Here is a 68,774-nt window from a genome sequence, read left to right as displayed (position 1 = left end):
GTCCCCTGGGGGCATGTCGATGTGGGATGCAGGCCTGGCTTGTTTTGTACGTTTGAGGGTGACTCTGCCCTGCTTCGTGCCTCAGTTTCCCCATGGGGCTAGAGACCCTGCCCCACCCTGGTGTGCTGGGGGCAGGCCAGTTTGAAAAGGGCTCACATAGGGGCTGCGGGGCTGGGCCCATGGCCTGATGTGGGCCCAGCTCCTCACCAGGGGGGTGTCTCTGTTCCACAGATGCCCTTGTGGGCCACGGGAAGCAGCAGGATGTCCCGGTAAGTGCCCCCCCTCACAAGCCCCTCCCCTCGCCCCCCTCATGCCAATGCACCCTGCACCACCACCCCCTCCCCACATTTGGGCCTGCGAAGGTCCCACTAGGGTCATGATGACATCGTCCCCACAGCCCCTCCTGGGCTCCTAGATCCCCACGGACAGACACCGACACTAGGGATCCGCCCCCCCCCAGTATCAGGGGAAGAGAGGAGGGGGCTGGAGGCAGAGAACACAGAGAGTCAGAGCCTGGCCCTGCCCCCCACACTCACCCTGAGCCCCCGAATCCTCCCAAACCTTTGTGTGTGTCTGAGCTGTGCAAGGGCCAGTGGGACTGCATGGGGGCAGGTGCCAAGGGGGGGAGGGGCATTTCCTGATCTCTGCCATGGGGCTCTGGGTGTCAGGGCCCGGTGGCTGCGTGTGTGTGTGTGTGTGCGTGCGCTGCTGTTGGCACACACAGTGATTCTCTCCCCTCCAAACTCCAGGAGCCTGACCCCGGCGCCGAGGGACTCACCTACGCCGAGCTGGACCACCAGGCGCTGCAGACCAAGCGGGAGGCCCCGGCCCCTGCTCCCGAGCCCGTCCTGTACGCCACCGTCAGCAGGAGTCAGGGGGCCCCACTGCTACCCTCAAAGACTGAACCTGGGCGAGTCACTGAGATGACCGGGCAGGGAGCGCGGCCCCCAGAGAGTGATGCAGTGACCCACCCAGGAGAACAGGCACAGCTTACGGTCTTCCCATACCGCCCCTCCCCCTGAGGCTGGTGCTGCCACACACAGCCGCACAGACCCACACCCGCCCCCTTGGTCACTTGCTTCAGCCTCCATTGCATGGGCACACGCACTGGTCTCAGATCCCCGCCCATGGGCACACGCCCTGGTCTCAGATCCCTCCCATGGGCACACGCCCTGGCTGTCTGCAACACCAACCGATGAAGAGGATGGTGAGTGGAGATCCCAAAATGGGGCAGTGAGGGGCGCCACCAGCAGCCCGGGTCCCAGCCCCACCCAGCCCCAGATAAGGAGCTGAGCTGGTGTTTTCAGCTACAGGAAGCCGACCCTATTTCATCTCTTCCTGCCTCCATCCCGCCTTGTCGCTAATCTGCAGGCAAAATATCGTGTCGTCAAAGTCATCAGAGGTCTCTGCAAAACCGAGGAAAGCCTGAAACTGTCAGCCTGGCCCAGGGCCTTGTAACTCCAGCTTGGCCTTGTCTCGGTGGAGGGGGGGGGGGGGGGGTCTCCTTCGTCCTGGGGAGGGCGCACCAGGCTGGGGGCTAAGAGACCACTGCTCAGATATTCAGGCTTTGACTGCTCATTAGTTCCATGAGGATGTTCTTCTTTTTTTCCTTCTTTTCTTCCTTGATTCAGGCGGCTGGTGACTTATGTAAATAAAATTAATCCGTGATCATGTAATTAAGGAAGGTGTCATAAGGCATGTGAATGAGGGGGCAGAGTTAAGAGTGACTGGGAGACAGTAAGTGGCATTTCCTGGTTTTGGAGGCTTTGATTCTTCTCCATGAAGATTCCCCTCCCCCTTTCTTTCTTTCTTTCTTTCTTTCTTTCTTTCTTTCTTTCTTTCTTTCTTTCTTTCTTTCTTTCTTTCTTTCTTTCTTTCTTTCTTTCTTTCTTTCTTTCTTTCTTTCTAAATTCAAGCAGCTGGTGACTCATGTGAATACAATGTATCTGTGATCATGCAGTTAAGCGAAGGTGTTGTGAGGCATGTTAGTGGGGGGCAGAGTTAAGGGTGTTTGGGAAACAGGAAGTGGCATTTCCTGGTTCTGGAGGGTTTCAGCTGCCCGTGTGTGGCACGAGCCCTGGCCCCATGAAATAAGGAACTCCTGGGTTTGTGGCCCCTTGTGCCGCAGCTGAGCGAGGATTGTGGCTTTACTCTAAACTGCCTGGCTTTAAGGTTCTTCTCTCAGCCTGGGAATTAAATTAGGCAGGTCCAAAAGAAAACAGGAGCAGGAGAAATTCCATCCTGTGCCCCCATTGGGTCATTAGCTGGGAGGGTATGTCTACACTAGAAAGTTAGTTCGAACTAACGGACGTTAGTTCGAACTAACTTTCCTATGCGCTACACTAGCGCTCCGCTAGTTCGAATTTGAATCGAACTAGCGGAGCGCTTAGTTCGAACTAGGTAAACCTCATTTTACGAGGACTAACGCCTAGTTCGAACTAGCTAGTTCGAACTAAGGGCTGTGTAGCCCTTTAGTTCGAACTAGTGGGAGGCTAGCCCTCCCCAGGTTTCCCTGGTGGCCACTCTGGCCAACACCAGGGAAACTCTATGCCCCCCTCCCGGCCCCGGACCCCTTAAAGGGGCACGGGCTGGCTACGGTGCCCGTGCCAGGTGCAAGCCTGCCAGCACCCAGCCAGCAGACCCTGCACCTGGCACGGCACAGAGCCACCCACCCGATGCCCCCCAGTCCACCCCCTCTTGCCGGGACCAGGCTGGCGGCTCCCGGGAGCTTGCCCTGGACCGCAAGAGGCGGGCACCTTCCTGGGCTAGTGCGGACATCGTGGACCTCGTCCACGATCTCCGCACTAGGCACAGGAAAGTGGCCGTCTAGGGCAGGAGAGCTGCCAGCCTGGCCACCCAGGACCAGGTGTGCATGAAAATCAAGGGGGTCCACTGAGACCCCCGACACTGAGCCCTGAGCTTACAATGGCCGTACTGGGTCAGACCAAAGGTCCATCTAGCCCAGTAGCCTGTCTGCCGACAGCGGCCAACCCTAGGGACCCTGGAGGGGATGGACCGAAGACAATGACCAAGCCATTTGTCTCGTGCCATCCCTCTCCAGCCTTCCACAAACTTTGGGCAGGGACACCACTCCTACCCTCTGGCTAATAGGACTCCATGGACCCAACCTCCATCACTTTATCTCACTTCTCTTTAAACTCTGTTCTAGTTCTAGCCTTCACAGCCTCCTGCAGCAAGGAGTTCCACAGGTTAACTATTTGCTTTGTCAAGAACAACTTTCTCTTACTAGTTTCAAGCCTGCTACCCATTCCTTTCCTTTGGTGTCCTCTAGTCCTTCTTTATGGGAACTCAGGAAGAACTTTTCTGAATGCACCCTCTCCACCCAACCCCTGCTTTTAGAGACCTCTATCCTGTCCCCCCTCCGTCTCCTCTTTTCTAAGCTGAACAGTCCCAGTCTCTGTAGCCTCTCTTCATCTGGGACCTGTTCCCAACCCCTGATCATGTTAGTTGCCCTCCCCTCTCCCAGCCTTTCTCTTCCCCTCTCCCACCTCCTTTTCCCAGTCTCCCCCAGTTTTTTTCAATAAAGACAGAGTCAATGTTGGAAGAAACGTTATCTTTATTTTGTACATCAATAAGAAGGGGGGCTAGGGAAGGGTAAGTGGAAGGAGGTGAGGGAGGAATGGGGTACGAGCCCCCGATGGGGAGGACTGGGCTGGCTCTGCGGGCTTCTGGGGGTGGAAGCTCTCCTGCAGCCCCCCAATTACTCCCTCTCCCCAGATGGCAGCCTGCGGCAAGTGCAGCCGGGCTGATGGCCGAGTGGTGTGATGTGCCCAGTGTGGGCACTCAGGGCACTCCAAGCCAGAACTTCTTTGCAAGCGGGGCACCCCTTAGAACTGTGTGTCCGGGGTGGGGGTCGGGACCCTTTAAGCGCAGCCCTCGGCTAGCCTGAGACAGTATCTCCATGCTCTAAGTCCTCCTTTTATGCCCTGCCGGCACTGCTTCCGGCCATCATTAAGCCCTGTTCAGAGTCCACTCAATGTGGACTTACTAGTTCGAACTAGCAAAACGCTAGTTCGAACTAGTTTTTAGTTCTAGATGCGTTAGTTCGAACTAGCTTAGTTCGAATTAACTAATTCGAACTAAGTTAGTTCGAACTAGCGCTGTAGTGTAGACGTACCCGGAGAGACCCAGCCATCTTCCCATGCCCCCGACAGAGGCCCTGCCCTGTCCCACCCCCAGAGCTGCCAATGGGTGTGTGGCAAGGCCTCAAGAGAGGGGAGTGACGCAGGCTGTGTTTGTGCAGCCACTGGCTAGTGGGCAGAAGGAATCTGGGGGCCAGGCAGGTTTGACTCTGTCATAACCCAGAGTGCTGGCCTGGTGGCTAAGGGGTTAACCCTTCTAGCCAGGTGAGTGGTCGGCCAATAAAGATAGAGGTACGAATTTCAAACTGGGACAAAGGAGTTTTTGATTTTCCCTCCTTTGGATACTGAGGGAGACAGAAGACGTGTCTCTCTCGGAGAACAGACTCTTCACCATCTGTAAGTAGGGCAAAGTCCAGGGAAATCCGTCAGGTTTTTTTGTTTTCTGGTTTTGGAAATTTGGATCTGATGTCTGTGCTGTTAGAAATGGGTTTTTTCCCCTCCATTCCGTAACTAAGTCCTGAGTCCATGGGAATCCCCCGTGTGTTTATTAATTTGTGACTCTGACCGTCCAGTCACGTTAGTTATGCTTGAAACAGTCGGATTGTTTTGGTAATAATAGTTCTTTCTTTTTTATTAACCTGGTTTGGGTTCATTTCTGTGTCCTGGAAAATCTGTCTGTGGGTATCTCCAGGCCTCTGACTAGGGGGCAGCTACCACAGACCGAAATTGACATTTTCTCTTTTCTTTCTCAAGCTATTTTTGGGAAAGAACTTGGGGTGCTCTGGGGTTGGTTTTAAGTGTCCACCCCTGTTTGTGGGTTCAAAAGCACTTGGTGGCAGTGGATTTTTATCCCCCAAAATCTAGGTTTTTAGGATTTGGGGAGAAGTTTTATACCAAAGCCTCAGAGATCAGGTTTGGGGGTACTTTTGCAGGCCCCCTCTTTTGCATTCATTGTGCCAGAGTGGGGATTAGCCTTGGCAGACTCTGATCCCGGTTCTGGCAGGGGAGTGGGGACTAATAGTTAGAGGAGGGGTTGGGAGCCAGGCCTCCCATGTAACAACCAAGCCCCTTCATTATGCAGATCCTGGTTGGGCTCAGCAGCCCTTAAGCCTCCTCCAGCAACACATGGGGCAGAGCTTCCCCCCAGCTGCTGCTGCAGAATGATATGGATGCCAGAAGCAACTCAGGTGCTCCCCTCCCTTGGGGACAAACCCAATTCCCCTCCTCACAGACCCACAGGTTGCACCCACACTTGGGCCATCAGCCCCTGGGGGAGCCTGCTTCAGGGTGACACTCCCTGCTCAGGGGGGCCCCCTCCAGTGTGACAACCCTTTCCTAAGGGGCCAATCTCAGGGCTTGGGCCCCTCTGCCTTCTGGGACCAGACCTCTCTGAGCCCTCAGCCTGTCGCTGCTATGGGCCCCTCAGGATGGGGCTCAAACCTTCAGTCTCTTGTACTGGGAGGGAGGAGACCTTAGCCACTGGAGGAGCCCCTGAGCCACCCTGAATTCAGGGCCTCCCTTAACCTTCCTATGGGTATGTCTACACTACCCTCCTAGTTCGAACTAGCGGGGTAATGTAGGCATACCGCACTTGCAAATGAAGCCCGGGATTTGAATTTCCCGGGCTTCATTTGCATAAGCGGGGAGCCGCCATTTTTAAAACCCCGCTGGTTCGAACCCCGTGCAGCGCGGCTACACGGGGCACGAACTAGGTAGTTCGAACTAGGCTTCCTAGTTCGAACTACCGTTACTCCTCATTTCACGAGGAGTAACGGTAGTTCGAACTAGGAAGCCTAGTTCGAACTACCTAGTTCATGCCCCGTGTAGCCGCGCTGCACGGGGTTCTAAAAATGGCGGCTCCCCGCTTATGCAAATGAAGCCCGGGAAATTCAAACCCCGGGCTTCATTTGCAAGTGCGGTATGCCTACGTTACCCCGCTAGTTCGAACTAGCGGGGTAGTGTAGACATACCCTATGTCCCGAGGGTGTCAGGTCCACATTGGCTGAGGGCAGGGCTCGAACCCCCTTTCTCTGGACCACCCAGGGCCCCAGTCCTAGAGGGGATCATGTAGCCCTGTTCTCCAGTCTACAGCGAGTCCCAGCCAGCATCATGCAGGCAGGTCTATTGAGCTTTCAATAGGGACGGCAGCGTATAGATGTTTAAATGATTACCTGGGCTTCTCGGTTAATCCAAATGACTACACGAAGCTGCCCCCTCCCGCCCTGCTGCCTCTGTATCAGAGGCAGCAAGAGGTGGGTGGGAGGGGGAAGTGGTGCCTGGCCAGCAGCCTCCTTCTTCAAGCCAAGCTTCCGATATCTGCCACAGCAGCTCCTCCCCTGGCGCTTGTTTTCTATCCAGGTCACCTGGGCTCCTCTTCCCCCCTCCCCTCTCCTCCAGCCTTTGTTCTTCACTGGCTGGAAGCTGCTGGGCAGGTCCCCGGGAGCCTCTCTCTGCAGCAGAGCTGTTGGAGTCTAATCCAGCGGCCCCCAACCTTTTTAACCACAAGGTCACTTGCTGAATGGAAGGGCAATGTCAGATCCACCTCAGCCCAAATACCCTTCCTCTAGGGTTGCCAGATGGTTTCAGAAGAAATACCATACCAAAGAAGAAAAAAAAGCCCCTTTTAGACCCTAATAGGCTGCCAGCAGCCCAGTGTAGACAGGCCAAATGTTGGAAAAGCCTCTTCTGAAAAAAGGAGTGGAACCGCAATTTGCATAGCTTTTTCCTGAATAACAGTGTAGTGTAGACAGAGCCTCAGCTCTGTGAGGGGAAGAGGACGTACCAAGGCAGTTGTTTGTGTTAATTTGCATCCTGTTCATCTCCAGATTTGTAATAAACACAGAACCACAAACCAGACCCCGTTATCAGGAGCATGTTTAAAACAAACCAAAGAACGTATTTCTTCACACTACATGCAATCAATCTGTGGAACTCCTTGCCAGAAGATGTTGTGAACGCCAGGTCTTAAACAGGGTTTAAAAAAACCTCACTTATTTTGGCCACATTAGATTTATCCTTCAGATTAGAGACTTCTCATGACCACAGGAAGAGATGAGACACTGTCACCTTCCTGTAGCTGCAGCTGGCATCTGAGCTCCATGTTTGGGGCTGGGTGAAGCTGGGCAGCGGGGCATTGGTTGCAACTCTTCAGGATCCTTCACTGCCCATCATGGCATTTGCCCTCACCATCCTCTTCCTCGGTGAGTATAAGACACAGTCTAGGCATGTGCCCCATGCGGGAGATCTCAGGCATCTATCCGGGGGGGATCAAAGATCCCCACCAAGGACACATGCCCCAGCCTCAAATCCCCCCCCCCCAGGGCACACGCCATGGTCTCTGATTCCCCCCCATGGGCACATGCCCTGGTCTCGGATTCCCCCCTCACCCGCCAATGGGCACACGCCCTGGTCTCATCCCCGACATGGGCGTATGCCCTGGTCTCAGATTCCACCCGCCCCCCCCCCCCGGAATGGGCACATGCCCTGTCTGTCTCCAATACTCATTGGGGAAGAGGATGGTGAGAGCAGGTGTCATGATGATCAGTGAGGGGCCCCTTAGTCCTGCCCCTCACGCCCCAAATAAGGAGCTCAGCGTGGTGTCTGCAGCTACAGGAACCTGACAATTTTTCACCTCTTCCTGCCTCCGACCCACCTTGTCGCTAGTCTGTGGGTGACATCTCGTGCGGTCACAGTAATCAGAGGTCTCTGCAAAACCGAGGAAACCCTGAAACCATCAGCCTGGCCCAGTGTCCTGCAGCTCCAGCTTGGCCAGTCTCTGTGTGGGAGAGGGGGAGAGGAGGGAGTTCTCCCGCCATGTGCCCTGCAGCCTTGGGGAGGGAGCACCAGGCTGGGAACCAGGTGACCGCAGGGTCAGATATTCAGTCTTTGACTGGCCATTATTTCCATGAAGGTTCCCCTCCCCTTTTCTGTCTTTCTAGGTTCAACCTGACTCACGTACATAAAATTCGTACGTGTTCATGCCCTTAAACGAAGGTGTTGTGAGGCATGTTAGTGAGGGGCAGAGTTAAGGGTGTTTGGGAAACAGGAAGTGGAATTTCCTGGTTCTGGAGGGTTTCAGCTACCCACATGCAGTACAAGCCCTGGCACTATACAATAAGGAACACCTGCGTTTGCAGCCTCTTGTGCCACAGCTGAGTGGAGATGGCGGCTCTACCCTGTAATGCCTGGTTCTAAGGGTCTTTTCTCAGCGTGTGAATTAAACAAACCTGGTTCAAAGGCAAATCAGAGCAAGAGAAATTCCGTCTTGTGCCCCCAAAGCATCCCCAGCATGACAGACTTTCTCTGGGGCCACTCTCTCTCAGGGCATGAGGCATGGAACCAGACCTGTCTCTGCTGTGGGTCCCCTCGGGACCTGTCCCCCTCCTCAGCTCAGCACATCTGAGTCTGCCCTGCAGCCCGGTGGGCTCTGCCTGTTCCCCCGCCCGGTGCAGAAGCCCCCTTCTTCCAGCAGAGCCTCCAGTATCCATCCCCAGCAGCCCCTCCCCTGGTGTTTGTCTTCGGTCCAGGTAAACAGGGTTGCCTGGCCCCTGCCGCAGCCCAGTACAAGTGAGTGAGTGGGGAGAGCGATAACAGGCGGGTGGAGTGAGCAGGGCAGGGGTTGAGGAAAGCTTGGGGCCTCAGGGAACATTATTATGGGCATGACAAAGTGGAGACACTGGTGCCCAGTCCTGTGCTGTGATAGAGACGCACAAGTGTGGCCTTAGGGTCCATTCCCCTCCCCTCCCTGCCTCAGTTCCCCCAGACTCCCAAGGACAGCGGTGCTTTCTCCATCCCTAACACGGAGTGGAGGGGAGGGAGGACACAGCGGGAGCAGCTCAGCCATGCATAGCGGCTGCCAGGGGCAGATCATTAGACTTGCAGGGCAGGACTGGGTGTGGCCGTGACATCACAAGGGCCCTTTGCAGCACTTCAAAGGGTGGGGAGGCGGTGACTTCACAGAGCATCCATGACAACAGCCCGGTGGGACAGGCTGCAGGGCAGGGACAGTCTCACAACCCCCCAGAGCTTTGCCCGGGGAGTCTCCTGCTTGCGGGGCTGCCCTGGGGCTGGAGGGAAATTTCAGGGTCCCGTGTGTGAGTGCAAGGAGGAGCCACTGGAGAGCTCGTCTTTCCCACGACGCATGCAGCTGGGAGGCTGGCGGGCTTGAGGAGGAGGGAAGAGCCCCCGAAAGGCTTGGTACCGATGCAGCCTGATCCTCCGGGGGCTGGGCAGATTCAAGGCGTGGGAATCACTGGTTTACGGTGGGGACATTTTTTCCCACCTTGGCCTTTGTCCCTTATTATCACTGGGGACATCTGGAGTTTGTCTTTTTTGGTTTCCCTTTCCCTGTTTCCCTCCCGCTCTCCGGCCCTGCTGGTGAAAGCCCCCACAAAGAGGTGGAGCTGGAAATGCTCTGAGAGTGCCTCTCCACTCATGGCCAGAGCCCTCCCGGGGCCATCTGGGAGGGACCTTCACACTCCCTGCCCGCCCCCCAGCGCTGTTCCCAGCCCTCCCCTGTTCGGCTGGGGCTCGTCAGACAAGGCCCTTCGCCCTTCCAGCCTTCATTGCCCCCTGTCTGCTGTGATTGCTGAAACAGACTAACACGGGGACCTCTGACACTATTTCTCCCTCCGTCAGTTCGGTGTCACTATCCTCGCCTACCTGCCCCATGGCTGTGGAAAACTGGGGAGCTGGGAGAATCCGAGTGAATGTCGCTAGGCGCAGTGACAACAGGAGCTTCCCTGACGTGTGGGGTTGTTACAGATGCTGGGGGGCGGAAGGGCAGGGTAGGGCCATGTTCTTCCAGCCTTCCATTGTGCCACTTTCCATGAGAGCCTCCTGCCAGCGCACATGGGGACAGGAGTCGGCGACTGCTCCTGTGGCCACTAGAGGGCGCTGCAGCCTCGCACTGCCTCATTGGCCTGTCAATCTGGATTAGTGATGCTCTGATCTGGTCCCATCCCGATTCGATGGGATAAACGGGGCCCAGCTGGGGAGCAGCTGGAATAGTCCATGTGACTGGTGCTTTGCTGTGTTTACACGAGTAAGGGGAGCGACTCCTTTAGCCCAGCCTGAAGCTAGTGTGTGAATCAAAGTGTCTCCTGTCTGGGTGCGAGGAGACACTGGGACGGGGGGAGAGGGGGTGACAAACAGGAGACGCTTTGGCTTTGCAACGAGACATTTTTGCAAAGAATTTTCATCCAACTGGATTTTCCTGGTTTCTGATCCAGGGTCTGTCCCCCGCAGTTTGCTCCAGTGTTCGCCAGCCCCCTTCCCTTCCCCAAAGAGAGAAGGGCTGTGTATAAAGTGACCCAGGATGGAGCGTATCAGGGGATGATACAAAATCAGGGATTTGGGGCAGAGAGGTAACTAAGCCATGGAAAGAAGAACTTGACCCGAGCTTGTCCCATGCCCTGCTCTGACTCTACCTCCCCCGGGAGAACACACCTAACCCACTGCCCTGGCAGCAGCAGCCTCTCGGAGCTGCCTGCCTGCCCCTAAAGTCAGGCACCTGGGCTCAGAGGTCACTTCCCAGAGGTCACATTCAGGGAGAGCGAGCGCTGGTGCATGGGAGCTGGGCCGTGCTGCACCTTATGGGCCTGGCTCTCCCCTGGGACGCTCTGGCCCTGATCCCAAAGCCGACGTGCTGTGGGGGAGGCGTGAGCACAGAGAATTGTAAAAGATGAGTGAGGTGCTTGGATGGGAGGTGTCTGATGGATGTTTCTGTGCAGAAGAGCGCAGCCCTGCTCCTCCCATCCAGGGTCTGTCCCCCGCAGTTTGCCCCAGTGGTCTCCAGCCTCCTTCCCCAAAGAGAGAAGGGGCTGTGTATAAGGTGAACCAAGCATAGAGTGTATCAGGGGATGATACAAAATCAGGGATTCGGAGCAGAGAGGTAACATACAAGCCAGTCAAACTACAAGGGGAATACTGATACAGAGTCATTCAGTGGGCTTGAAGCCTAGAGCCCACTGGGCAAACCCTGGCCCCGTCGGGTAAGTCAAGGTAAGGAGACCCCTGTCCAAAGATCTGATCTTGCGACTGATGGTGACTGCGGCTTGAAAGGTGCTCAGGACCTGCCCCCTATGGGCCCCACAGCGCCTTTGGGGAGGACAGCTGAGGAGCCCGTCGCTGTTATTCAGGGGGAAGGGAGCTGCAGAGGGCTCGGGGGGCAGGTGAGCTGGTGGGGAACGGGTGGGGTGTCTGCTCCTTCCCCCTCACAGGGCGGGTGGGGAGGAGTCTGAGGGACTGGGGCCGACAGCTGGGACTGGCGTCGCTCACGGGCTCCTCTGGGCGCGAAGCCTGAGGGGAGCGGAACTCTTGCCAAGGCGGGAAAATCTGGTTGGAGCCGGTTCCCCAACGGTCTCGGAATGTTCCAGAGGGGGAGGGGAAAGCCCGGAATGGAGCCCAGGGTGACAGACTCCATTTTGTTTGACGCAAAATCGCTGTTTTAACATTAAGATCGTTAACATATAGTCATAACCATGCCACACAATTCTATACATACCAGCCAATCAGCCCGTCATAAGACGGGATTTTCAGGTCTCTCCTCCACCTCAGTCTTCTCTCCTGAGCCTCCGGTCTCTCGCTCCGTCTCTCTCTCTCCTCCTCCTACTGCCTCCCCCCTCTCTCTCTCAGCTCTCCTCCGCCTCCTGCCTCTCTCTGTCTCTCTCTTTCTCTTCTCCTCCCCCTCCTGCCTCTCCCTTGGGGGACCACGGAGCCCAAACGGCCGCTTGCGCCACTTGCTTCCCCGCGGCGGCCTGGCTGAGCGGCGCAGAAGTCAGCCGAGCGCCACGGGGGGAGGCGAAGGAGGGCGGGGCGGTGACGTTCACGGCCGGTGGTGGGACCTGGAACTGCTGTCACGCTGCACGTCACCGCCCCGCCCCCCCTTCCCTTCCTGCTGTGGCGCTCGGCTAACTTCTACCTAATTAGGAAATATTGCGCATTTAGATGTCTGGTATTTTCTCAATTTGTTTCCCAGACAGAAACCTCAAATACCAGACTGTCTGGCTCAAAACTGGACAGCTGGCAACCCTCGCCTAGTGCGGGCGTGACCTGTGGGCCCGTGAGAAGGCGAATTGGATTTGTCTCCCAGGGAGGGAAGCACCTGGGTTAGGGCAGGTCCCTTCAGCTGAGCCTGTCCATTCTGTATCATTCTAGAGGACACCAAATGAAATTAATGGGTAACAGGTTTAAAACTAATAAAAGAAAGTTCTTCTTCACACAGCGTGTAGTCAACCTGTGGAACTCCTTGCCAGAGGAGGCTGTGAAGGCTAGGACTATAACAGAGTTTAAAGAGAAGCTAGATAATTTCATGGAGGTTAGGTCCATAAAAGGCTATTAGCCAGGGGATAAAATGGTGTCCTTGACCTCTGTTTGTCAGAGGCTGGAGAGAGATGGCAGGAGACAAATCGCTTGATCATTGTCTTCGGTCCACCCTCTCTGGGGCACCTGGTGCTAGCCACTGTCGGCAGACAGGCTACTGGGCTAGAAGGACTTTTGGTCTGACCCAGTACGGCCGTTCTTATGTTCTTATGTTATGTTCTTATTCTGCTGCTGGGGGGTGGCCCTGCATTTGTGTTGTTACAGGAGACTTAAGAGCTTGGCTCATCTAGGCAGTGCTAAGGGTTGCTGGGCCCAACCAGGCTCTGCAAATAGAAGGGGCTTGATTCTTAGCTGTTATATGGGACGCCCCCCCTCCTCTAACCATTAGTCCCCACTCCCCTGCAGAACCGGGATCAGAGTCAAACCTGCCTGGCCCCCAGCTTCCTTCTGCCCACTAGCCAGTGGCTGCACAAATCTGCGTCACGCCCCTTTCTAGGAGTCTGGCTGTTCTGCTCATAAGAAGCACACGGGATCTTTTTCCGGGGAAAAGGCAATATACCACATTTATTGAGAATACAGTAGAAAAACACTTTATCTGCTTTAGAAAGACAAGTCCCACCCCGGCCCAAAGTCTTGTGGTTGCTTAAGGTTACCAGTCTGTGGCTCACATTAACTTATTGGCCAGGCAAGTTAAATGTGAGAGGGAGGAGCGAGAACTTCTCTCAGTCTGGACCGACGCTCTGATGTTGACAAGACGAGACCCGGAGATTCGTCCAGGACGCTCCATCTTTTATTGGACTTTTCTCCCATTCAGGTCTATGCACTCACCATCTGTTCTGCTCAATATCTGTTTATCTGGGATTTATTCTTTACTCTGACGTCAGTATGTTGGTGTGTCCTCCCCAATGTTATTTCAAGGCTGTCTTGTTTGTAACAGAGCTTGCTTCTTAACACTCCAAGGCCGTCTGTGTGTATTGAGCCCAATTTATGGTACATTCACGCCTCTGAGTCTTCCAGTCCCCTCCTCTCTTCCACTGTCTGGACCCTGAAACTGTTGGACCTCCAAGTTGTTCTCTCTCCAAACACTCACATTCCATTCACTCCTGCATCCCCAGGAACTACACCATCATTTCACACATGGGAAAAGGGACACAATGGTTCACACGAAGGTATCAATCTAATTCCTAATTCAAAGCTTCTATTAGTACAAACTTTTAATTCATTCATTATAATTTCTTTATAACACACCCCATATTCTAATTACTCCTGAGAGCAACAGTGTGATCCCGCTGACTCACAAGGATCCCGCTGATCTCTTTCTGTCTTGACATCAGATACAGACAGAAGCAGTTTGCCTGATGCATCTTTACGAAGGGCTTAGGAGACTGTTTTTCCCTGCTCCCCGGAGAAGCGGCCAGCAGAGTTTGAGTTGTTTAACATTCACTCTCACACTACCCATTAAGCATATTACATAAAACATTATGAAACTCTGTTGTTTACATAACGACACGCCCACTGGCAGCTCAGGGGGCAGGGTATCTGTGGGGCATGAGTAAGTCCCTGGGTCTCTCCAGGCTGGTGACCCACTGGGGGCCCAGGATGGAATTTCTCTTGCTCCCCTTTTCTTTTGGACCTGGTTGATTTAATTCACAGGCTGACAAAAGACCCTTAGAACCAGGCGTTACAGTGTAAAGCTTCCATCCCCGCTCAGCTATGGTGCAAGGGGCAGCAGACCCAGATGTTCTCCATCACGCACGCTCCTTGCACGGTGCCAGCGCTCGTGTCACACATGGGCAGGTTTGCATGGCTGAGCAGGAGGCATTGAAGAGTCAAAGCCTCCAATACCAGGAAATGCCACTTATTGTTTCCCAGACACCCTTAACTCTGCCCCCGCATTCACATGCCTTATGACACCTTCCTTAATTGCATGATCAGTTTAATTTTATTTACATAAGTCACCAGCCACTTGAATCAAGGAAGGAAAAAAAGGAAAGAAAATCCTCATGGAAATAATAGTCAGTCAAAGCCTGAATATCTGACCCAGTGGTCTCTTAGCCCCCAGCCTGGTGCGCCCTCCCCAGGATGAAGGAGACCCCCCTCCCTCTCCACTGAGAAAAGGCCAAGCTGGAGCTGCAAGGCCTTGGGCCAGGCTGACAGTTTCAGGCTTTCCTCGGTTTTGCAGAAACCTCTGATGACTTTGACGACACGAGATTTAGACTGCAGATTAGTGACAAGGCAGGATGGAGGCAGGAAGAGATGAAATATAGTTGGCTTCCTGTAGCTCACCAGCTCAGATCCTTATCTGGGGCCTCTTCCTCGGTGAATATTTCAGACAGCCAGGGTGTATGCCCATGGGGGGGATCTGAGACCAGGGCGTGTGCCCATGGGATGGTAGCTGAGGCACGTGTCCAAGGGAGAGTCTGTGAGGCTGGGTGTGGGGGAACCAGCTGCAGGGGTGGATTGTGGGAGACCATAATCTGAGCCTGTTCTCCTGGGGGGGGTCACTGCGTCCCTCCCTGAGGACCACGCTCCCTGCCCCGTCACTCCAGTGACAGGCTGAGGTTCAGGCTATGGTGGCAGAAAGGGGGTGTGATGGCTGTGTAAAGGGTGGTTTTGGGAGCAGTGGCCGGGACGTCCTGCTTGGCCTGCAGCACCTGTCTGGTCCAGCTCGGCGTAGGTGACTCCCTCGGCACCGGGATCCGGCTTCTAAGGCTGGGAGGGGAGAGAGTCACTGCGTGTGTCAAGTGAAACCTTCCCCCCCACACACACACACTGCAGCCCCCAGAGCTGCAGAAATCAGGGAAGTCCCCCTCCCGCCACCAGCAGCACCTGCCCCCCATAGAATCCCGCTGGCCCCTGCAAAGCTCAGACCAACACGAAGGTTTGGGGAGTGCAGGGTGTGTTTGAGGGGTGCAGGGCCAGGCTCTGACTGAGTTCTGGGACTCCAGCCCCATCCTCACTACGGGGTGGGGTCCCCAGAGCTGAACTCAGCGCTGCTGTCTGTCCGTGGGGATGCAGGAGCCCAGGCAGGGCTGGGGGGCCAATGTCAACATGGCCTCTAGTGGGATCTGAGCTGGCCCATAAGAATGGCCACATTGGGGCAGACCAAAGGTGCATCCAGCCCCGTGTCCTGTCTGCCCACAGCGGCCAATGCCAGGTTCCCCAGAGGGAGTGAACAGAAACAGGGAATCAACTATTGATCCCTCCCTGTTACCCATTTCCAGCCCCTGGCAAACAGGCCCGGGACACCCTCCCTGCCCAGCCTGGCTAATAGCCATCGACGGACCCAACCTCCATGGATTTCTCTAGCTCTTTTGTGAACCCTGTTGAAGTCCTGGTCTCCATGTGAGGAAGTCGGGGGCTTGGGGGCTCAAAGGGGGCTGCAGGCAGGGGGCTCGGTGCCCCGGGGAGTTACTGGTTAAATGTGACAAGGGGGAGGAAGTTTGTTGCTGCAGAGAACAGCCCAGAACTGGAGCCCCGGCGTCTGGTGCCCTGGTGACCGGCCGGCCCTGCTCAGGGCACACAGCCGGGTCCGGCCAGACGACAGACCTCGGGCTGCAGAGGGGAGACCTCGGGGACCAGCCCAATAAAGCTCAATAAACCCCCCTGGTTTGTGCTGGCGGGGAGACTCTTTGGTCTGGGGAGCAGGTTTGCAGTACTCCCTCTGGGTGTGGAGGTCCTGGGGGTCCAGAGGGAGTGGACCCCCCCGAGGGGCTCACAGTGGAGGTAGGTGGCTGAAGGCCCTTAGAGGTGCCGTCCTGGAGGTGGAGGGGTGGACCCCCCCCAAGTGAGAGTAGGCCCCCGCAAGAGAGACTGCCGCACTGGAGTAGACCTCCCGAGTAAGGCCTGTCTCACTGCCGCTGGACTGAAGTGGGCTCTCCGAGAAGGGGCTACTGCACTGAGGGGGGGTCCTTCCCAGGGACCCACGAGCCAAGTGTGGGCACGACCTGTGAGCCATGACACTTCACAACATCCTCTGGCAAGGAGTTCCACAGGTTGACGCTGCGCTGAGCGAAGAAAAACTTCCTTTTGATTGTTTTAAACCTGCTGCCTATTCATTTCATCTGGTGACCCCTAGTTCTTAAGTAATGGGAACAAGTAAATAACTTTTCCATATTCACTTTCTCCATACTGATCAGGATTTCATAGACCTCTATCCTATCCCCTCTTAGTCTCTTTTTCTCTAAGCTGGAAAGTCCCAGTCTTTGTAATGTCTCTTCATAGGGCCCCGTTCCAAACCCCTCATCATTTTTGTTGCCCTTTTCTGAACTTTTTCCAATGCCATATATCTTTCTTGAGATGAGGTGACCACATCTGTCTGCAATATTGAAGATGTGGGCATCCCATGGATTTCTATAGAGGCAGTAAGATACTCGTTATTCTAAATGATGAGAATGTTATTTTTTCAGTGTGTGGGGGTGCATTGGCATGAGATGGGAAGGCGGGGAGCAGGGGGGCACTTACCAGGGCAACCTGCTGCTTCCCTTGGCCCACGAGGGCATCTGTGGAACAGAGATACCCCCCTGGTGAAGGTCTGGGCCCAGGTTAGGCCCTGGGTCCAGCCCCCCACCCCTCCATTAAGCCCTTTGCAGACTGGCCTGCCTGCTCCTCAGCACACCGGAGTGGGGCAGGGTCACTAGCCCCATGGGGAAACTGAGGCAAAGGCAGGTCACCCCCAAACATGCAGAATGAGCCAGGGCTGCACCCTACATTGACATGCCCCACAGGGGACACCCTGCCCCTCACATCACCCCCTCATGTCGAACTTACACACTGTGACTGCAGCCTCGGATTCCCTGCAGGGAGAGAGAGAGAAACAGTAACAGAGCACCTGGCTCTAACCACTAGGCCCCACTCCTCCCAGAGCAAGGGAGAAAACCCAGGAGTCCTAAGGTAGGTAGATGGGGGGCGAGGACAAAACTGGGATCTTACCTGCTCTGCCTCAATTCTGGTCCCTCCCCTGGCGAGACACAAAGCAGAATTGTCCATAAGTCTATGCAGGCCCCCCTATGCCAGCCCTGCCCCTCCGCCCCACAGGGCAGCTGGGAGGAGAGGTTCCTGTCCTGCTCTGCCAGGGGATCCCCCACCGCTCCAGCCAGTGAGCCAGGGTACCCCAGAGACAGGCTCAGCCCTGCCCCCCTGCACCACTACAGAGCCCCCCGCCCCACACTGTGCAGCACAGCGCCCCCTAGCACTGCCCATGGGTTCTGGGGCCAGCACTGAGAGCCAGGGGACATCGCCCCTTGCTGAGCCCCCTGCCCCACCCCTGGATTCCTGGCCTGTCTCCCATCCAAGCCCTGCCCAGGTTTAACCCTTCCCTCGCTGTGGCACTCACAGGATCGGGTGCGTCTGCGGCGGAGGAAGGCCAGGAGGAGGAGGACAAGGAGGAAGAGAAGGACGAGGAGGCCGGCAGCCCCCACAATAACCCCCGTGACGATGGAGCCGTTCAGATTTGTTCCTGATCCACCTAGGAAGCAGCAGGAGGCCGTGAATGGCTGGTTCGTTACCTGCTGCTCCATCCCCTGCCTCTCAAGCAATGGGGCTGGTGCAGGGGGAAGGAGCAGACGGGATTCTGGGTAGTAGTGGTCGGGAGGTTCACTGCCAATGGTAGGGGGCTGTCTTGGGGTGGACTGGATGGGAGAGGGGGATGTACCACAGGTGCCCTTTGAAGCCAGCTGGGCTCAGATCCTACAACCCAGATCCCTGGATCCTGACCCTGTCCTGGGGAATTCTGCACAGGGATCATTGGAGTGGGATGGGTTTAGTGGGGATGGGGCTTTTGGCTGGGGAGCGGCTTTGAAATTGGTGGGAGAACCATGCCCTGCTGAAGTGATCAGTAATGGAAGACATAACTGCGCTGTCTTTCCACTGGCCATCACTAGGTTCCAGAGTGAACAATGTGCGATAACTGTTCTCAGAGCATAGTTATTAATAGCTCACATTCATGCTGGAAGGACATAACAAGTGGGGTTCCCCAGGGGTCTGTTTTGGGGGCGGTTCTGTTCAATATCTTCATCAATGATTTAGATGATGGCATACGATTATTAGATGATGGTACGATTATTAAGTTTGCAGATGATACCAAGTACTGGGAGGGGTTGCAAGTGTTTTGGAGGAGGGGTCCTAATTCAAAATGATCTGGACAAACTGGAGAAATGGTCTGAGGTAAATAGAATGAGGTTCAATAAGGACAAATGCAAAGTCCTCCACTTAAGAAGGAACAAGCCATTTCACAAACGCAGAATGGGACGTGACTGTCTTGGAAGGAGTACCACAGAAAGGGATCTAGGAGTCATAGTGGATCACAAGTTAAATATGAGTCAACAGTGTGACACTATTGCAAAAAAAAAGCAAACGTGATTCTAGGAAGCATTAACAGGAGTGTTGTGAGCAAGACACGAGGAGTCATTCTTCTGCTCTACTCTGCACTGATTAGGCCTCAGTTGGAGTATTGTGTCCAGTTCTGGGCACCACATTTCAGGACAGACGTGGAGAAATTGGAGAAGGTCCAGAGAAGAGGAACCAAAACGATGAAAGGTCTAGAAAACATGAGCTATGAGGGAAGACTGAAAGAATTGGGCTTGTTTAGTTTAGAAAAGCGAAGACCGAGGGTATGTCTACACGACAGAGTTTGTTCAGAAAAGCGGCCGTTTTTCCTAAAAAACGTCACTTATATCCACTCTGCAATCGCATTCTTCCAAAAATAATCAAAAGAACAGAGGGGTTTTTCCGACATTGGTAAATCTCTTTCTATGAGGAAGAAGCCTTTTTCCGAAAGAGCTCTTTGGGAAAAGGGCGTGTGTGGACGGGGAAGAGGGAGTTTTTTCAAAAGAAGAGGGAAGAGGAAAAAGCCCAGCCGCTCCGTCCATAGTAATCCCAGCTTAAATGTGAGGTAGCGTCCTTTCAGTGTGGACGCTGTCTGTCGAAAAAGCAGATGGCTTTTTCAATGCGCATTGACAGTGTGGACGTGCTCTTTCGGAAGAAATTTTTTTGGAAGATCTCTTTCAGAAAAGCTTCTTCCAAAAGAAGCCAGCCGTCTAGACATAGCCTGAGAGGGGACATGAAAGCGGTTTTCAAGTTTCTAAAAGGGTGTTGTAAGGAGAAGGGAGAAAAATTGTTTTCCTTGGCCTCTGCGAACAGGCCAAGAAGCAATGGGTTACACGGCAGCAAGGGAGGTTTAGGATGGACATCGGGAAAAACTTCCTGCCTGTCAGGTGGATCAGCACGGGGATAAATTGCCTAGGGGGGTTGTGGAATCTCCATCCCTGGAGATGTTTAAGAGCAGGTTGACAGATACGTCTCCAGGATGGTCTAGTGGGTGCTTGGTCCTGCCGGGAGAGCAGGGGACTGGACTTGATGACCTCTCGAGGTCCCTTCCCGCTCCAATGCTCTCGGAGTCCATGATTCATTGGGAATGGGTGGGTTCAAGTGTTAACTTCATGTATATCTGGGTTGGAAGGTCACAGGGTCAAAGCCCTGCTTGGCAGCCCCCCCTCCACCCCCACGGAAGGGAATCCCTGCTTCTGAGCCGTTCCTCAGGCTCCCTGCCGACTCAGGCAGACAGACGGGATACATGGGGCTGTTATCCCCGGCTCCCCATGCCTCACACCCTTCTCTCAGGGGGATACACACTGGGTTTTGCCCCATGCTGGGGGCTCTCTGGGGCCCATTTGCAGCTCAGCATCCTAGTCTGTGCAGGGGGGTGCTCTCTTGGGACTAGCCCCTGCCAAACTAATCTGGCACCTGCCCAATAACATCCTCCCACTCATCATATGAAATGAGTCTGGGCGGGTCTCAGCCCAGACTGGGCATTGCTGGGCGTGGGGGGGGGGGGGAGGTTCTGCTCCCATCCCACTTAGCAGCTGTTCATGGCTCCCCCAGGGATCAGTTCCTCGTGTATCATGAACCTGATTTCCAGCCCTCAGCCCCAGTACCTGGCCCCGCGCTGGCTGGCTGGGTCTGGGCTGCTGTAGTTTCCAGCGGAGTCGGATCGGTTCCCTCTGCAGAAGCAGAACCATCGTCTGTGGGGAAATGGCGGGGTGGGGGTGAGAAAGCTGGAGCCCTCGTGTCTGTGGCTACTTACCCAGAGACCCCCCCATCTGACACTGGCGGCTCCTCCCCGGGCTGAGCCGCTTCCCTGGGGAGAGGACGGGACCCGGGGATTCGTTCCGGCTCCTCCCCCGGGATCTCAGGATGGGGAGGATCGGCCCAGCCAGACCCTCGGCCAGACACAGACCCTGCCTGGCGCCATGGAAACCGGAACCACAATCCCTAACGACTCGTGTCAATCGCCAGGAGCCCTGTCCTGGGCCAGCTGCCCCGCGTGCTCGGTGCTGTACGGACACAGGACACACGGACGGTCCCTGCCCAGCCGGGGGCCACTCCCCCCTGAGTCCCTGTGGGCCAGTCTGGGCGCGGTGTCCCTACTGCGGGGGAGGAGCCCCCCGTCCCCACAGAGCTCAGGGGAGCTTGGCTGCCCCACGGGCTGGGTCCCACCCGGGCGCTAATTCCCCCAGCCCAGACTGGCTCTGAGCTCCCCAGGGGGGTCGGGAACCACACGGGATTCGGCATTTGGGGCCCAGGTCTCACGCAGACACGGTCTGAGTCCGTCTGTCCGTCCCTCCCCAGACGTGCTCCCGTCCGGCCACCGCCCTGCGCTCCCGGGGCCCCACATCCCCACTGCCCCACGGCCGGGCGTCCCCAGGGTCTGTCCGTCCCCCCAGAAAGAAGAGCTGAGCCCGTCGGTTCTGTGCAGGGACCGGCCCCCTCCAAAGGCCTGAAGGGCCCCGAGGGCGTCTGAGCGGGAGCCCTGTGCCCGGGGGTGAATTGCTCCATTTCTCCCGCTCACCTTCTCCCTGCAGCGCCATCATGGGGGGATCCAGCTGCAAAGCCCCAGCCAGGTCGGTTCCTTCTGCGGGATTGAAACGAGCGTTGGCTGTGTTGGGGGAGGGGGAGACCGAGCACCCAGCCCCGGGAGAGCGGGGGGCAAAGAGCTGAAACGGTGACGGCGACTGGGCTGCTCGCCACAGGTCACAGTGTTTTTTATTGCTTTGAGGTCCAGCCTGGTAGAGGAAAACTGCAGCCCCCGACGCTGACCCCTGCACTGGGCAGTCATGGCTCCCCCAGGGCAACCCCCCCAATGGGTGCAGGGAGGTGGCAGGTTCAAGGGAGCTGAGCTGTGCAGGGGCAGGGGGATGGGGCATGAGACAGACCCCGGCCTGGCCACCGTGCCTGGCCACAGCCTGGAGTGTCAGCGATGGGGATTGTGCAGGGTCTGCCCTGGGATCCAGGGAACCACTTGAGATCTGTCCCTCTGGCTCCCAGCCACCTCCAGGGGCCAATATTTCCCCTCACCCAAATGTCAGGGGCTGGGCTTCCATCTGCTGGGAGCCTGGGCCCGGCTGGGGGTGGGGCTGGGAGCTGTGGGGCTGGGAAGGTCCCCTCACCTGCTACAATGGTGTGCAGAGGGTCGCTGGGCTCCCAGCTGCTCATAGACTCATAGACTCATAGACTTTAAGGTCAGAAGGGACCATTATGATCATCTAGTCTGACCCCCTGCACAGTGCAGGCCACAGAATCTCGCCCACCCCTCTTAGAATAATCCTCTCACCTATGTCTCAGATATTGAAGCCTTCAAATACTTTGAAGGCCCCAACATGCAGAGAGTCCTCCAGCTGTGATCTGTGCCCAATGCTACAGAGGAAGGCGAAAAACCTCCAGGGCCTCTGCCAATCTACCCTGGAGGAAAATTCCTTCCTGACCCCAAATATGGCGATCAGCTAAACCCTGAGCATGTGGGCAAGACTCACCAGCCAGACACCCAGAAAGTTTCCTATAGCAACTCCTATCATCCCTCCATTGACCTATTTCCAACTGATAATGAATGGTCAATTAGTTACCAAGATCATGTTATTTCATCCAACCATCCCCTTATCATAGAATCATAGAACTGGAAGAGACCTCAGAAGGTCGTCAAGTCCAGCCCCCCGCTCTAGGCAGGACCAATCTCATCTAAATCAACCCGGCCAGGGCTTTGTCAAGCCGAGACTTAAACACCTCTAGGGATGGAGACTCCACTACTTCCCTAGGTAACCCATTCCAATGCTTCACTACCCTCCTAGTAAAATAGTTTTTCCTAATATCCAATCTGGACCTCTCCCACCACAACTTGAGACCATTGCTCCTTGTTCTGCCATCTGTCACTACTGAGAACAGCCTCTCTCCATCCTCTTTGGAACCTCCCTTCAGGAAGTTGAAGGCTGCTATCAAGTCCCCCCTCACTCTTCGCTTCTGCAGACTAAACAGACCCAAGTCCCTCAGCCTCTCCTCGTAGGTCATATGCTCCAGACCCCTAATCATTTTGGTTGCCCTCCGCTGGACCCTCTCCAATGCTTCCGCATCCTTTTTGTAGTGGGGGGCCCAGAACTGGACACAATACTCCAGATGTGGCCTCACCAAAGCCGAATAAAGGGGAATAATGACATCTCTGGATCTGCTGGCAATGCTCCTCTTAATGCAATCTAATATGCCATTAGCCTTCTTGGCTACAAGGGCCCACTGTTGACTCATATCCAGCTTCTCATCCACTGTAACCCCCAGGTCCTTTTCTGCAGAACTACTACTTAACCGGTTGGTCCCCAGCCTGTAACTATGCTTGGGATTCTTCCGTCCCAAGTGCAGGACTCTACACTTGTCTTTGTTGAATCTCATGAGATTTCTAGTGGCCCAATCCTCCAATTTGTCTAAGTCACTCTGGACCCTATCTCTGCCCTTAAGCGTATCTACCTCTCCCCCCAGCTTAGTGTCATCTGCAAACTTGCTGAGGGTGCAATCCATCCCCTCATCTAGATCATTAATAAAGATATTGAACAAAACCGGTCCTAGAACCGAACCTTGGGGCACTCCGCTAGAAACTGACCGCCATCCTGACGTTGAGCCATTGATCACTACCCGCTGGGCCCGGCCTTCTAGCCAGCTTTCTATCCATCTTACCGTCCGTTTATCCAATCCACATTCCCTTAACTTGCTGGCAAGAATAGCGTGGGAGACCGTATCAAAAGCCTTGCTAAAGTCAAGGTATATCACATCCACTGACTTTCCCATGTCCACAGAGCCAGTCACCTCATCATAGAAGCTAATCAGATTGGTCAAGCACGACTTGCCCTTGGTGAATCCATGCTGACTATTCCTGATCACTTTCCTCTCATCCAAGTGTCTCAAAATGGATTCCTTTAGGATCCCTTCCATGATTTTTCCAGGAACCGAGGTAAGCAGACCGGCTCCCTGGACTGCTGACTGATTCATCGGAGGTATCATACATGTAGCTTTCTTCCCACCAGGTACTGGGGATGGGGAATTCGGTTGCAGGGCCGGCAGGGTCTGTGTAGGTCGGATAGTTCTCAGCCTCGTCCTTGTAGAGCAGGAACCTCACGCCCAGCTGCTCAGTCCAGCACTGGATGGTGATGTTTCCCCGCACTCACACGCTGGCTCTGCTCCCCCCAGCCGCTCTCAGGGGCGGGGGATTCAGCTCGGCTCCTGTCCGGTGCTGGCAGCCCTTTTGTGGCGGGACGTGGCCCAGGCTGTCCAGGGGGCGTTCAGGGCACCGGGCCGGGCGGAGCCGGACACAGGAGCCAAGCAGGGACCCACAGGCGCCGCCAGCCGAGGCTGAGAACAACGGAGCCACACGACCCTCCGTCTGCGTTGCCCTTCTCCCCGCCCGGCTCTGCCGGAACCGCTCCCTGGACTGCTGCCAGCTCCCCGGGCAGAGTTGGGGGGCACTGCGGGGTGGCCTGACTCCATGTTTCCACCCACTGTGGTGCCCATCCCTGCAATGAGTGGGGCAAGGTCTCAGCCTCTGATTGTGGGAGGCAGCCCAGGTCTGGCAGGATCATCCCTGAGGTGGTCTGCATCCCTCACTCCACCCCCCATGTCCCTCGTCATTCATACAGAAATTCCCCCGCTGCCCCATTCCCCACAGATACTCACGTCCCCGCGCCCCGCTCCGCCTGGCCAGCCAGCAGCCTGGAGAGGAGACAGGTTGTTAGGGGCCAGAGCCCAAAAGAACATAAGAACGGCCATACTGTGTCAGACCAAAGGTCCATTCAACCCAGTACCCTGTCTGCCGACAGCAGCCAGTACCAGGTGTCCCAGGGAGAGTGAATCGAACAGGTAATGATCAAGCGATCTCTCTCCTGCCATCCATCTCCACCCTCTGACAAACAGAGGTTGGGGACACCTTTCCTTACTCATACTGGCTAATAGCCATTTATGGATCTAACCTCCATGAGTTTATCTATTTCTCTTTTAAACCCTGTTATAGTCCTGGTCTTCACAACCTCCTCAGGCAAGGAGTTCCACAGGTGACTATGCACTGTGTGAAGAAGAACTTCCTTTTCTTTGCTTTAAACCTGCTGCCCATTAGTTTCATTTGATGACCCCTAGTTCTTATATTATGGGAACAAGTAAAAAACTTTTCCTTATTCACTTTCTCCACACCACTCATGATTGTATAGACCTCTACCCTTTCCCCCCTTAGTCTCCTCTTTTCCAAACTGAAAACTCCCAGTTTCTTTAATCTCTCCTCATATAAGATCTGTTCCAAACCCCTCATCATTTTAGTTGCCCTTCTCTGAACCTTCCCTAATGCCAATATATCTTTTTTGAGATGAGGAGACCACATCTGTATGCAGTATTCAAGTTGTGGGCGTACCATGGATTTATATAAGGGCAATAACATATTCTCCATCTTATTCTCTATCCCTTTTTTAATGATTCCTAACATCCTGTTTGCTTTTTTGACTGCTGCTGCACGCTGCATGGATGTCTTCAGAGAACTATCCACGATAACTTCAAGATCTCTTTCCTGATTAGTTGTAGCTAAATTAGCTCCCATCATATTATATGTATAGTTGGGGTTATTTTTTCCAATGTGCATTACTTTACATTTATCCACATTAAATTGCATTTGCCATTTTGTTGCTCAGTCCCTTAGTTTGGTGAGATCTTTTTGAAGTTCTCCACAGTCTGCTTTGGTCTTTACTACCTTGAGCGGTTTAGTATAGTCTGCAAACTTTGCCACCTCACTGTTTACCCCTTTCTCCAGATCATTTATGAATAAGTTGAACAGGATTGGTCCTAGGACTGACCCTTGGGGAACACCACTAGTTACCCCTCTCCATTCTGAAAATTTACCATTTATTCCTACCCTTTGTTTCCTGTCTTTTAACCAGTTCTCAATCCATGCAAGGATCTTCCCTCTTATCCCATGACAACTTAATTTACATAAGAGCCTTTGGTGAGGGACCTTGTCAAAGGCTTTCTGGAAATCTAAGTACACTATATCTACTGGATCCCCCTTGTCCACATGTTTTTTGACTCCTTCAGAGAACTCTAATAGATTAGTAAGATGATTTTCCTTTACAGAAACCAGGTTGACTTTTGCCCAACAAATTATGTTCTTCTTTGTGTGTCTGACAATTTTATTCTTTACTATTATTTCAATTAATTTGCCCGGTACTGACGTCAGACTTACTAGTCTGTAATTGCCGGGATCGCCTCTAGAGCCCTTTTTAAATATTGCCGTTACATTAGCTATCTTCCAGTCATTGGGTACAGAAGCTGATTGAAAGGATCGGTTACAAACCATAGTTCATAGTTCCGCAATTTCATATTTGAGTTCTTTCAGAACTCTTGGGTGAATGCCAGCTGGTCCCTGTGACTTGTTACTGTTAAGTTTATCAATTAATTCCAAAATCTCTTCTAATGACACTTCACTCTGTGACAAGTCCTCAGATTTGTCACCTACAAAAGACGGGTCAGGTTTGGGAATCTCCCTAACATTCTCAGCCGTGAAGACCGAAGCAAAGTATTAATTTAGATTCTCCGCAATGACATTATCGTCTTTAAGTGCTCCTTTTGTATCTCGATCGTCCAGGGGCCCCACTGGTTGTTTAACAGGCTTCCTGCTTCTGATGTACTTTAAAAAGTACAGAGCAAGTGGAGCCCACCGATCTCAGTTCTACACCCTTCCCCCATGAATACTGTGATGGACCCCCTCCCCCGATGCTGTATGACATTGTCTTACGGAAACAAATCTGCCTAATTCGAGAATGCTTTGGACAAAACACCTCATGTTGCCTATTGATTGTCAGGTCCCCTTCTGCTGGACCTGCCTTTCTTATGTTGGTGCATGTATCACTCTTGTGGCTAAACTGAGGAATAGGGACTAGGGACCGGCGTAGGGCTTGGAATGTGCAAACAGAAGCCAGCAAGGGTGTTTCCCTCCATGTCTGGGTGACCACCCCTGAACAGCCTCTGTTGTCCTCTAAGTCTAAGCAGTGGTTGGTCTTACGAAGACATAGAATCATAGAATAGAATCATAGAATACTAGGACTGGAAGGGACCTTGAGAGGTCATCGAGTCCAGCCCCCTGTACCCATGGCAGGACCCAGTACTGTCTAGACCATCCCTGATAGACATTTATCTAACCTACTCTTAAATATCTCCAGAGATGGGGATTCTACAACCTCCCTAGGCATGTGACCACCCAGATGGATAGGGTCTGACCAGGTCATTTTCCATGGAAGGCTGGAACATAGAAACAAAGAATTCCTGCCCCGTAGGAAATCTATAGGGTGCAAAGTGTATAGGCTTTTTGTCTTTGGCTGGCAGGACACTCCTGAGAGTACAAACCAGAGACCCCACGGGGAAAAGATTTTCCCTGGCTTGGAGCTTTGGCTGCAATAAGAACAGTTTGAGTGTAAGTTTGTAAGAAACTTTCATGTGTTAGAACTAGCCAGGCGTTTTCTAGTCTCAGAGGGGTGGCCTCTGTTAGAGCTCGTTCGTTCAAGGTAGGTAGGGTAATTAGAGCAAGCGAAGTTGCAAATGAAGCCCGGGATTTAAATGGAATGAGGAGTAACGGTAGTTCGAATTAGGATCTTTAATTCGAACTACCTACTCCGTGATGTGTGTAGCCGTGGGCACGGAGTTCGGACTAAGGGAGATTTAAAAATGGCGGTACCCGGGAACATGCAAATGAAGCCTGGGATATTTAAATCCCGGGCTTCATTTGCAACTCCGCTTGCCCTCATTACAATACCTAGCTCGAACTAATGAGCTAGTGTAGACGTACCCTAAGTGTTAACGTTAGTCTGCAACTTTAAAAACTTTAAAAGCTTTGACTAGTGTTAGTCTGCAACTTTAAAAACAGTGAGTAGTCCTGTAGCACCTTAGGGTATGGCTACACCAGTGTTTCTTAAACTGTGTTCCACGGCACCCCGGTTCCGCAGAGAACAGAATTCAAAATGGCTGCCCTTAAAGGCACAGGCAAACTTTTTTTTTCCTTTCCCCCCGACCCTTTTTCCCCCCCCGACCTTTTTTTTGCTCAACCAAAAATCTGTAGTGTTCTTCATAAAAAAAATATTGTTCGGTGTTCCTCAGTCTTAAAAAGTTTAAGAAATAGTGGTCTAAACTATGGTGCTATTTTGGAACACCAGAAGAACCCCGAAATAGCTATTCCACCTCTATTGAAGCAGAGTTCAAAATAGCTTTTGAAATAATGGGCCGCTTATTCCAACATGCCCTCATTCCATGAGGGTTAAGGGGAATTTCGGGATAGCGAGTTATTTCAAGATAAGGGTGCTATGTAGACGCATCCTTAGAGACTAACAAAAATATGCATAGCTTCGTGAGTGTTTGTGGGCAAAACCCACTTCCTTTAGAGGCCCATCTGAGGAAGTGGGTTTTGCCTGTGAAAACTGATGAAACAATCTACTTTTAGATTTTGAAGAGTTTGCTTGTTTGCGGATTTCTTTGTGCAAAATAAAGTCACACATCGCGATTACCCAGATATCCAATTTTGCATAAGCAATCCTTCAACTTAAATTAGCTGAATGCGCTAATTTTTACACCAAAATATGCTGGGTGAAAGGTTTAAATAATTATTTGTGGGTTTCATTGGAAAAAAAGTCATGACCATTATGAGCAGAGGTCGTAAGAAATAGTTGCTAACAAAATTAAAATCAAGTCGCCTCTTCAACTGTCAGTTTAGTGCAAAGAAAATGTTTACTGTTCCAAACCACAAAATTATTCCAATGAGTTACGGAAAAGAGTAATGGAACCTGTAGGAGTTTCCGATTCAAATGTTCTAGGTATGGGAATTATTCAATAAAATGAATAATGTTGGCAGGTGAAATCCTGCAAATGTAAAACTCTTCTTCACCCTCCCTTTTGCAAGCACATTAATAAAAAATTCTATTATGTATATCTAGAACTTTCCTATAACTGTAATCTACGCAAAATGACTTGGCCTGGCCATGGACAGGCCTTGTTTGCTAGTAAATACATATTTATTTGTCTCTAAGGGTGCGTCTTCACAGCACCCTAAACTCGAAATACGATACTCGATCTGCACTATGCAAATTACATATCTTGTTTCAAATCTATTTCAAAATAACTTATTTTGAAATTTGGCTGGATGATTTATTTGGGGTCCTGATCCCACTCGGGGTCTAGGTTTCATGGGTACTGGGCCCGAAACTGCATTTCCCTCACACCTGAAAAGATTCTGCTCCGGAGCGGGGCAGGGCGGTGTGTGATCTCAGCTCTGCACCTTGGCTGGGGGAGGCCAGGAGATCTGGCCCAGCAGGGCAGGGTGGTGGGGAGCCCCACACAGCAAGGAGAAGCCTGTCAGTGGCTTTGTCAGTACCCCGGGAAGCACCCCCACAAGGGTCCTTTTGTGACTCCCCCCTGTCAGAGGCACCTGCCTCAGCTCCCCTCCGTGGTCCAATGCCCTGGTCTCAGATCCCCGCACCTCCGCTCCCGGCACATGGGCCCACACTCTAGCTGTCTCCGATACTCACCGAGGAGGAGGACGGTGAGAGCAGATGCCATGAGGAGTCCCTCTACGCTGCCACTGAGCCCCTAATACGGAGCTCGGGTGCTGGCTGCAGTGACAGGAAGGTGTCGATGTCTCATCTCTTCCTGTGCCTGTCTTGTCTCGTCCCTAATCGGCAGGTGCAACCCAGGGCGCTCGCTGTGAGCAGAGATCCCTGCCCAGCCCCAGAAATTCTGGGACCCTCGGCCTGGCCAAGCGCGTCTGTGTCTCCGCGGGGACGGGGCCAGGTCACCCTCCCAGTGCTGGGCAGCCTGGGGAAAGGTGCTGGAGACTGGGAACCAGGAGACCACAGGGGCTGACGTGACCAAATGGGGAGGGAGGATTCAGAGGGGCTACATATGAGGGGAGGGACACTTAGTGTCCGTGGGTGTTACTGGCTTAACAAGGGGAGGAGAAGGGAGTTTGTTGTTACAGGGAGCAGCACAGAACTGGAGCAGACCCTGCTCGGGCAGCACGGCCGGGTCTGGCCAGTGGGAGGCCAGTGGTTGACAGAGGGGGGTTGCTAAAAGTCAATTACTTCCCTAATCGAATAGGCGCTAGATTTTCTGTCGCCCAGGAGATCTGTCGACAGCGGGGAGTGAGTGCAGCGCTCAATTTAGCTCACGCCGATGTACCGCGATAAGTTGACTGTTCGATCAGACCAGTGGTCACTGACCAGTCGATCGGGATCTACCAGTCGATCTTGGAGCCTCGGCCAGGGGATCCTGATTGGTTTGGGTGGGAAGCTCTCAAGCGCCGGCACTTCTGCTGCTCCTCCGCCCACGGTCCTGCTGCGCCTGCCCTCTGCCTTGGAGCTGCCCCCCAGAGCCTCCTGCTTGCTGTGTGGGGGGGGAGGGGAAGAGAGGGTGCTGATGTCAGGGTGTCCCACCTCTCCCCCATTTCTATATCCCATCTCCACGCAGAGAGAAAGGGATGGAGGGAGCGTGGCAACGCAAATCTCACACCGTGTGTGTGTCCGTCCCTCTCTCACGCACCCCCTGTCCTTCCCTCTCCTCTCCCCACCCAACACACACGTGGGGGGGTTGTTACTTTTCCTGCTTGCAAAGTGGGTTCCTTTCGGTTTGGGACAGCTCCGTGCGTGTCATCGTTTTCGTTTCTCTAGCGCTTCAGTGTCATTCTTTGGGCTGTGAGTTCTAAACTGCCGCACCTGCCGTTGCTGGAGTCACCAGCCCCGTGGCGATTGCTGCTGGTGGAGGTGGCCGGCATGTCCCTGCAGCACCTGAGGGAGGCAGAGCAGGGGGACTCCACATGCCGACCCTGCTTCTGCAGCTCCCACTGATCAGTAACGGGGAACCGAGGCCAGTAGATGCTGTGGGCTCAGTGCCGGTAGAGGAGGGGCAGCACATGGCGCCATGGAGCCATTACCGTGCCTGCCAGCTTCTTTCAGGAGTGGCCACCTCTTGCTGCCTCTGATACAGAGGCAGCGGAGGGGGAGGGGAGCTTCGTGTAGTCATTTGGATTAACCAATAAGCCCAGGTAATCGTTTAAACATCTATACGCTGCCGTCCCTATTCATAGACCTGCCTGCCCGGCGCTGGCTGGGACTCGCTCTGGGCTGGGGAACAGGGCTGCGCCCACCCCTCTGGGAGTGGGGCTCTGGGGGTCCAGAGCGAGGGGGCTCCCTGAGGGGCCCACGGCAGAGACAGGCTGAGGTCTCATGGAGGGATGGCCCCAGAAGGCAGAGGGACCCACGCCTTGAGATTGGCCCCCCAGGAAGGGGCTGTCACGCTGGAGGGGCCCCCCAAGAAGGGACTGTCATCCTGAAGTGGGTTCCCTTGGGGGCTGACAGGCCAAGTGTGGGTGCGACCTGTGGGCCTATGAGGAGGCAAACTGGGTTTGTCCCAGTGCGGTAGTGGGGGGGGCTGTCTGCTCTCTAACCAGTGTGCTATGGGGGTGCCTTGCTGGTTGCTGGGCTTGGGCAGTGGGTGACCTCCACTGGCGGCTGTTTGCAGCACGGCCCATCAGGACAGCGGATGAGTCACTAGCCAAGGGTCTCACAACCAGGTTGCCCCCCAGGGCGAGAGACAAAGGGAGGAAGGCGGAGACCAGCCCCTGTCTGGGGGGAGGGCTGGAAGAGAGGCAGTTTCTGTCCGGGAAGCAGGGGAGAAGGGGACAGGGAGGGGGCTGGGATTGTAGGGCCCAGCCACCCCCATCTCAAGAGGAGGGGGCCCCGAAGCCTCCTAGCCCCAGTTCCTGTAACCAGATTGCATCTGTGCTGCATCTTGGAGAAGCAATAAACTCCCTCTATTCTACTGGCAGGCGGAGTCTGTTCGTGCCACTACGGGGGTGCAGGAGACGGGGAATCCCCGACACGTTGTCACAGTCCCCGAGTAAGGGGGCATCTGGGTTGGGCCAGGAGCCTGCCCAGAGCTGCTCTCAGTGTCTGTATTGTTCTGCAGTTGGGGGGCCTTGCCTGTGTGTTGCTGGAGGAGGCTTAAGGGCCTGGCAGGGCTAAGAGCTGCTGGGCCTACACAGAAGGGGCTCAGTTCTTAGCTGTTACATGGGAGGCCTGGCTCTCAACCCCTCCCCTAACCATTAGTCCCCACTCCCCTGCCAGAATCGGGATCAGAGTCTGCCAAGGCTAATCCCCACTCTGGCACAATGAATGCAGAAGTGGGGGCTGCAAAAGTACCCCCAAACCTGATCTCTCCAGGCTCTGGTATAACACTTCCCCCCAAAGTCCTAAAAACCTAGATATTGGGGAAAAAATCCACTGCCACCATCAAGTGCTTTTGAACCCACAAACTGGAGTGGACACTTGAAACCAACCCCAGGACACCCCAAGCTCTTTTCCCCGAAGAGCTTGAGAAAGAAAAGAGAAAATACTAACTGCAGTCCATGGTAGGTTCCCCCTAGTCAGAGGCCTGCAGACACCCACAGACAGATTTTCCAGGACACAGAAATGAACCCAAACCGGGTTAAGAAAAAAGAAAGAAATTTTATTACCAAAACAATCCAACCATTGTAAGCATAACTAAGGTGACTGGATGGCCAGAGTCACAAATTAATAAACACACGGGGGATTCCCATGGGCTCAGGACTTAGTTACAGAAGGGAGGAAAACAATAATTTCTAACAGCACAGACATCAGATCCAAATTCCCAAACCAGAAAACAAGAAAACCTGATGGATTTACCTGGACTTTGCCCTACTTACAGATGGTGAAGAGTCTTTTGGAGAGAGAGACATGTCGTCTGTCTCCTTCAGTATCTAGACAAACAGCTTCCCAGAGCCAAAGGAGGGAAAACTAAAAATTCCTTTGTCCCAGTTTGAAATTCCTACCTGCATCTCTACTGGCCAACCACTCACCTGGCTAGGGAGGATTAACCCCTTAGCCACCAAGCCAGCACTCTGGATTATGACAAAGTCAAACCTGCCTGGCCCTCAGCTTCCTTCTGCCCACTAGCCAGTGGCTGCACAAACTCCCCTCTCAAGGGGCCACACACTCATTGGCAGCTTGGGCGGGGGGAGGGCCTCTGTGGGGGGGAGGGCCTCTGTGGGGGGCATGGGATGGTGTCTGGGTCTCTCCCAGCTAGAGACCCAATGGGGGCACAGGATGGAATGTCTCCTGCTCCCCTTTTCTTTTGGACCTGCCTGATTTAATTCCCAGGCTGAGAAAAGACCCTTAGAACCAGGCATTACATGATAAAGTCGCCATCCCCACTCAGCTGCGGCACAAGGGGCTGCAAACCCAGGAGTTCCTTATTGCATTGGGCCAAGGCTCGTGCTGCACACGGGCAGCTGAAACCCTCCAAATTAGGAAATCCCACTTCCTGTTTCCCAAACACCCTTAACTCTGCCCCTCACTAACATGCCTCACAACACCTTCACTTAACTGCATGATCACAGATACATTGTATTCACATGAGTCACCAGCCGCTTGAATCAAGGAAGGAAAGAAGGAAAATCCTCATGGAAATAATGGTCAGTCAAAGCCTGAATATCTGACCAGTGGTCTCTTAGCCCCCAGTCTGGTGCGCCTCCCCAGGACAAAGGAGACCCCCCTCCCTCTCCACCGAGACAAGGCCAAGCTGCAGCTGCAAGGCCCTGGGCCAGGCTGACAGTTTCAGGCTTTCCTCGGTTTTGCAGAGACCTCTGATGACTTTGACGACACGAGATTTTGCCAGTAGATTAGCGACAAGGCGGGATGGAGGCAGGAAGAGATGAAATAGGGTCGGCTTCCTGTGGCTGAAAACACCAGCTCAGTTCCTTATCTGGGGTGGGTGGGGCTGGGACCCAGGGTGCTGGTGGCGCCCCTCACTGCCCCATTTTGGGATCTCCTCTCACCATCCTCTTCATCGGTGGGTATTGCAGACAGCCAGGGCGTGTGCCCGTGGGGGGGATCTGAGACCAGGGCGAGTGCCCATGGGGGAGGGCGGGGTTGAGATCAGAGCGTGTGTCCATAGGATGGAAGCTGAAGCATGTGTCCAAGGGCGAGGGTGTGGGTCTGTGCGGCCGGGTGGGGTGGCACCAGCTTCAGGGGGGTTATGAGGAGACCGTAAGCTGAGCCTGTTCTCCTGGGGGGGGGGGTTACTGCGTCACTCTCTGGGGGCCGCGCTCCCTGCCCCGTCATCTCAGTGACTCCCCCAGGCTCAGGCTACGGGGGTGGCTGCGGGGCCCCCTGACTCCTGCTGACGGTGGCGTACAGGACGGGCTCGGGGGCAGGGACCTGGGCGTCTTGCTTCGGGACCTCCTGCTTGGCCTGCAGCGCCTGGCGATCTAGCTCGGTGTAGGTGAGTCCCTCGGCGCCGGGGTCGGGCTTCTGGGAGAAGGAGGGGAGAGAGTCATTGTGTGTGCCAACAGCAGCACACGCGCGCGCACACACACACACACACACACACACACACCCGGCCCAGACACCCAGAGCCCCACAGCAGAGATCAGGGAACGCCCCTCCCCCCCTTGGCACCTGCCCCCACACAGTCCCTCTGGCCCCTGCAAAGCTCAGACACACAAAGCTTTGGGGGGAGCTTTGAGGGGCTCAGGTTGAGTGTGGGGGGCAGGGCCAGGCTCTGACTCGCTGTTCTGTGTCTGTAGCCCCCTCCTCTCTTCCCCAATATCAGGGGAGGGATCAGCAGTGTCGGTGTCTGTCCGTGGGGCTCTAGCAGCCCAGGAGGGGCTGTGGGGAAGGTGTCAGCATGGCCCTAGTGGGACCTGCTCAGGCCCAGATGGGGGGTGGGAGTGCAGGGTGCGTTGGCATGTGGGGGGAACGCACAAGGGGAGGGTCTTGTGAGGGGGGGCACTTACCGGGACATCCTGCTGCTTCCCAAGGCCTGCGAGTGCATCTGTGGAACAGAGACACCCCCCTGGTGAGGGGCTGGGCCCACATCAGGCCCTGGGCCCAGCCCCGCAGCCCCGATGTGAGCCCTTCACAAACTGGTCTGCCTCCCCCAGCACACCCAGGGAGGGGCAGGGTCACTAGCCCCATGGGGAAACTGAGGCACGAAGCAGAGCAGGGTCACCCTCAAACATGCAGAACGAGCCAGGGCTGCATCCCACATCAACATTCCCCACAGTGGACACCCTGCCCCTCCCCTTCCCTCCCATTCCCCCCTCTGCCCCATAGACGCCCCCTCTTGTCGAACTTACACACTGTAGTTGCAGCCTCAGATTCCCTGTAGGAAGAGAGCGAGAGAGAGACTGTATCAGAGCCCAGGAGCCCTGGCTCCCAGCCCCAACCTCCCGGCTCTAACCACTAGGCCCCACTCCTCCCAGAGCCAGGAAGAGAAGCCAGGAGTCCTGAGGCAGATAGATGGGGGGGGGGGGCAGAACTGGGGTCTCACCTGCTCTGCCTCGATGCTGGTCCCTCTCCTGCAGAGACACAAAGCAGAATTGTCCACGAGTCGACTTGGGTCCCCTGGGCCAGCCCTGCCCCTCCGCCCCACAGAGCAGCTGGGATAGGACCCCGCCCCCCCAACACACACTCTGTCAGGGGAGCCCCCATCCCTCTCGCTGCTGAGAGACAGTCTGAGCCCTGCCCCATACTGCATAGCGCCCCCTACAAACCCCCTGTGCCCCATACCGACCCCCTCAGCCCCTCCCACAGACACCTCGCCCACTCTACAGAGCCCCCTGCCCCACACTGTGCAGCACAGCACCCCCTAGTCCTGCCCGGGGGGCATGGGACCAGCGCTGAGAGCCAGGGGACAGCGCCCCCTGCTGAATCCCCTGCCCCACCCCGGGTTCCTGGCCTGTCTCCCCTCCAAGCCCTGCCCCTTCCAGCCCTGCTTAGCAGCAGGTTTAACCCTTCCCTCGCTGGGGCACTCACGGGCTCGGGTGCGTCTGTGGCAGAGGAAGCCCAGGAGGAGGAGGAGAAGGCCAGCAGCCCCCACGATCACCCCAGCGACGATGGCGCCGCTCAGATCTGATCCCGATCCATCTGGGAAGCAGCAGGAGGCCTTGAGCGGCTGGTTCGTTACCTGCTGCCCCATCCCCGCCCCCTCAAGCAATGGGGCTGGTGCAGGGGGAAGGAGCAGAGGGGATTCTGGGTAGGAGTGGTTGGGACATTCACTGCCAATGGCAGGGGGCTGTCCTAGAGGGGAAAAGGTGGGATGGGAGGGGGAATGTACCGCAGATGCTCTGTGAAGCCAGCTGGGCCCAGATCCCACAACCCAGACCCCTGGACTCCTTCCCTGTCCTGGGAATTCAGCACAAGGATCACTGGGGAGGGAGGATAGCAATGGGGAAGGGATTTTGGCTGGGAAGAGCCTTTGAGATTGTTGGGAGAACCGTGCCCTGCTGAAGGGATCAGTAGTGGAAGACATAACCGCGCTGTTGTCCGCTGACCATCACTAGGTTCCAGAGTGAACGTGTAGCTGTGAATGGCAGGTTCATCTGTTAACTCCATGTCTCTCTGGGCTGGAAGGTCGCAGGGCTAACACCATGATGGGCAACCCCCTGTGGAGGGGACCCCTGCTTCTGAGCCCATCCCCCAGGCTCTCTGCAAAGTCAGGCAGACAGACGGGATACACGGGACCATTATACCCGAGTCCTCATCCCCTGCCCCCTTGTATCATGGGCATTCGCTCTGAGCTGTGCCCCACACGGGTGTCTGTGTGTGCCCCATTTGCAGCTCAGCACCCTAGTCTGGGGGGCTTCCGGGTAGAGGCTGTGATGGGAAACCTCTCTTGGGACCTGCCCAGCACCTCTCCAGTAACATTCCCCATCGGGCATAGGAAATGAGTCTGGGTGGTTCTCAGCCCAGACGGGGCATCCGCTGGGGGGGATCTGCCCCCGTCCCACCCAACAGCTGTTCATGGCTCCCCCAGGAGCAGTTCAATGTCCAGCATGAACCTGTTTCTACATGTGCCAGAGGGATTTCCTGCCCCCACCCCAGTACCTGAGATAGGCCCCCTGGTGGGAGTAGAACCAGCATCTGTTGCGGAGGGGGAAGGGGTTGAGGGAGTTTCCCGCTGAGTTGTGCTGGTTCCGCTGGTGGGAGTAGAACCAGCATCTGTTGCGGAGGGGGAAGGGGTTGAGGGAGTTTCCTGTTGAGTCCGGTTGGTTCCCTCTGCAGAAGTAGAACCAGCGTCTGTGGGGGAATGGGGGGGTGGGGTGAGAAAGCTGGAGCCCTCGTGTCTGTGGCTACTTACCCAGAGACCCCCCCCCCCCCCCCCCCCATCTGACACTGGCGGCTCCTCCCTGGGCTGAGCCGCTTTCCTGGGGAGAGGACGGGACCCGGGGATTCGTTCCGGCTCCTCCCCCCGGGATCTCAGGACGGGGAGGATCGGCCCAGCCAGACCCTCGGCCAGACACAGACCCTGCCTGGCGCCGTGGAAACCGGAACCACAATCCCTAACGACTCGTGTCAATCGCCAGGAGCCCTGTCCTGGGCCAGCACTGGATGGTGACGTTCCCCCCACGGGGATCACCCCCCCCCCCCCGGGGCTGGTGGAGATGGAGGCTTTGGGGGGGGCCCTCCAGATACACAAACAAACGAGCATTAAGTGGGGATGACACAAACCCCTCACCTTGTACCATGATCTGCACGGGGTCGCTGAACTCTGAGTAGGGAGGTGCTCCTGTCCTGTTGCTATAGCGACAGGTGTAGTTTCCACCATGTTCCCGCCTGGCGCTGGCGATGGTGAATTCAGCCTCAGAGCCGGCAGGGTCTGTGTAGTTCAGATAGGTCCCATTCCCGTCCTTGTAGAGCAGGAACCTCATGCCCAGCTGTTCAGTGCAGCACCGGATGGTGACGTTTCCCCCCACGGGGATCACCCCCCCGGGGCTGGCGGAGATGGAGGGTTTGGGGAGGGGCCCCTCTGGATACACAAACAAACCGGCATTAATGGGGGCGACACAAACCACGGCTGTTTCTCAGGTATCATGGCTCTGGGGTCTTCCCAGGGCTGGACTTCTCAGGGCAGGCAGTGTCCTGCTGTTCTGGGGTGCCGGATGGGTAACCTGTCCCTGGAGCCCCCCAGCAACCCCTCTGTGCTCCCCACAGGCACCTCTGCCTGGCCTGTCTACTATGCTGGGGCCCCATCCCCGGGGCGACACAGCTGCTGCCAGGCACAGCCAGGCCGTGCAGGACTCTGGGACGTTACCTGCTTCCCCCCCACCCCGCGGTGCCCAAGCTAAACCAGAGGCAGAAGGACCTCAGTGGGGAGTGAGAGAATTTTTCCACTGCCCATCAATCACTAGATTCCAGAGTGAACGTGTCACTGTTAATGGCAGGTTCAAGTGTTAACTCCATGTCTCTCTGGGTTGGAAGGTTGCAGGATCAATGCCCTGCTGTGCAGCCCCTTGCGGAGGGGATCCCTGCTTCTGAGCCCTCGCCCAGGCTCTCTGCAGAGTGAGGGAGACAGACGGGATGTACGGGATCCTTCTCCCTGGATCTCCATCCCCCTCCCCCTTATCTCAGGGGGATACACTCTGAGCTGTGCCCCATGCTGGGGGCTCTCTGACTCCAACAGAATCGGGCCGGTTCCCCTTGCAGGAGCGGAACCAGCGTCTGTGGGGGAATGGAGATTGGACAGGGGGAGGGGGAGGAAGCTGGAGCCCTCGTGTCTGTGGTTACTCCCCCAGAGACTCCCCCCCCATCTGACACTGGCGGCTCCTCCTGGGGCTGAGCCGCTTCCCTGGGAGAGGACGGGACCCGGGGATCAGGGCCGGCTCCTCCCCCGGGATCTCAGGACGGGGAGGATCGGCCCAGCCAGACCCTCGGCCAGACACAGACCCTGCCTGGCGCCATGGAAACCGGAACCACAATCCCTAACGACTCGTGTCAGTCGCCAGGAGCCCTGTCCTGGGCCAGCTGCCCCGCGTGCTCGGTGCTGTACGGACACAGGACACACGGACGGTCCCTGCCCAGCCGGGGGCCACTCCCCCCTGAGTCCCTGCGGGCCGGTCTGGGCGCGGTGTCCCTACTGCGGGGGAGGAGCCCCCCGTCCCCACAGAGCTCAGGGGAGCTTGGCTGCCCCACGGGCTGGGTCCCACCCGGGCGCTAATTCCCCCAGCCCAGACTGGCTCTGAGCTCCCCTGGGGGGTCGGGAACCAGACAGGATTCGGCATTTGGGGCCCAGGTCTCACGCAGACACGGTCTGAGTCCGTCTGTCCGTCCCTCCCCAGACGTGCTCCCGTCCGGCCACCGCCCTGCGCTCCCTGGGCCCCACATCCCCACTGCCCCTCGGCCGGGTGTCCCCAGGGTCTGTCCGTCCCCCCCGACAGAAGAGCTGAGCCCGTCGGTTCTGTGCAGGGACCGGCCCCCTCCAAAGGCCCGAATGGCCCCGAGGGCGTCTGAGCGGGAGCCCTGTGCCCGGGGGTGAATTGCTCCATTTCTCCCGCTCACCTGCTCCCTGCGGCGCCGTCATGGGGGGAACCGGGTGCGGAATGAAACGAGCATTGGAGGAGGGGGGAACCGAGCACCTGGCCCCGGGGGAGGGGCTGACACGGTGCCAGCGACTGGGCCGCTCGCCCCAGGACCCGGCGTTTGTTTCGGCTTCAGTGTCCGGCTGGGTGGGGGGTGAATTCAGCTCTGCCCCCCCCCCCGGCTGGTCCCTGGGTTCAGGGCAGAGCCTTCCCTGCTCCCATGCTCTGCACTGGGGCGCTGGGCGCTGAGAAGCCGCCGGTTCCGTAGCTGCCCCCGTCGTCCTGCCGGGCGCTGGGGGTGGGGGATTCAGCCGCGGAGCCAGCAGGGTCTTTGTGATTTGTACAGGGCCCATCCCCATCCTTGGAGAGGGCAACGTCCCGGCCTGGTGCTCAGCCCAGCACCGAAAGGTGACGTTTCCCCCCCGCGCTCCGCCCCTGAATCACCCCCCCGGGGCTGGCGGAGATGGAGGGTTTGGGGGGGGCCCCTCTGGATACACAAACAAACCGGCATTAAGTGGGGACGACACAAACCCCTCACCTAGTACCATGATCTGCACGGGGTCGCTGGGTGCCGAGTAGGCAGCTGCTCCTGCCCTGTTGCTATAGCGACAGGTGTAGTTTCCACCATGTTCCCGGCTGTTGATGAAGATCCTGAATTCAGCCTCAGAGCCGGCAGGGTCTGTGTAGTTCAGATAGTTCTCAGCCCCGTCCTTGTAGAGCAGGAACCTCCTGCCCCGCTGCTCAGTCCAGCACCGGATGGTGACGTGTGTCCCCACGGGGATCACCCCCCCGGGGCTGGCGGAGATGGAGGGTTTGGGGCTGGGCCCCTCTGGATGCACAAACAAACCGGCATTAACTGGGGGCGACACAAACCACGGCTGTTTCTCAGGTATCATGGCTCTGGGGTGTTCCCGGGGCTGGACTTCTCAGGGCAGGCAGTGTCCTGCTGCTCTGGGGTGCCTGATGGCTGACCTGTCCCCGGAGCCCCTCAGCAACCCCTCTGTGCTCCCCACAGGCACCTCTGCCCAGCCTGTCTACTCTGCTGGGGGCCCATCCCCGGGGCGTCACAGCTGCTGCCAGACACAGCCAGGCAGTGCAGGACTCTGGGACATTACCTGCTTCCCCCCCACCCCGCGGTGCCCAATCCAAAGCAGAGGCAGCAGGACCTCAATGGGGGGTGAGGGAATCTTTCCACTGGCCATCAATCACTAGGTTCCAGAGTGAACGTGTCACTGTTAATGGCAGGTTCAAGTGTTAACTCCATGTCTCTCTGGGTTGGAAGGTTGCAGGATCAACGCCCTGCTGTGCAGCCCCTTGCGGAGGGGATCCCTGCTTCTGAGCCCTCGCCCAGGCTCTCTGCAGAGTGAGGGAGACAGACGGGATGTACGGGATCCTTCTCCCTGGATCTCCATCCCCCACCCCCTTATCTCAGGGGGATACACTCTGAGCTGTGCCCCATGCAGGGGGCTCTCTGACTCCAACAGAATCGGGCCGGTTCCCCTTGCAGGAGCGGAACCAGCGTCTGTGGGGGAATGGAGATTGGACAGGGGGAGGGTGAGAAAGTTGGAGCCCTCGTGTCTGTGGCTACTTCCCCAGAGAGCCCCCCACCTGACACTGGCGGATCCTCCTCGGGCTGAGCCGCTTCCCTGGGGAGAGGACGGGACCCAGGGATTCATTCCGGCTCCTCCCCCGGGATCTCAGGACGGGGAGGATCGGCCCAGCCAGACCCTCGGCCAGACACAGACCCTGCCTGGCGCCATGGAAACCGGAACCACAATCCCTAACGACTCGTGTCAGTCGCCAGGAGCCCTGTCCTGGGCCAGCTGCCCCGCGTGCTCGGTGCTGTACGGACACAGGACACACGGACGGTCCCTGCCCAGCCGGGGGCCACTCCCCCCTGAGTCCCTGCGGGCCGGTCTGGGCGCGGTGTCCCTACTGCGGGGGAGGAGCCCCCCGTCCCCACAGAGCTCAGGGGAGCTTGGCTGCCCCACGGGCTGGGTCCCACCCGGGCGCTAATTCCCCCAGCCCAGACTGGCTCTGAGCTCCCCAGGGGGGTCGGGAACCACACGGGATTCGGCATTTGGGGCCCAGGTCTCACGCAGACATGGTCTGAGTCCGTCTGTCCGTCCCTCCCCAGACGTGCTCCCGTCCGGCCACCGCCCTGCGCTCCCTGGGCCCCACATCCCCACTGCCCCTCGGCCGGGCGTCCCCAGGGTCTGTCCGTCCCCCCGACAGAAGAGCTGAGCCCGTCGGTTCTGTGCAGGGACCGGCCCCCTCCAAAGGCCCGAATGGCCCCGAGGGCGTCTGAGCGGGAGCCCTGTGCCCGGGGTGAATTGCTCCATTTCTCCCGCTCACCTGCTCTCTGCTTTGAATCCGTCTGCTTGTTCCCATTTTTGGGGCTTCCCTCTGTGGGATTGAAACACACGTGGGCTGGGGTGGGGGCGGGACGGGGCCCCGCACTCGGAAGGGGGTCGGGGGAGGGGCTGACACGGTGCCAGCAACTGGGCCGCTCGCCCCAGGACCCGGCATTTGTTTCGGCTTCGGTGTCCAGCTGGGTGCTGCCCCCACTTAACGGGACGACGGGGGCAGCTACCGAACAGGTGACTTCTTGGTGCCCAATGCCCCTGTGCAGAGCATGGGAGCAGGGAAGACTCTGCCCTGAACCCAGGGACCAGCCAGGGTGAGACCCAGGAGGGGAAAGGAGATTTCCAGCCCCTGACTCCTGCAGCTCCCCAGGGCCACCCCAGCCCTGCCCCCGCGGGAGCCAGAGGGCGATTTGGGATCTACCCGGCGGGTTCCTGCCCCACGTTTGGGCCCTTTGAGCAAGCGGCGGGGCGCTGGGGGCCTGACTCGGTGTTTCCTGGGGAGAGGGGTTTGGATGCAGATGAATCCTCCCGCCATGGTGCCCGTCCCTGTAATGAGCCAGGTGGGGTCTCATACTCTGGCTGTGGGAGGGAGCCCAGGTCCCTCGTCTTGCCTGGGGAAACTCTCCTAGGTGCCCCATGCCCCCCAGATACTCACGTCCCTGCGCCCTGCTCTGCCCGGCCAGACAGCAGCCTGGAAAGAGACGGGTCGTTAGGGGCCGGATCCCAGAGCAAGTGGATCCCACAGATCTCAGCTCCCCTTCCCCCCATGGGCACACGCCCTGGTCTCAGATCCACCCAGCACATGGGCCCACACTCTGGTTGTCCCCGATACTCACCGAGGAAGAGGACGGTGAGAGCAGACGCCATGGCGGGACAGTGAGAGGCCTCTCTGCACTGCCACCCACGCCCGGTGCCCAGCTGCACCCAGCCCCAAATACGGAGCTCAGCTGGTGGCTGCAGTGACAGGAAGATGACGATATCTTGTCTCTTCCTGTGTCCTTCGTGCCTCGACCATAATCTGCAGTTGACATCTCGGGCAGTCGCAGTAAGCAGAAGTCTCTGCATAACCCAGGAAACCTTGGGGCTCTCAGCCTGGCCAGGCCTCCTGCAGCTCCAGCTTCTGTGTGTTTCTGTGGGGGAGGAGGCCCTGACAGCATGAGGAAGATGCCCCTGGCTGGGAGCCAGGAGACCTCAGGCGATGTTCTTCCGTCTTCTACGAATCACAGGCTCCATGCAGACGTCCCTCCCTCCCCGCAGCTTTTCTTAGCATCTGGGTTCAAGTGTCCAGTGACCCTTGTAGGCAAAATTGATAGGTGATCGTGCAAATAAAGGTTGGCATTGAACAAGGGGCAGAGTTAAGGGTGTTTGGGAATCAGTCACTGTGGCATTTCCTGGTTCTGGAGGATTTCACTCTGCTGCCTTCCCTCCCAGCATGCAAAGCTACCCATGTGCAACATGAGCTCTAGCACCGTGCGAGGAGCAAGCACGATGGGGAACACGTGAGTCTGCATCCCCTTGTGCCATAGCTGAGCAGGGATGGCGGCTTTAAATGGATGTTCACATTAGTAAATTAGGATTTGAAGGGTGATGTAATTGATACATGTATTTACATAGTAACTAAGGTTAAAAGTTGTACCTGTGGTTAATTGGTTGTTCACTTGATCCAGGGCTTTGGGGGTCAAAGGCAGGATGAATATCTGCAATAAAGGACCCATCCACCTCTTGGTCCTCTCTTGTTTTCTAACACAAACCTGTTTGGTGTGTACTTAGATAAAATTAACACACGAGCATGCAGTTAAAGGAGGGTATCTTAATGCATGTGAATGAGGGGCAGAGTTAAGGGTGTTTGGGAAACAGTACAGTGGTATTTCCTGGTGCTGGAGGATTTCACTCTGCTGCCTTCCTTCCCAGTCTGCAAAGTTGCCCACGTGCAACACGAGCCCTGACACCGTGCGAGGCGCGGGCACGATGGGGAACGCCTGCGTCTGTGACCCCTTGTCCCATAGCTCAGCGGGGACGGCAGCTTCACAGTGTAACGCCTGGTTCTAAGGGTCTTTTCTCAGGGTGTGAATTGAGCAGACCAGGTCCAAAGGAAAATCAGAGGCAGAGAAATTCCATCCCAGGCCCCCAACGGGTCACCAGCCAGGAGAGACCCAGGGACCTTGCTCCCAGCTGAGGGAGATGCTGCCCGTGGGCGTGTGGCCGGGCTCAGGTACCAGCTGGGAACCGAGCCCCGTCTGTGGGCAGGCCCAGGTCGGCCTTGCTGCCATTGGCAGGCGCCGCACACAGCTCCCGAGCCGGGGTGTCCTGCGCACGGACCAACGTGTCCTCGGCGGGAGCCGGTGGCAAAGCAAACGGCCCGTTGTGCCCGGCGCCTGGCAGGGCTGATGTGAGTGGGACAGGCCATTGGCCGTGAACAGACGGGGTGTCCCGAGCGATACGGGGCCCTCGGAAGCACGGCCTCACCCCCAGCCCTGGTCGGATTCTAGCCCCCCGGCCCCTCCTCCCATGTGTCCCCCATCCCATGTCCCCTCACCCCCAGCCCTGGTCGGATTCTAGCCCCCCGGCCCCTGCTTCCTTGTGTCCCCCATCCCATGTCCCCTCACCCCCAGCCCTCATCGGATTCTAGCCCCCCGGCCCCTCCTTCCTTGTGCCCCCCATCCCATGTCCCCTCACCCCCAGCCCTCGTCGGATTCTGGTTCCCCAGCCCCTCCCGCCTTGTGTCCCCTCATGCCCCAGCCCCTCCTTCTGCCCCATCCCACGTCCCCTCGCATATTCCCCATCCCAGCCCCTCTGCCCCAGCCCCACCCTGACACCCTCAACCTCCCTCCCTCAAATTCCCCCCCAGCCAGCCATGGGGGGCCCTTCAGAGCCAGCAGTGAAATCGCTCTGCACCCTGGTTGTTCATGGAGGTGCAATCCACAGGGGGCCCAGACGTCCCGTTTTAAAGGGACAGCCCCGCCTGTGAGCTCTTCTGCTGGGGTCCCCACTTTTAAAAGAGATGGGTCAATTGTCCCTTCTCTGCTCCCTCCCCTCCCATCCGTTCTGGGGGGTCCTGCTGCCGGCCGGGTCCTTGCTCACAGCCCTTCACTCCAGCCGGGCCCGGGCGCCTCCCGCCCACCCACCTCCTCTCTAGCCAGTTAACCGGTCAGGCCCGGCACTGAACCCGCTCCCCGATTCAAGGGGATTTTACATCCCTCCTACCTACAACGTGTTTTATCAGGGAAATGTGGCCCCTGAGGCACCGGTAGCCCCTGGCGTTTGCCCGCCTGGCTGGGCCAAGCTGCCTGCCAGTGGAAGGTGAGAAGCTCCTCTGGGGGATGCTCCCCCAAATCAAACAGCCTGGAGCCTCACTCAGCCAGGCGCACGTCTCAACGTGCCAATATTTCTCACCGTGCCGCCCCCAGAGACATTTCCCGCTGCGGGCAGAGACGGGCCTAAGCAAGGTCTGGCCGAGGAAAAGGGGAAGGAAGCGACCGTCTGTCTCCGTGCAAGTTCCGGACACAGGAGAGTGTGTGAAAGGGTTGGAACAACAAACCTGGGGGAGCCGAGGGCGCGGGCTGCAAGGGGCAGGAAAGCTACCGGCCGACTCGCGCACTTCACCAGCCTGGCTCGGGCACCGGAGTAATTTGTGTTGTGTGGGGCAGACAGTGGAAATGGCCAGACATGGGGGGGTGCAGGCTGGCCTGGGGGGAGAGGGCAACCACAGCCCCTCTCTCCCCACAGGCGCTCGGGGCAGGTGAGAAGCGCCCCTCTGTGGCCGCTGCAGCTCCAGTGGGCACAGCCGGGGGAGGGGGACGTCTCCTCACGTGGGGCAGGTCCAGGTTCATCTGCCCCCCTGCGGCTCCCAGCCAGAGTGAGGAATGCAGCAAACTGGGCACTTTCCCCTCGTGCCCTGACAAAGGAGAACAGCCGGCGATGTCCCTGTATGAGTGGGGGGGAGGTGCAGCCCCCACACTCTCCCAAAAGGGAGCCTGGGCAATGGGAAGCTCAGGGCTGGGACAGTCCCAGACAGGGGTCGGGTGCCCCCAGCCAGCCCCTTTCACCTGCTGGGTGATTCTGTCTCTTTTCTCTGTGGTCTTATGAGAAGTCTCAGTTCCATTCTGGGCCCCTCCCATTATCCTGGCACAACCAGCCCCTGACTTTGCTTAACGTGTGATAAGAGGAAGCTGCCTTCCCAATGTGCTGGTCCCAGCCCTTACTGTGTTGGATGGAGTTCTTGACCAGACAGACAGACAGACACACTGACAGTGCATAGACTCACAGAGCACTAGAACCGGAAGGGATCTCGAGAATTACCTCACGGCAGGACCAAGCACCATCTGATCATCCCTGGCAGGCGTCTGTCCAACCTGCTCTTCAATATCTCCAAGGATGGAGATTCCACAACCCCCCTCGGCAATTGATTCCAGTGTTGAACCACCCTGACAGGCAGGACATTTTTCCTCATGTCCAGCCTCAACCTCCCTTGCTGCAATTTAAGCCCCTTGTTTCTTGTCTTCTCATCAAAGGTCTAGAACAATTTTTCTCCCTCCTCCTTGTCACACCCTTTCAACTATTTGAAAACCGTGATCATGTCCCCTCTCCGTCTTCTCCTTTCCAAACTAAACAAGCTTGAGTCTTTCAGTCACCTCCAAAGCTCCTGTTTTCCAGACCTTTCATCATGTTTGACGCTCTTCTCCGGACCCGCTCCAATTTCTCTTTTGTAAACCCAGACCCGGTGTTGAGCTCTGTTTTACTTCTACAGCAAACCACACTGATGGATGAAGTTCAAAGCGGGAATCTAGTGAACACTTTTAGTTCTGCCACCAAAATAAATCCTGGTATTTACCCAGAAATTAGCTAATACTTTTTTGCCAAGGTTGTTACCACTTTTAATTGTTACAGAAATAAACACCGATACAGACTCAGGAAAAAATGAAGAATAGAAAACCCTCAAAAGCCCTAGGCACCCCCCAAAAGCGCTAGAAGCCCTTCCCCTCCGTGTTTTGCGCACTGAGGAGGACTCATTTCTAACACCCCAAGTTCAGGTCATGGACTTCTGGTCCCCCACTTCTCCCGTATCCCTGGGGTTCCCCAACACAGCCCTTAAATTCTATCCAGCAGCCAGCGGGTTTCAGGTAAACCCTCTTTCTCTCTCATAACTCCTTCCCCCCCTCCTCCGCCTCTCCCCCCTCCCGGGATTTATTAATCCAGGTTCTCATGCAGCTGCCGGGACATCTCCCTCGCCTTGCGCCACTGAACTCACAGCGGGGGGACAACAGGGGCCCCCGCTATCCCACCCGTTCCCAGCTGGGGAGGGAAGCGAGGCCCCAGCCAGCAGCCCGTACCAAGAATCCAAGTGTGTTGCTGGCACTGCTGGGGCAGCGAGTGCGGCTGGCGGGGCAGGGGAGCTGGGTTCGCCAGGCGAGTCGGGGTTCAGACGAGGGCAGCGTTGGGGGTGGCAGTGCAGATGCTTTGCAGTTCTTTACGGTTATACGGGTTCTAACCTTCATTGTAAAGTTCGTGCCGGGACTGTGATCTCCCCCATCACTGCCAGCCCCACTGGGATCCCCCAAAATTCTAGGTGCCCCCCGTTGAGCCTACCACCGCTGCACAATAGCGTAGCGATTCTTAAAGACCAGGGACTGAACTATGCGCCGCTAATGGTCTGGTAGCACTTTACAGACTAATGAAAGATACAGATGGTATCCTGAGCTTTCGTGGGCACAGCCCCCTTCTTCTGATGACCGGAGTTTTGAGTTTAGGTTGTGCAGACCCAAAATAAACAGGAGAGAAGGGAGAGGGGGGAAGGGAAAAAAAGGAGGGGGCCGGGAAGCAAAGAGCAGAGGGTTGAAAATATCAAAGGGTAAAACAAGTGGGCAGAACTGACACTCTATAAGCACCTGAAGATTGGACAGTTAAAAAGAAGCAGATAAGGATCAAAGGGCAGCAATAGATAGGAGGGATACTAACGCAAGACTCTACACAGACAAAGAGCTGTTTGCACCTTCATTTCATGTTAGGTTGATAATGTCCCAGCCGTCCCTAATCGCGGTTGAGGCCATCAGCGTGAGAATTGAACTTGTGGATGAATTGTAATTCCAACACCTCTCTGTGTATTTGCCTTGTAGAATTGGTTTGTGATAAGACAGACACCTGGAGATCTTGTCTGGCTGCTTTAGTGTCTGGGAACTGAGAGGAGCCTCGCTCGGCCTCCTAGATCATTCAAACACCCACTTTGCCTCTGGCTTCTGTCACTATCTTTGTGACTCAGGGAGACCTTCCCGGGGAAGAATGGAGACGCCAGAGCCCGGGAATAACTATGGGACAAACATCAATGGAGGGTTTTCTGATTTGATTTATTCAGTTCAAGCATCTCCACAGGTGAGGATGGTTTGAAATAATTGTGCTACCGGCCTTCCCAACCCAACACAGCCTTGTTCAGCCCCAGGCTTTGCATCGAGGAACTAGCGATCGGACAGCAGCTGTCTGCAGCTCAGGGCCACCTGCGAAATGCATAGAGACGTCACTCGGTATCCATTGTAAAGAAAAGAGGACCACGAACGTTCTTGCCCTTTGTTATGAGACATAACATAGAACCAAGACCATCCTGCGTCACTCTCTTTAGTTCAATCATTTCCTTCTAAACTACTGATTTCAAATAGCTTTAGGAACCAGAGTCAAAGTCCCATGAAGTTAATGGAAAGATTCTCGTTACCTTCAAGGAGTTTCAGAATGGGCCTTAAGTGCCCTTTGTTTTCCTGTCTGCTTGCTTCTTGCTTCTTGCTTCTTTCTTTCTTTCTTAATTTAAAACTACAAGGGTATGTCTACACTATAGCGCTATTTCGAATTAACTTATTTCGAATTAGTTAATTCAAGATAAGCTAATTCAAAATAACGCAGCTATCCACAAAAACTAAATTGAAATAGTATTTTTCTAATTCGAAATAGCTCGTCCGCATTGAGTGGACCCTGAATTGCAGTTAAGGCTGGCCGGAAGCAGTGCCGGCAGGACATCAGGGTCAGACTTAGTGTGTGGGGCTGCTGCCTCAGGCTAGCCGAGTTCTGTGCTTAAAGGGATCCGACCCCCCATCCCGGACAGACAGTTCTCAGGTTTCTCTGCTTGCTGGTCTACCTCGCTGAGGAACAGCAAAGCATTTGTGTCTCAGAGTGCTCTGCTTGCCCTCGCTCGAGATTAAGTGTCTACACAGCACTTATTTCAAATTAGCTATTTCGAATTTGGCGTTACTCCTCATAGAATGAAGTTTACCAAATTCGAATTGAGCACGCCGCTATTTTGAATTACATTTGAAATAGCGGTTTGCATGTATAGAGGCTATTAAAGTGAATTGGAAATAACTGTTATTTCGAATGAACTTTGTCGTGTAGACATATCCCCAAACATTCGTTAGAACTCCCCGTCCACATGGGCCGCGCTTTACACACGTTCCCTTCAGAACCCTCCCGTGCAAACGCAGGGTTCTCGGGGGACAAATACGAACTCTTGTCGTTGAGCTGATCCCTGGAAATAATGCAGCCAAGGGCCTGCGCGCTCTGGCACAGAGCAAAGAAGAGTATTTGTCTCCCTTTCTGAGTCAGTATTGTTATTAATAGACACTTGGGCTTTGGAGAACGCTTTTGAGTGGATCAAACCAGCCGATCGAGGGAAATCTGCGCTAGATTCATCAGAATATCCTCTGATCTGTGTCCTGTGGGCAGGACGAGCGTTCCAGGTACCTGCATTTCCAAAGTTGGCTTTTAATCGGTCCGAAATAAAAAGAACTGTCTAGATTTCTCCTGCTGATCCCGTTGTGGGTAGGGGGCTGGACTCGATGACTCCTGAGGTCTCTTCCACCCCTGGGATTCCATGATCCTGGGTTGACGTCACCTCTGCTCCACAATGAAATGGAGCCCCGAGAGCCGATGTGACGGGGGAGAAATATTCACTAAGCGCTAGTCTAGGGGTGCGACGGAGAGTGTATCCGACCCTCGCTCAGAAAGGCCAATGAACAGTCCCTGGAAAGGAGAGCTGGACTTAACTAAAAGGTCGCCCAGCCGGGGGAGGGTGTAGCAGGGGCTACAAACAGAGGACGTTGGCTACTGAAAATTGGGCACATTAATGCTCTTCCGATTGGACGTCCCATTCAATGAACGTTCCAAGCCAGGCTCCGTGTGAGTGTCCCCGTTCCAGGGTCCTTCGTCCACAGCGTTTTGAAATCATGTCCCTGTACATCAGGTATTGGCTAATAAATTGCGCCCCAGGCAGCGCACGTCCGAACAGGCGCCCGCGACCTCAATATCGGCGCACAAGGCGAAACTCACTCGGCTCGCGGATGGCAAAGCTGAGCGGGACACTGGACTCAGCCCCGCGAGGGGCAGCAGCTCGTCCCTGGGAGAGTCTCTTCCTCGCACACCGGATCCAGGCTCCTGGGAGCGCAGAGAGACGGCGGGTTAGAGGGGCCCCTGTCGCCCTGGGCCAGCCCCTGAGGGGAGCATGGGGCACAGACGGGGGGGGGTCACCTCACCTAGGCTGTTCCCCTCGGGCGGCTGCAATAGGCCTCAGCCAGGATCAGCCCCAGGGCCAGCAGGACCCCGGCGCCCAGCCCCAGGCGGGCGATGTTGCCATGGGTGAAATTGGGACGCTCCGGAGGGGCTGCTGCAGGGGAAGGGGAGAGTCACTCGGTGCTGGAACGGGGAGATCAGCAGCTGGCCCAGTCCTGGGAACGGAGCCACCTAGTCCTGTCGGTCAGGTCTGGCCTGGCCCCTCTCTGGGGGTCTCCCAGCTGTCATGGCCCTGGGGTCCTGGAGTTCCTGGGTGGGTGACCTGTTCCTTGAGCCTTCCAATGACCCTACTGTATTCCCCACAAGCACCTTTGCCCGGCCTGTCTACTTTGCTGGGAGCCCATCCCCAGGGCGTCATGGCTGCTGCCAGACACAGCCAGGACAGGCAGGAGGCTGTGACGTCACCCGCTTCCTCCTCACCCCATGGTACCCAGGCCCAGCCAGAGGCAGCAGGACCTTTACAGGCATGGGAGGGCGGAGGAGGGGGCTTTCCACTGGCCATCACTATGTTCCAGAGTAAACCTATCACTGTGAATGGGCGGGTACAAGTCTCTCTGGCTTGGAAGGTCACTGGGCAGCCCCCTGCAGAGGGGACCCCGGCTTCTGAGCCCTTCCCCCCAGGCTCTCTGCAGAGTCAGTCAGACAGACGGGATACACGGGACCGTTATCTCCAGCTCCCCATCCCCCACACCTCCTCCCAGGGGGATATGCCCTGAGCTGTGCCCCATGTGGACGTCCCTCTGGGGCCCGTTTCCAGCTCAGCACCCTAGCGTGGGGGGCACCCAGGCAGGGGTTGTGCTGGGGGAACCTCTGTTGGAACCTGACCAGCACCTCTCCAGTAACATCCCCCCCACCCTGGCATATGAAATGAGTCCTGGCAGGTCTCAGCCGACGGGGCGTTCGCTGGGGGGATCTGCCCCCGTCCCACCCAGCAGCTGTTCATGGCTCCCCCAGGGAGCAGATCAATGTGCAGCATGAATCTGTTTCTAGGGGCTCCAGGGGATTTCCTGCCCCCAAACCCGGTACCTGGCTGGGTCTGGGCTGCTGTAGTCTCCAGTGGAGTCGGGTGGGTTCCCCTGGTGGGAATAGAACCCGCATCTTCTGGGGAAGGGGAAGGTGTTGAGGTAGTTCCCAGCAGACTCTGATTGGTTCCCCTCGAAGGAGTAGAACCAGCGTGTGTCGCGGAGGGGGAAGGGGTTGAGAGAGTATCCAGCGGAGTCGGGTGGGTTCCCCTGGTGGGAATAGAACCAGCGTCTGTCGTGGAGGGGGAAGGGGTTGAGGTAGCTCCCAGCAGACCCTGATTGGTTCCCCTCGAAGGAGTAGAACCAGCGTCTGTCGCGGAGGGGGAAGGGGCTGAGAGAGTTTCCAGTGGAGTCGGGTCGGTTCCCTCTGCAGAAATAGAACCAGCGTCTGTGGGGGAATGGGGGGGTGGGGTGAGAAAGCTGGAGCTCTCGTGTCTGTGGTTACTCCCCCAGAGACTCCCCCCCCCATCTGACACTGGCGGCTCCTCCCCGGGCTGAGCCGCTTCCCTGGGGAGAGGAGGGAACCCAGGGATTCGTTCCGGCTCCTCCCCCGGGATCTCAGGACGGGGAGGATCGGCCCAGCCAGACCCTCGGCCAGACACAGACCCTGCCTGGCGCCATGGAAACCGGAACCACAATCCCTAACGACTCGTGTCAATCGCCAGGAGCCCTGTCCTGGGCCAGCTGCCCCGCGTGCTCGGTGCTGTACGGACACAGGACACACGGACGGTCCCTGCCCAGCCGGGGGCCACTCCCCCGAGTCCCTGCGGGCCGGTCTGGGCGCGGTGTCCCTACTGCGGGGGAGGAGCCCCCCGTCCCCACAGAGCTCAGGGGAGCTTGGCTGCCCCACGGGCTGGGTCCCACCCGGGCGCTAATTCCCCCAGCCCAGACTGGCTCTGAGCTCCCCAGGGGGGTCGGGAACCACACGGGATTCGGCATTTGGGGCCCAGGTCTCACGCAGACACGGTCTGAGTCCGTCTGTCCGTCCCTCCCCAGACGTGCTCCCGTCCAGCCACCGCCCTGCGCTCCCCGGGCCCCACATCCCCACTGCCCCACGGCCGGGCGTCCCCAGGGTCTGTCCGTCCCCCCAGACAGAAGAGCTGAGCCCGTCGGTTCTGTGCAGGGACCGGCCCCCTCCAAAGGCCCGAATGGCCCCGAGGGCGTCTGAGCGGGAGCCCTGTGCCCGGGGGTGAATTGCTCCATTTCTCCCGCTCACCTGCTCCCTGCGGCGCTGTCGTGGGGGGATCCGGCTGCTGGGGCCCAGCCTGGTCGGTTCCCTCTGTGGGATTGAACGTAGCGTTGGGGGGCGGACGGGACTGAGTCCCTGGCCCCGGGGGAGGGGCTGACACGGTGCCAGCGACTGGGCCGCTCGCCCCAGGACCCGGCGTTTGTTTCGGCTTCAGTGTCCAGCTGGGTGGGGGGTGAATTCAGCTCTGGCCCCCCCCGGCTGGTCCCTGGGTGCAGGGAGGAGCCTTCCCTGCTCCCATGCTCTGCACTGGGGCGCTGGGCGCTGAGAAGCCGCCTGTTCGGTAGCTGCCCCCGTCGTCCTGCCGGGCGCTGGGGGTGGGGGATTCAGCCGCGGAGCCAGCAGGGTCTTTGTGATTTGAACAGGGCCCATCCCCATCCTTGGTGAGGGCAACGTCCCGGCCTGGTGCTCAGCCCAGCACTGGATGGTGACGTGTCCCCCCCGTGCTCCGCCCCTGAATCACCCCCCCGGGGCTGGCGGAGATGGAGGGTTTGGGGGGGGCCCTCCGGATGCACAAACAAACCGGCATTAAGTGGGGACGACACAAACCCCTCACCTTGTACCATGATCTGCACGGGGTCGCTGGGTGCTGAGTAGGGAGGTGCTCCTGCCTTGTTGCCATAGCGACAGGTGTAGTTTCCACCATGTTGCCGGCTGTTGATGAAGATCCTGAATTCAGCGTCAGAGCCGGCAGAGTCTCTGTAGTTCAGATAGTTCTCAGCCCCGTCCTTGTAGAGCAGGAACCTCACGCCCCGCTGCTCAGTCCAGCACCGGATGGTGACGTGTGTCCCCACGGGGATCACCCCCCTGGGGCTGGCGGAGATGGAGGGTTTGGGGCGGGGCCCCTCTGGATGCACAAACAAACCGGCATTAACTGGGGGTGACACAAACCACGGCTGTTTCTCAGGTATCATGGCTCTGGGGTCTTCCCAGGGCTGGACTTCTCAGGGCAGGCAGTGTCCTGCTGTTCTGGGGTGCCTGATGGGTGACCTGTCTCCGGAGCCCCCCAGCAACCCCTCTGTGCTCCCCACAGGCACCTCTGCCCGGCCTGTCTACTCTGCTGGGGGCCATCCCCAGGGCGTCACAGCTGTTGCCAGGCACAGCCAGGCCGTGCAGGACTCTGGGACGTCACCTGCTTCCCCCCCACCCCGCGGTGCCCAGGCCAAACCAGAGGCAAAAGGACCTCAATGGGGGGGTGAGAGAATCTTTCCACTGGCCATCGATCACTAGGTTCCAGAGTGAACGTGTCACTGTTAATGGCAGGTTCAAGTGTTAACTCCATGTCTCTCTGGGTTGGAAGGTCACAGGATCAACGCCCTGCTGTGCAGCCCCTTGCGGAGGGGATCCCTGCTTCTGAGCCCTTCCCCCAGGCTCTCTGCAGAGTGAGGGAGACAGACGGGATACACGGGACCCTTCTCCCTGGATCTCCATCTCCCGCCCCCTTATCTCAGGGGGATACACTCTGAGCTGTGCCCCATGCGGGGGGCTCTCTGACTCCAACAGAATCGGGCCAGTTCCCCTTGCAGGAGTGGAACCAGCCTCTGTGGGGGAATGGAGATTGGACAGGGGGAGGGGGAGGAAGCTGGAGCCCTCGTGTCTGTGGCTACTCGCCCAGAGACCCCCCCATCTGACGCTGGCAGCTCCTCCCCCGGCTGAGCCGCTTCCCTGGGGAGAGGACGGGACCCGGGGATTCGTTCCGGCTCCTCCCCCCGGGATCTCAGGACGGGGAGGATCGGCCCAGCCAGACCCTCGGCCAGACACAGACCCTGCCTGGCGCCATGGAAACCGGAACCACAATCCCTAACGACTCGTGTCAATCGCCAGGAGCCCTGTCCTGGGCCAGCTGCCCCACGTGCTCGGTGCTGTACGGACACAGGACACACGGACGGTCCCTGCCCACTGGGGGCCACTCCCCCCTGAGTCCCTGCGGGCCGGTCTGGGCGCGGTGTCCCTACTGCGGGGGAGGAACCCCCCCGTCCCCACAGAGCTCAGGGGAGCTTGGCTGCCCCACGGGCTGGGTCCCACCCGGGCGCTAATTCCCCCAGCCCAGCCCGCCTGTTCGGTAGCTGCCCCCGTCGTCCCGTTAAGTGGGGGCGACACACATCTCAGCCGCCTGCTTCCCCCTCTGCCTGTCTGCAGCCCAGCAGGTTCCCCCTCGGCCAGCCTTGGGTGCAGACCCGACCCCGCGGCCACAGCCGGGCTGAGACCAAGGAGGAGAAAGGAGATTTCCAGCTCCTGACTCCTGCAGCTCCCCAGGGTCACTCCAGCCCTGCCCCCGCGGGAGCCAGGGGCAAATTGGGATCTACCCTGCGGGTTCCTGCCCCTCTTTTGGGCCTGTTGAACAAGCGCTAGGGCGCTGGGGGGCTGACTCGGTGTTTCCTGGGGGCAGGTGCTTGGGTGCAGGTGAATCCCCCCCTGCGGTGCCCATCCCTGTACTGAGCCAGGGAGGGTCTCAGCCTCTGGCTGTGGGAGGGAGCCCAGGTCCCTCGTCTTGCCTGGGGAAACTCTCCTAGGTGCCCCGTGCCCCAAAGATACTCACGTCCCTGCGCCCTGCTCTGCCCGGCCAGCCAGCAGCCTGGAAAGAGACGGGTCGTTAGGGGCCAGATCCCGGAGCAAGTGGATCCCACAGATCTCAGCTCCCCTTTCCCCCATGGGCACACGCCCTGGTCTCAGATCCACCCGGCACATGGGCCCATGCTCTGGCTGTCCCCGATACTCACTGAGGAAGAGGACAGTGAGAGCAGACGCCATGGCGGGGCGGTGAGGGGCCTCTCTGCACTGCCACCCACACCCGGTGCCCAGCTGCACCCAGCCCCAAATACGGAGCTCAGCTGGTGGCTGCAGTGACAGGAAGATGACGACATCTCGTCTCTTCCTGTGTCCTTCGTGCCTCGACCATAATCTGCAGGTGACATCTCGGGTGGTCGCAGTAAGCAGAAGTCTCTGCATAACCCAGGAAACCTTGGTGCTCTCAGCTTGGCCAGGCCTCCTGCAGCTCCAGCTTCTGTCTGTTTCTGTAGGGGAGGAGGCCACGACACCCTCCAACACACCCTGACAGCATGAGGAAGGTGCCCCAGGCTGGGAGCCAGGAGACCTCAGGCCATGTGCTTCCATCTTCCACGAATCACGGGCTCCATGCAGACGTCCCTCCCTCCCCGCAGCTTTTCTTAGCATCTGGGTTCAAGTGTCCAGTGACCCTTCTAGGCAAAATTAATGGGTGATCGTGCAAATTAATGGGTGATCGTGCATTGAACAAGGGGCAGAGTTAAGGGTGTTTGGGAATCAGTCACTGTGGCATTTCCTGGTTCTGGAGGATTTCACTCTGCTGCCGTCCCTCCCAGCCTGAAAAGCTGTCCACGTGCAACATGAGCTCTAGCACCGTGTGAGGAGCAAGCACAATGGGGAACATGTGAGTCTTCATCCCCTTGTGCCATAGCTGAGCAGGGATGGCAGCTTTAATTGGATGTTCACATTAGTAAATTAGGATTTGAAGGGTGATGTAATTGATACATGTATTTACATAGTAACTAAGGTTAAAAGTTGTACCTGTGGTTAATTGGTTGCTCACTTGATCCAGGGCTTTGGGGGTCAGAGGCAGGATGAATATCTGCAATAAAGGACCCATCCACCTCTTGGTCCTCTCTTGTTTTCTCACATAAACCTGTTTGGTGTGTACTTAGATAATATTAACACATGATCATGCAGTTAAAGGAGGGTACTTAATGCATGTGAATGAGGAGCAGAGTTAAGGGTGTTTGGGAAACAGTACAGTGGTATTTCCTGGTGCTGGAGGATTTCACTCTACAGCCTTCCTTCCCAGTCTGCAAAGTTGCCCACGTGCAACACAAGGCCTGACACCGTGCGAGGAGTTTGCACGATGGGGAACGCCTGGGTCTGCGGCCCCTTGCGCCGTATCTGAACGGGGATGGCAGCTTCACACTGTAACGCCTGGTTCTAAGGATCTTTTCTCAGGGTGTGAACTGAACAGACCAGGTCCAAAGGAAAATCAGAGGCAGAGAAATTCCATCCCAGGCCCCCAACGGGTCACCAGCTGGGAGAGACCCAGGGACCTGCCCAGCCCCCGCGGAGACCCTGCCCCCGGCTGAGGGAGACGCTGCCCGTGGGCGTGTGGCCGGGCTCAGGTACCAGCTGGGAACCGAGCCCCGTCTGCGGGCAGGCCCAGGTCGGCCTTGCTGCCATTGGCAGGCGCCGCACGCAGCTCCCGAGCCGGGGTGTCCTGCGCACGGACCAACGTGTCCTCGGCGGGAGCCGGTGGCAAAGCAAACGGCCCGTTGTGCCTGGCGCCCGGCAGGGCTGATGTGAGTGGGACAGGCCATTGGCCGTGAACAGACGGGGTGTCCCGAGCGATACGGGGCCGTTGTCAGCACGGCCTCACCCCCAGCCCTGGTCGGATTCTAGCCCCCCGGCCCCTCCTCCCATGTGTCCCCCATCCCATGTCTCCTCACCCCCAGCCCTGGTCGGATTCTAGCCCCCCGGCCCCTCCTCCCATGTGTCCCCCATCCCATGTCTCCTCACCCCCAGCCCTGGTCAGATTCTAGCCCCCCGGCCCCTCCTTCCTTGTGCCCCCATCGCATGTCCCCTCACACCCAGCCTTTGTCGGATTCTGGTTCCCCAGCCCCTCCTTCTGCCCCATCCCACGTCCCCTCGCATCCCAGCCCCTCCCCCTTCTGCCCCATCCCACGTCCCCTCATATCCTCAGTGCGTCCAACCTTCGAAGGAGCATCCTGTCTCCCTTCACACCTATATTCCCCATCCCAGCCCTTCTGCCCCCAGCCCCACCCTGACACCCTCAACCTCCCTCCCTCAAATCCCCCCCAGCCAGCCATGGGGGGCCCTTCAGAGCCAGCAGTGAAACCGCTCTGCGCCCTGGTTGTTCACGGAGGTGCAATCCACAGGGGGCCCAGACGTCCTGTTTTAAAGGGACAGCCCCGTCTGTGAGCTCTTCTGCCGGGGTCCCCACTTTTAAAAGAGATGGGTCAATTGTCCCTTCTCTGCTCCCTCCCCTCCCATCCGTTCTGGGGGGTCCTGCTGCCGGCCGGGTCCTTGCTCACAGCCCCTCACTCCAGCCGGGCTGGGGCGCCTCCCACCCACCCGCCTCCTCTCTAGTCGGTTAACCGGTCAGGCCCGGCACTGAACCCGCTCCCCGATTCAAGGGGATTTTACATCCCTCCTACCAACAACGTGTTTTATCAGGGAAATGTGGCCCCTGAGGCACCGGTAGCCCCTGGCGTTTGCCCGCCTGGCTGGGCCAAGCTGCCTGCCAGTGGGAGGCGAGAAGCTCCTCTGGGGGATGCCCCCCCAAATCGAACAGCCTGGAGCCCCACCCAGCCGGGCGCACGTCTCAACGTGCCGACGCCTCTCACCCTGCCGCCCCCAGAGACATTTCCCGCTGCGGGCAGAGACGGGCCTAAGCAAGGTCTGGCCGAGGAAAAGGGGAAGGAAGCGACCGTCTGTCTCTGTGCAAGTTCCGGGCACAGGAGAGTGTGTGAAAGGGTTGGAACAACAAACCCAGGGGAACCGAGGGCGCCGGCTGCAAGGGGCAGGAAAGCTACCGGCCGACTCGCGCACTTCATCAGCCTGGCTCGGGCACCGGAGTAATTTGTGTTGTGTGGGGCAGACAGTGGAAATGGCCAGACATCGGGGGGTGCAGGCTGGCCTGGGGGGAGAGGGCAACCCCAGCCCCTCTCTCTCCACAGCCGCTTGGGGCCAGGTGAGAGGCGCCCCTCTGTGGCCGCTGCAGCTCCAGTGGGCACAGCCGGGGGAGGGGACCATGTCTCCTCACGTGGGGCAGGTCCAGGTTCATTTGCCCCCTGTGGCTCCCAGCCAGAGTGAGGAATGCAGGAAACTTGGCACTTTCCCCTCGCACCCTGGCAAAGGAGAACAGCCGGCGATGTCCCTGTATGAGTGGGGGGTGCAGCCCCCCACCCACTCCCCAAAGGGAGCCTGGGGGATGGGAGGTTCAGAACAGAAAACCCTCAAAAGCCCTAGGCACCCCCCAAAAGCGCTAGAAGCCCTTCCCCTCCGTGTTTTGCGCACTGAGGACTCACTTCTAACACCCCAAGTTCAGGTCATGGACTTCTGGTCCCCCACTTCTCCAGTATCCCTGGGGTTCCTCAACACAGCCCTTAAATTCTATCCAGCAGCCAGTGGGTTTCAGTTAAACCCTCTTTCTCTCTCACAACTCCTTCCCCCCCTCCTCCGCCTCTCCCCCCTCCCGGGATTTATTAATCCAGGTTCTCATGCGGCTGCCGGGACATCTCCCTCGCCTTGTGCCACTGAACCCACAGCGGGGGGACAACAGGGGCCCCCGCTATCCCACCCGTTCCCAGCTGGGGAGGGAAGTGAGGCCCCAGCCAGCAGCCTGTACCAGGAATGCTGGGGCAGCGAGCGCGGCTGGAGGGGCAGGGGAGGTGGGTTCGCCAGAATTGGTGTGTGATAAGACAGCCATCCGGAGATCTTGTCTGGCGTGTCTGGCCGCTTTAGTCTCTGGGAACTGAGAGGAGCCTCACTCGGCCTCCTAGATCATTCAAACACCAGCTTTGCCTCTGGCCTCTGTTGCTGCGGGAAAACGTCTACCCTGAGCAGCGCTAACAGTCTCCCCGGTCTGCCCCACTGGGGGCTTGTGCCCCATTCCTCCCTCTCATCCTTCCACTAACCCTTTCATAGCCCCCCTTTCCTGATTCAAATAAAATGCACTTTGGTCTCAAAAATACAAACTCTGTTTATTTAACAAAACTGGGGGGGATGAAACTCTGGGGAGATTGGGAAGGGTGGCAGGAGAGGGGAGGAGAAAGGGTGGGAGAGGGGAGGGGGAAAACTTGGAGGAGGAAGGTGTGGAGGTTGAGGAGGAAGAGGTGGAAGGGGGGCAGCTGTGGGAGGAGGAACAGTAGCTTCGGGGGGGGGGGGCATTAGGCGCGGGACCGGCACAGGGCAGCACGCTCTGCACCAGGGCCTACAGATGGTGACAGATGGCACGACCCTGGGCAAGCAGCTCCCGCTGGAACTCCCGGTCGTTCTGTGCCTGCTGCCCCAATGATCCGGGTCTGGGCTCGCTGGGCCCCCAGGTGCTGCTCTCTGTACCCCTGCCGTGGGGTGGTCCTGCTGAGGCCACAGGTGCTGGAGCATGTCCCGGGCGAGGTGGTGCTCCCTGCACGAGCAGCTGGTGCGGCTGTAGAAAAGGAAGAGACTGGTCAGTTCTCCCTGGGGACACAGTGGGTGATGTCCAGCTCCCCCCCCCCCCCCCCCGCGAGGTGAGGGTGACCGTGCCCTGCCCCGTCAGAGCCGACGTGCTTACACAGAGGCCATGGTCAGCATGTCCGGCTCTGCCCGGGAGTGGGAGCTGCCCCGAGACCACACCCGTGCCCCTGTGCTGTGTATAGTGCGGCCGGGGCGGGGGGGAGATGTCTCCTGTCCCTGTGTACAGGGGGCATGTGAAGGGAGGGCATCCTGCTGTGTCCCGCCCTGAGGTCAGGAGCAGGTCAGGTCTTTTCACACACATGTGTGGCTCTCGGGCCACGGCCCCTCGGTGTCACGCAGCTGGAGCCACCTGCCCAAGGGTGGCACGGCACGTGCCCACACATGCACAGGTGGCTGCGTGATCCGTGGGAGGCATGGCCCAGATGCGTGGTCTCTGGTTTCCGTCCCCTCCTCCCCCCCAGGTAGGGGACAGTGCTGGCACTTACCTGGTATGGCCTACCCGGACGACCCTGCTGACTCCGGTGCCGGGACAGCTGGTGGTGGCCCCTGGCTGGGCCCTAGGTGCTGGGGGACTGGGCGGGGGATGGCTGGCTGCCTGGCTCATCCTGTGGCAACTGCGTCGGGGCAGAGACTGCTGGCAGGGCTGGCTCTGGCACACGCCGTCTGGCCAGACTCTACCCCTGTAAGGGCTCCGGGGCTGGGGGAGAGGAGAGGCGTTTTCCTGGTTTGGCCCAGAGTGGCCACGAGGGGGAACTGGGAAGGGCTGGAGGCCCCCTAATTCGGATTAAGTGTCTACACAGCACTTATTTCAAATTAGCTATTTCGAATTTGGCGTTACTCCTCATAGAATGAAGTTTACCAAATTCGAATTGAGCGCGCCGCTATTTTGAATTACATTTGAAATAGCGGTTTGCATGTATAGAGGCTATTAAAGTGAATTGGAAATAACTGTTATTTCGAATGAACTTTGTCGTGTAGACATACCCCCAAACATTCGTTAGAACTCCCCGTCCACATGGGCCGCGCTTTACACACGTTCCCTTCCGAACCCTCCTGTGCAAACGCAGGGTTCTCGGGGGACAAATACGACCTCTCGTCGTTGAGCTGATCCCTGGAAGTAATGCAGCCAAGGGCCTGCGCGCTCTGGCACAGAGCAAAGAAGAGTATTTGTCTCCCTTTCTGAGTCAGTATTGTCATTAATAGACACTTGGGCTTTGGAGAACGCTTCTGAACGACCTCGATATCGGCGCACAAGGCGAAACTCACTCGGCTCGCGGACGGCAAAGCTGAGCGGGACACTGGACTCAGCCCCCCGAGGGGCAGCAGCTCGTCCCCGGGAGAGTCTCTTCCCCGCACGCCGGATCCAGGCTCCTGGGGGCACAGAGAGACAACGGATTATAGGGGCCCCTGTCGCCCTGGGCCCAGCCCCTGAGGGGAGCACGGGGCACAGACGGGGGGGTCACCTCACCTAGGCTGTTCCCCTCGGGCGGCTGCAATAGGCCTCTGCCAGGATCAGCCCCAGAGTGAGCAGGACCCCGGCGCCCAGTCCCAGGCGGGCGATGTTGCTGTGGGTGAAATTGGGACGCTCCGGAGGGGCTGCTGCGGGGGAAGGGGAGAGTCACTCGGTGCTGGGACGGGGAGATCGGCAGCTGGCGGAGCCCTGGAAACGGAGCCACCAAGTCCTGTCGGTCAGGTCTGGCCTGGCCCCTCTCTGGGGGTCTCCCAGGGCCAGACTCCTGTTGTCCTGGAGTTCCTGGGTGGGTGACCTGTTCCCTAAGCCTTCCAGTGACCCTACTGTATTCCCCACAAGCACCTTTGCCCGGCCTGTCTACTTTGCTGGGAGCCCATCCCCAGGGCGTTGTGGCTGCTGCCAGACACAGCCAGGACATGCAGGAGGCTGGGACGTCACCTGCTTCCCCCTCACCCCGTGGTGCCCAGGCCTCGCCAGAGGCAGCAGGACCTTTACAGGGCAACCCTCTGTGGAGGGGATCCCGGCTTCTGAGCCCTTCCCCCAGGCTCTCTGCAGAGTCAGTCAGACAGACGGGATAAACGAGACCGTTATCTCCGGCTCCCCATCCCCCACGCCTCCTCCCAGGGGGATACGCCCTGAGCTGTGCCCCATGCGGATGTCTCTCTGGGGCCTGTTTGCAGCTCAGCACCCTGGTCTGGGGGGCACCCAGGCAGGGGCTGTGCTGGGGGAACCTCGGTTGGAACCTGACCAGCACCTCTCCAGTAACATCCCCCCCACCCTGGCATATGAAACGAGTCCTGGCAGGTCTCAGCTGACGGGGCGTTTGCTGGACGGGGGTGGGATCTGCCCCCGTCCCACCCAGCAGCTGTTCATGGCTCCCCCAGGGAGCTGCTCATCGTGCAGCATGAATCTGTTGCTAGAGTTGCCAGGGCATTTCCTGCCCCCAAACCCGGTAGCTGGCTGGTTTGGGGCTGCTGCAGTTTCCAGCAGAGTCGGGTCGGTTCCCTCTGCAGAAGTAGAACCAGCATCTTTGGGGAAATGGGGGGGTGGGGGTGAGAAAGCTGGAGCCCTCGTGTCTGTGGCTACTCCCCCAGAGACCCCCCCATCTGACACTGGCGGCTCCTCCCCGGGCTGAGCCGCTTCCCTGGGGAGAGGACGGGGACCCGGGGATTCGTTCCGGCTCCTCCCCCCAGGATCTCAGGACGGGAGGATCGGCCCAGCCAGACCCTCGGCCAGACAGACCCTGCCTGGCGCCATGGAAACCGGAACCACAATCCCTAACGACTCGTGTCAATCGCCAGGAGCCCTGTCCTGGGCCAGCTGCCCCGCGTGCTCGGTGCTGTACGGACACAGGACACACGGACGGTCCCTGCCCAGCCGGGGGCCACTCCCCCCTGAGTCCCTGCGGGCCGGTCTGGGCGCGGTGTCCCTACTGCGGGGGAGGAGCCCCCCGTCCCCACAGAGCTCAGGGGAGCTTGGCTGCCCCCCGGGCTGGGTCCCACCCGGGCGCTAATTCCCCCAGCCCAGACTGGCTCTGAGCTCCCCAGGGGGGTCGGGAACCACACGGGATTCGGCATTTGGGGCCCAGGTCTCACGCAGACACGGTCTGAGTCCGTGTGTCCGTCCCTCCCCAGACGTGCTCCCGTCCGGCCACCGCCCTGCGCTCCCGGGGCCCCACATCCCCACTGCCCCACGGCCGGGCGTCCCCAGGGTCTGTCCATCCCCCCAGACAGAAGAGCTGAGCCCGTCGGTTCTGTGCAGGGACCGGCCCCCTCCAAAGGCCCGAATGGCCCCGAGGGCGTCTGAGCGGGAGCCCTGTGCCCGGGGGTGAATTGCTCCATTTCTCCCGCTCACCTTCTCCTTGCAGCGCCATCATGGTGGGATCCAGCTGCAAAGCCCCAGCCAGGTCGGTTCCCTCTGCGGGATTGAAACGAGTGTGTGGGGGGGGGGAAATTGAGGAACCGGCTCTGGGGGAGGGGCTGACACGGTGCCAGCGACTGGGCCGCTCGCCCCAGGACCCGGCGTTTGTTTCAGTTTCGGTGTCCAGCTCGGTGGGGGGTGAATTCAGCTCTGGGCTCCCCCCTGGCTGGTCCCTGGGTTCAGGGAGGAGCCTTCCCTGCTCCCATGCTCTGCACAGGGCGCTGGGCGCCGAGAAGCCGCCTGTTCGGTAGCTGCCCCCGTCGTCCTGCCGGGCGCTGGGGGTGGGGAATTCAGCCGTGGAGCCAGCAGGGTCTTTGTGATTTGTACAGGGCCCATCCCCATCCTTGGTGAGGGCAACGTCCCGGCCTGGTGCTCAGCCCAGCACCGGATGGTGACGTGTCCCCCCATGGGAATCACCCCCCCGGGGCTGGCGGAGATGGAGGGTTTGGGGGGGGCCCTCCGGATACACAAACAAACCGGCATTAAATTGGGGTGACACAAACCCCTCACCTAGTACAATGATCTGCACGGGGTCGCTGGACACTGAGTAGGCAGCTGCTTCCGTCCTGGTGCTATAGCGACAGGTGTAGTTTCCACCGTCTTCCCGCCTGGCGCTGGCGATGGGGAATTCAGCCTCTGAGCCGGCAGGGTCTGTGTATTTCAGATAGGTCCCATCCCCGTCCTTGTAGAGCAGGAACCTCACGCCCAGCTGCTCAGTCCAGCACCGGATGGTGACGTGTGTCCCCACGGGGATCACCCCCCCGGGGCTGGCGGAGATGGAGGCTTTGGGGAGGGGCTCCTCTGGATGCACAAACAAACCGGCATTAAGTGGGGGCGACACAAACCGCGGCTGCCTGCATCCCCTTCTGCCCGTCTGCAGCCCAGCGGGTTCCCCCTCGCCCGGCCCTGGGTGCAGGCCCAGCCCCACGGCCACAGCCAGGGTAAGACCCAGGAGGAGAAAGGAGATTCCAGCCCCTGACTCCTCCAGCTCACCAGGGCCACCCCAGCCCTGCCCCCGCAGAAGCCAGGGGCGAATTGGGATCTACCCTGCGGGTTTCTGCCCCATGTTTGAGGCCTTTCAGCAAGTGGTGCGTTCCTGACTCGGTGTTTCCTGGGGGCAGAGGCTTGGGTGCAGGTGAATCCTCCCGCCGTGGTGCCCATCCCTGTAATGAGTCAGGCAGGGTCTCAGCCTCTGGCTGTGGGAGGGAGCCCAGGTCCCTCGTCTTGCCTGGGGAAATTCTCCTAGGTGCCCCGTGCCCCCCAGATACTCACGTCTCCGCGCCCTGCTCTGCCCGGCCAGCCAGCAGCCTGGAAAGAGACGGGTCGTTAGGGGCCAGATCCCAGAGCAAGTGGATCCCACAGATCTCAGCTCCCCTTCCCCCCATGGGCACACGCCCTGGTCTCAGATCCACCCAGCACATGGGCCCACGCTCTGGCTGTCCCCGATACTCACCGAGGAAGAGGACGGTGAGAGCAGAAGCCATGGGGGGCGGTGAAGGGTCCCTCTGCACTGCCACCTACAACCGGTGCCCAGCTGCACCCAGCCCCGAATACGGAGCTCAGCTGGTGGCTGCAGCGACAGGAAGGTGACGATGTCTCGTCTCTTCCTTTGTCCTTCGCACCTCGTCCATAATCTGCACAGACAATCTAGGGCAGTCGCAGTGAGCACAAGTCTCTGCACAACCCTGGAAACCTTGGGACCGTCAGCCTGGCCAGGCCTCCTGCAGCCCCAGCTTGTGTGTGTTTCTGTGGGGGAGGGGCTACGACACCCTGACAGCATGAGGAAGGTGCCCCAGGCTGGGAGCCAGGAGACCTCAGGCCGTGTTCTTCCGTCTTCCACGAATCACGATCTCCATTCAGATGTCCCTCCCTCCCCGCAGCTTGTTTTACTGTCTGGGTTCAAGTGGCCGGTGACCCATGTAGGCAAAATTGATAGGTGATCATGCAAGTAAAGGTTGGCATGTGAATGAGGGGCAGAGTTAAGGGTGTTTGGAAATCGGTCACTGTGGCGTTTCCTGGTTCTGGAGGATTTCACTCTGCTGCCGTCCCTGCCAGCCTGAAAAGCTGCCCACGTGCGACAGGAGCCCTGGCACCGTGCGAGGAGCAGGCACACTGGGAACGCCTGGGTCTGCGACCCCTTGCGCCATAGCTAAGCGGAGATGGCGGCTTCACAGTGTAACGCCTGATGCATCTGACGAAGTGGGTCTTTGCCCACGAAAGCTTATGCTCCTACACTTCAGTTAGTCTCTAAGGTGCCACAGGACTCCTCGCCGCTTTTGCAGATTCAGACTAACACGGCTCCCCCTCTGATGCCCGGTTCTAAGGGTCTTTTCTCAGGGTGTGAATTGAGCAGACCAGGTCCAAAGGAAAATCAGAGGCAGAGAAATTCCATCCCAGGCCCCCAATGGGTCACCAGCCAGGAGAGACCCAGGGACCTGCCCAGCCCCCGCAGAGACCCTGCCCCCGGCTGAGGGAGACGCTGCCCGTGGGCGTGTGGCCGGGTTCAGGTACCAGCTGGGAACCGAGCCCCGTCTGTGGGCGGGCCCAGGTCGGCCTTGCTGCCGCTGGCAGGCGCCGCACACAGCTCCCGAGCCGGGGTGTCCTGCGCACGGACCAACGTGTCCTCGGCGGGAGCCGGTGGCAAAGCGAACGGCCCGTTGTGCCCGGCGCCCGGCAGGGCTGATGTGAGTGGGACAGGCCATTGGCCGTGAACAGACGGGGTGTCCCGAGCGATACGGGGCCGTCGGCAGCACGGCCTCACCCCCAGCCCTGGTCGGATTCTGGTCCCCCAGCACCTCCTCCCTTGTGTCCCCTAACCCCCCCCAATCTCATGTCCCCTCACATCCCAGCCCCTCCCCCTTCTGCCCCACCCCTTGTCCCCTCATGTCCCAGCCCCTCCCACTTCTTCTCCAGCCATGTCCCCTCACACCTTCAGCCCCTCAGACCTATGGGGGAGCAGCCTGTCTTCCCTCACACCCGTATTCCCCATCCCAGACCGTGTGCCTCACCCTGACACCCTCCAGCTCCCTCCCTCAAACTCCCCCCGAGCCAGTTCCCCCAAACGCTGGCATTGGGGGACCCAGTGGAGCCAGCAGTGAAATCACTCTGCGTCCTGGTTGTTCACGGAGGTGCAATCCACAGGGGGAGCAGACGTCCCGTTTCAAAGGGACAGCCCCGTCTGTGAGCTCTTCTGCCGGGGTCCCCACTTTTAAAAGAGATGGGTCAATTGTCCCTTCTCTGCTCCCTCCCCTCCCATCCATTCTGGGGGGTCCTGCTGCCGGCCGGGTCCTTGCTCACAGCCCCTCACTCCAGCCGGGCTGGGGCGCCTCCCACCCACCCGCCTCCTCTCTAGTCGGTTAACCGGTCAGGCCCGGCACTGAACCCGCTCCCCGATTAAAGGTGATTTTACATCCCTCCTACCTACAACGTGTTTTATCAGGGAAACGCGGCCCCTGGCCTGAGGCCCCGGGAGCCCCCGGCCTTCGCCCGCCTGGCTGGGCCAAGCTGCCTGCCTCGACCTGCCACAACTGGAAAGACATTCCCCCTCCCCCAGCTGTGCCCACAGGGGCTGCAGTGGAGAGGTGACGGGTTCGTGCGGAGGATGCACCCCAAATCGCCAGCCTTGCTCGGGCACCGGAGTAATTTGTGTTGTGTGGGGCAGACAGTGGAAATGGCCAGACATCGGGAGGTGCAGGCTGCCCCGGGGGGAGAGGGCAACCCCAGCCCCTCTCTCCCCACAGCCTCTTGGGGCCACGTGAGAAACACTTCTCCATGGGTGCTGCAGCTCCAGTCCCCCCAATTGGGGCAGGTCTAGGTTTGTCTCCGCCCCTGCATCCCCAGCCAGAATGAGGAATGCAGAAAACTGGGCACTTTCCCCTCACGCCCTGACAAAGGAGACCAGCCAGCGATGTCCCTGTATGAACTGGGGGGGAGGTGTAGCCCCCCTCCCTCCCAAAGGGAGTATGCAGCGGTGGGGATGTTCGGGGCTGGGACAGGGGTTGGGCGCCCACAGCCAGCCCCTTTCAGCTGCCTTTCTCTGTGATCTTATGAGAAGCCTCAGTCCCATTCTGAGCCCTTCCCATTGTCCTGGCACAACCAGCCCCTGACTTTGCAGACAGACACACTCACAGACTCACAAGAGCAGCCGTACAGGGTCAGACCAAAGGTCCATCTAACCCAGTATCCTGTCTGCCGACAGTGGCCAGCACCAGGTACCCCAGAGGGGGTGGGCCGAAGACAATGATCAAGCTATTTGTTTCCTGCCATCCCTCTCCCACCTCTGACAAACAGAGGCCAAGGACACCATTTTATCCCCTGGCTAATAGCCTTTTATGGATTTAACCTTCATGAAATTATCTAGCTTCTCTTTAAACTCTGTTACAGTCCTAGCCTTCACAGCCTCCTCTGGCAAGGAGTTCCACAGGTTGACTACACGCTGTGTGAAGAAGAATGGGGGAGGGAGGAAAGATGGCGTGAGCGGGGGTGGGGCTTTGGAGAAGGAGGTGGGGCAAATGCATTTGGGTGTGAGGTAGATCCTGCGTGGCACTTAAATTCCAAAAGTGATCTTGTGCTTAAAAAGGTTGGAGACCCCTGAGCTAGAGCATCCCTGGCAGGCGTCTGTCCAACCTGCTCTTCAATATCTCCAGGGACGGAGATTCCACAACCGCCCTTGGCAATTTATTCCAGTGTTGAACCACCCTGCCAGCCAGGACGTTTTTACTTCGACAGCAAACCACCCAATGATTGAAGTTCAGCGCAGGAATCTACTGCGCACGTTCAGTGCTTCTGCGGAAAAGCGCCCGTGCCAGTCTAGACGCTCTTTTCCGCAAATGCTTTGAACGGAAAAATTTCCGTTCAAAGCATTTGCCGAAAATCATGCCCGTCTAGACGTAGCCAATAAGCTCAAGAAGGATCCATTCATCAGTGGCTACAAGCCAGGCTGAAAGGAGCTAGGCTTCCTGTCTTTGAGCTAGGAGCTGTTTGCAGTTCTGCCCCCATTCAAGACATCAATGATTATTCAAGGAGATGAGCTCCGTCGCCCCCACTGTCCGGGGGAAATTAGCACCTTTCCCAAGTGGCTCTGGGGCGTCTGTGGCCTCGGGAGGAGGGAGGGAGACAGATCTGGGGAAGCCACCGTGCAACGCAAACAGTTAAAGATGAACTTTGCATGAGGTAACACCAGCGCGGGCTCTTTCTTGGGGGAGCTGGGTCACCTCGCGCCCCCCCTGGAATTTCTTCACGCCCCCCAGGGGGACACGCCCCCAGTTTGGGAACCTATGCCTTGGGGTATGTCTACTGGAAGAATCCCAGAATAGCTTTTCCGCCTCTATTGAAGCAGAATTCGAAATCGATTTTGAAATAATGGGCGGCTTATTCCGACATCCGCCCTCATTCCATGAGGGTTAATGGGAATTTCGGGCTAGCAAGTTATTTCGAGCTAAGCATGCCGTGTAGACACATCCTTAGAGACTAACAAAAATATCCCTAGCTTCGTGAGTGTTTGTGGGCAAAAGCCACTTCCTGCAGAGGCTCATCTGCGGAAGTGGGTTTTACCTGTGAAAGCTCATGAAACTAGCTCCTTTAGATTTTGAAGAGTTTGCTTGTTTGCAGGTTTGTTTGTGCAAAATAAAGTCACACGTCGCGATTACCCAGATACCCAATTTTGCATAAACATTTCTGCAACGTAAAGTAGCAGAATGCGTTACTTTTTACACCAAAATATGCTGGGTGAAAGGTTTAAATGATTATTTGTGGGTTTCATTGGGGAAAAAGTCATGACCATTATGAGCAGAGGTCGTAAGAAATAGTTGCTAACAAAATTAAAATCAAGTCGCCGCTTTAACTATCAGTTGAGTACA

At 57.6% G+C, this 68,774-nt stretch overlaps 2 protein-coding genes and 2 long non-coding RNA genes across 4 annotated transcripts in view; 1 reads left to right on the top strand and 3 right to left on the bottom strand.

Annotated features, from left to right (window-relative positions):
* Nucleotides 1–2,265, top strand: part of LOC142825589 (uncharacterized) — a 5,081-nt gene extending 2,816 nt beyond the window's left edge. The window contains exons 7-8 of the mRNA XM_075917498.1: nt 232–269; nt 750–2,265. Of these exons, the coding sequence (XP_075773613.1) occupies nt 232–269; nt 750–1,022 (311 nt within the window). The 3' untranslated portion in view covers nt 1,023–2,265. The remainder of the gene's footprint in view (nt 1–231; nt 270–749) is intronic.
* Nucleotides 2,266–12,946: 10,681 nt separating this feature from the next.
* LOC142825592 (uncharacterized) lies at nt 12,947–21,288 on the bottom strand. Its single transcript, XR_012899974.1, has 6 exons — nt 20,360–21,288; nt 17,761–17,892; nt 17,358–17,385; nt 17,196–17,221; nt 16,890–16,927; nt 12,947–15,137 (listed from the first exon to the last, which is right to left on the bottom strand). It is a non-coding gene; the product is annotated as an uncharacterized LOC142825592 (long non-coding RNA).
* A 10,875-nt stretch (nt 21,289–32,163) lies between these two features.
* Nucleotides 32,164–65,046, bottom strand: LOC142825579 (immunoglobulin superfamily member 1-like). The gene is given in 17 exon segments (XM_075917464.1): nt 32,164–34,081; nt 34,567–34,604; nt 34,909–34,934; nt 35,103–35,130; nt 35,588–35,773; nt 36,659–36,850; nt 37,290–37,580; nt 39,668–39,958; nt 41,485–41,535; nt 42,151–42,186; nt 42,332–42,665; nt 52,871–53,152; nt 60,510–60,896; nt 63,157–63,419; nt 63,421–63,717; nt 64,189–64,224; nt 64,370–65,046. Coding segments are annotated over 17 exon segments (2,934 nt in total). The 5' UTR covers nt 64,401–65,046; the 3' UTR covers nt 32,164–33,916.
* On the bottom strand, nt 47,014–51,813 carry LOC142825596 (uncharacterized). The gene is made up of 3 exons (XR_012899978.1): nt 51,066–51,813; nt 50,003–50,133; nt 47,014–49,904 (listed from the first exon to the last, which is right to left on the bottom strand). It is a non-coding gene; the product is annotated as an uncharacterized LOC142825596 (long non-coding RNA).
* Nucleotides 65,047–68,774: the final 3,728 nt, after the last annotated feature.

This window comes from Pelodiscus sinensis, unplaced genomic scaffold, assembly GCF_049634645.1.
Source record: "Pelodiscus sinensis isolate JC-2024 unplaced genomic scaffold, ASM4963464v1 ctg86, whole genome shotgun sequence".
In the NCBI taxonomy this organism is placed as follows: domain Eukaryota; kingdom Metazoa; phylum Chordata; order Testudines; family Trionychidae; genus Pelodiscus; species Pelodiscus sinensis.
This window is presented reverse-complemented; position numbering and strand designations above follow the sequence as displayed.